This window comes from Aegilops tauschii, chromosome 1, assembly GCF_002575655.3.
Source record: "Aegilops tauschii subsp. strangulata cultivar AL8/78 chromosome 1, Aet v6.0, whole genome shotgun sequence".
NCBI classification, from domain to species: domain Eukaryota; kingdom Viridiplantae; phylum Streptophyta; class Magnoliopsida; order Poales; family Poaceae; genus Aegilops; species Aegilops tauschii.
Window position 1 is genome coordinate 116,219,163 of NC_053035.3, and position 72,089 is coordinate 116,291,251.

Here is a 72,089-nt window from a genome sequence, read left to right on the forward strand (position 1 = left end):
AATTATCCATCATTGAGCCATTGCCTATGAGCTTTTCACATATTGAGCTTTGCTTCATTACTTTTCCGTTTCCACTGTTACGATTGCTACAAAACTGCTACTATTACTTTTGCCATCGTTACCATTACTTGCATACTACTTTGCTACTAATTACTTTGCTGCAGATATTAAGTCTTTTAGGTGTGGTTGAATTGACAACTCAGTTGCTAATACTTGAGAATATTCTTTGTCTCCCCTTGTGTCGAATCAATAAATTTGGGTTGAATACTCTACCCTCGAAAACTGTTGCGATCCCCTATACTTGTGGGTTATCAGAGAGTGTGTTTACGTACCCTCATAGACCGTAAGCGGAAGCGTTAGACAACACGGTTGATGTATTCGAACTTCGTCGCGATCCAACCGATCAAGTACCAAACGTACGACACCTCCGCGTTCAGCACACGTTTAGTTCGGTGGCATCCTCGCCTTCTTGACCAGCAAGACGGGCGAAGTAGTAGATGAGTTCCGGCAGCACGACGGCATGGTGACGGTGATGGTGATGCGATCTCCGCAGGGCTTCGCCTAAGCACTATGAAAATATGACCGAGGGAGTAAACGGTGGACGGGGGCGCCGCACACGGCTAAGACAATGTTGTATCTTGTGTGGTGCCCCCTCCCCACATATATATAGGTAGGAGGGAGGGAGGAGCTGTCACATCCCTAGTCTGGTAGTGCTCTAGGCTAGCTTTTGCATCCATGCATCATGTCTAAACTTATTTTCAAAGTTGAAATGGGGATTGTTCAAACCCTAGCACCAGATCAAATCAACTAGGTTCAAATAAAAATATTCTCAATGAACCCAAAATGTCCTTTAGAAAAGTTCATCATTTTTGGATTGTTTGAGAACCTCTGCAAAAAATGGTGCACATATTTCTAGGACCATTCTGGATTTTTGAATTAAATCATAATGTATTTGAATTTGGGCATTTAAATGCTATAAATATTTTACTTGCCCAAATAATTCTGATAATGGTTGAGGGCTACTGAAAAACATTCCAACAATGCCCAAAATTTATTTCAGGATAGAAAAGGTTTAGTATTTCCACTAAATCTAAACAAAGGAAGAAAATTAGAAAACAGAAAGAAATAAGAGAGAGAGTGAGAGAAACTCACCTGGCCTCGCCCACCTAGCTTACCTGGCGGCCCACTGGCCGTCCCAGCCCACCACCGCCGTCGTCCTCCTGGCGCTAGTCGGCCAGGCATGTGGCCGACGCGCGCGCACGGGCAGAGCGCCACGCCACCAGCTCGCTTGCCTGCCTCCCTTGCCAGCGCGACGCCACGTTGCCTCTCCTCGGCGCCGCCCTGACCTCTCTGGCCTATCCACTCCTCCTCTCCCCTCCTCTGCTCTCTCCTGCAGCGCACACGAGCGTGCTCGTCGCCGCCGCTCGCTGTTGCCACGGCCACCGTCATCGCCTCGCCTCACCTTCGTGTCCCAGAGCTCCGCCATCATCGCCTATGCCTCCCCGACGACCCATGTGCCACCGGAAGCCCCCGAACGGCCTCACCGAGTTCGGCTTCAACCTCCCAACGCCAAGATTGCCATCGCCGTTTCGTCGCCGTCTCCGCCTCCCCGAGCTCCCCGTCTACCTCGTCCGACTCGCTGTGAGAACCTGCGTCAAACCCCCCTCTTCTCCGTGTCGTTTGCTCGCCGTAGACATCACCCCCTAGATGTCCGTAGCACGCCGCCGCCCGAGCTCGCCGTCGACGTAGCTCCGGTGACCATTTGGTCACCCCGGCGAGCCCAACGCGTTCGCAGCGTCCCGTAGAGCATTCCTAGCGCAAGCACCCGCCCGTTTGCACGCCTCAGCAGCTAACCCGTGGGCACCCGAACTCCGACGGCCGCAACCGAGCTCGCCGCCGTCGACTCCGGCCACCCCAGGCCCAACCACGGCCACCAACGGACGCGCCGTTGTGCCAGCTACCCGTAGAGCCCAACGACGCCTCGAACGGTGCCCCATGGAGGAATCCTGAGCCCCTCCGCCGTCTCTGGCCTTGCCGGCGACGAGCCCCGGGTCAACTCCGACGAGTTTGACCCGGGTTGACCCAGTTTGACCCCCCCTCCGAGTCACTGACATGTGGGGCCAGCCCCTAACTAATTTTTAGATTAGTACTAATTAAAATAGGTTAGTTAGTTTGACACTGACACGCGTGCCCCACTGGTCAAGTTTGACCAGGACCGGCCCTGTTGACTGCTGACATCACAGTGACATCATGCTGACGCAGTAATTCTTTTCTGGAATTTAAATAAATCTTAAATGGTTTATTTATTTCAGAAAATGTTATAAACTTATAAAAATCATATAAAATCAACCGTAACTCGAAATGAAATAAGTTATATATGAAAAATTATCAGAAAAATATGAATAATCTATTTATGGCATTCTCATGCATGTTTGAACAACTTACAGGCACTGTATATGACAATTTGAATTAATGGTATTTGAAATGCCTCATGTGGAGTTCGAATTTGAATCTAGTGTTCAAACCAAATCCATTTAAATCATTGCTAGCTGCATTAGCTCAAATCATAGCATATTGCCATGTCACATTCATGCATCATATTGTTGCATTGCATTGATTGTGTTTCCTCTCTGTTGTTGGCAATTGTCCCCCTTCAGTAGATGTTGTTTCGGCGATGAGATCGATGACACCGATGAAGAACTATACTATCTTCAGAAGTGCCAGGCAAGCAAAAACCCCTTGTTCATTCCGATACAATCCCATTCTCTCGCTCCTGCTCTCTTTTATTTCATTAGGACAACAATGATTCATCTGTCACATGCTGTGGTAGTTGAACCCTTTTTCCTCTGCATGACCTGTCATTGCCACAGTAAATAGATGAAACCCACTAGCATGAGTAGGAGTTGTTTGAGCCCTGATGTGCCTACTCATTCATGCTTGTTGTCATGCCTGCTACTGCTTAGAGTTGAGTTAGGTCTGATTCATCGGGGATGAATTGGAAAGTTGTGAACATGTCCTACTGCTGAGAGCTAAGTGTGTGAACACTATTTGGTAAAGGTAGCGGTGAGAGGCCATGTAGGAGTACATGGTGGGTTGTCTCATTGAAACCATCCGCAAGAACTGAGTTCTGTGTTTGTGATCCATGAACAGCTACTACCACACATTGGGATCCTTAATTGACTCTCTCGACTTATTAACCGCCCTTGTTCTCTGTCCAGGAGTTGCAACTAGTTTCTGGTGTTTGTAGGATATGTGTTGGGGGCCGTGCGTAGCGCTGACCCTAGGGGTGGGCTATGATGCGGTAGAGACACGAGGAACGGTGTACCGAGACGCCCGTTTGGTGCCTCGAGAATACTGCTCTCATCGTTTGGGGCCGTGAGTGACACCCCGGCCGGATCTCCTTGCGGATGGAACCCGAATAGGCGATAAACCTGGACTAGAGACTTGTGTGCTTAGTCAGGTCATGGCCTACTCCCTCGCCAGGCTTCCGCTTGAAGGTTGCCGAGATACACAATGTGTACATGGTGGTAAGTGGCGAGAGCGTGTGTGAAGAAGTACACCCCTGCAGGGTTAACATCATCTATTCGAATAGCTGCGTCCGCGGTAAAGGACTTCTGGGTTGTCTGTACAGTTCATAGACAAGTGAAAGTGGATACTCTAAAATGCGCAAGATAAGCGTGGGTGTTATGGATGGCGTTCTTGTATGGAGACGGGAGCGGATCCATAGTGGTGTATTGATATGGTGAACACGTGGACTCGTGTGCGCCACCTCAAAAGAGTTACTTGCAGTCGTAGTTCAGGATAGCCACTGAGTCAAAGCTGGCTTGCTGCTGTTAAACTCCCCCACCCCCTTTGTTGATACTGATGCATATGTAGATAGTTCTGATGTAAGTCTTGCTGGGTACATTTGTACTCACGTTTGCTTAATTTATGTTTTTGCAGAGAGACTTCAGTCTCACTAGTAGTACCGCGCGGACTTCGACGTTTAGCTTGTTACCTCAGCTACGATCTTGTACCCTTGGGAGGGTCTTGTAGATAGTCAGGCTTCTCAGCCTTTTTCATTTGTAGTTGTCTGTACTCAGACATGTTTATGTTTCCGCTTGTTGCTTGTATGCTCTGTATGTTGGGTCATGAGACCCATGTTTGTAATACTTGGCTCCTCGGAGCCTAATGAATAAATACTTGAGTCATAGAGTTATGTTCTGATGCCATGTTGTATTTGCACATATCGAGCATATTGTGTGTATGTTATTGAAATGCTTGGTATGTGTGGGATCCGACAACCTAGTTGTTTATTCTTGGTAGCCTCTCTTATGGGGAAATGTCTCCTAGTGCTTCTACTGAGCCATGGTAGCTTGCTACTGCTCCGGAAGACTTAGTCTGGCCAGCATGTGTCCTTCTTGGTTCCTGTGTCTATCCCTTTGGGGAAATGTCACGCGGTGTCTACCGGAGTCCTGTTAGCCCAGCTGTTGCTGCCCGGATCCAGTCGTTGATGACCGACACGTTCGTTGTTGGGCCATGTATGCCTGTCCCTATAAGTTAGTGCCACCTTGGGTTTACGACTAGTCATGTCGGCCTGGGTTCTTTGTCATATGAATGCTAGCGACACTATCATATACGTGAGCCAAAAGGCACAAACGGTCCCGGGCCAGGTAAGGTGGCACCCGTGGGAATACCGTGCGTGAGGCCGCAAAGTGATATGATGTGTTACATGCTAGATCGGTGTGACTTAGGATCGGGGTCCTGACAGGAGCAGCCAAAGGAGGCGCCCAAGTAGGAGGAATCCTACTTGGGGTCCCTGCCAAGCTGCGCCCCCTTTCCTTATTTGGAGAGTGGGGAAAGGTAGGGGAGGGTGCCCCCCTTTCCTTTCTCCCATGAGAGGGGAAGGCAGGAGGGGCTAGCCCTCCCCCTTTTCCTTCCCTAGGGCTGGCCAAACAAGGGAGGGGGCGCACCAGCCCCCTTGTGGGCTGGTCTGTCCCCTCCTTTGGCCCATAAGGCCCATATCTTGGCAGGGGGTGCCCAGAACCCCTTCCGATGACTCGATTCCTTCCCAGTACGTCCCGAAACACTTCCGGTGTCCAAATACCAACGTCCTATATATCAATATTTACCTCTCATCCACTTCGAGACTCCTCGTCATGTCCGTGATATCATCCAGGACTCCGAACAACATTCGGTCACCAAATCATATAACTCATATAACACTATATCGTCAACGAACGTTAAGCGTGCGGACCCTATGGGTCCGAGAACTATGTAGACATGACCGAGACACCTCTCCAGTCAATAACCAATAGCGGAACCTGGATGCCCATATTGGCTCCTACATATTCTACGAAGATCTTTATCGGTCGAACCGTTATGACAACATACATAATTCCCTTTGTCCATCGGTATGTTACTTGCCCGAGATTCGGTCGTCGGTATCTCTATACCTAGTTCAATCTCGTTACCGGCAAGTCTCTTTACTCGTTCCGTAATACATCACCTCGTGACTAACTCCTTAGTCATTTGCTTGCAAGCTTATGATGTGTATTACCGAGAGGGCCCAGAGATACCTCTCCGATACTCGGAGTGACAAATATTAGTCTCGATCTATGCCAACTCAACAAACTCCTTCGGAGATACCTGAAGAGCATCTTTACGATCACCCAGTTATGTTGTGACGTTTGATAGCACACAAGGTATTCCTCCGGTATCCGAGAGTTGCATAATCTCATAGTCTAAGGAATATGTATTTGACATGAAGAAAGCAATAACAATAAACTGAACGATCAATATTCTAAGCTAACAGATGGGTCTTGTCCATCAAATCATTCTCCTAATGATGTGATCCCGTTATCAAATGACAACACATGTCTATTGCTAGGAAACCTTAACCATCTTTTATCAACGAGCTAGTATAGTAGAGGCTTACTAGGGACACGGTATTTGTTTATGTATTCACAGATATATTTAAGTTTCCGACCAATACAATTCTGGCATGAATACAATTCTAGCATGAATAATAAACCTTTATCATGATTTAGGAAAATATAATAATAACCAATTTATTATTGCCTCTAGGGCATATTTCCATCAGATATGTGTTTTGCTTGGAGCGTCTTGTATGATATGAGTATTTGCTTTTTAGTTTGCCACAATCATCCTTGATGTACACACCTTTTGAGAGGGACACACGTTAATCGTGAATTTATTAGAATACTCTATGTGCTTCACTTATATCTTTTGAGCTAGGCACTTAGCTCTAGTGCTTCACTTATATCTTTTTAGAGCACGGCGGTGGTTTTATTTTATAGAAATTGTTGAACTCTCATGGTTCACTTATATTATTTTGAGAGTCTTTAAACAGCATGGTAATTTGCTTAGGTTATGAATTTAGTCCAAATATGATGGGCATCCAAGAGGGATATAATAAAAAAATTCATATAAAGAGCATTGAATATATGAGAAGTTTGATTCCTTGCATTTGTTTTGAGATATAAAGATGGTAATATTAGAGTCATGCTAGTGAGTAATTGTGGATTGGTAGAAATACTTGTGTTAAAGTTTGTGATTCCCGTAGCATGCATGTATGGTGAACGTGTGATGAAGTTGGAGCATGATTTATGTTTTGATTGTCATCCTTTGTGTGGAGGTCGGGAGCGCGCGATGGTTAACTCCTACCAACCTCTCCCCTAGGAGCATGCGTGTAGTACTTTGTTTTGATAGCTAATAAACTTTTGCAATAAGTATGTGAGTTCTTTATGACTAATGTTGAGTCCATGGATTATACACACTCTCACCCTTCCACCATTGTTAGCCTCTCTAGTATCGCGCAAATTTCGCCGGTGCATTAAACGCACCATATACCCTTCCTCAAAACAGCCACCATACCTACCTATTATGGCATTTCCATAGCCATTCCGAGATATATTTCCATGCAACTTCCACCGTTCCGTTTATTATGACACATACCATCATTGTCATATTGCTTTGCATGATCATGTAGTTGGCATAGTATTTGTGGCTTGGCCACCATTCATATTTTTTATACATGTCACTCTTGATCATCGCACATCCCGGTACACCGCCAGAGGCATTCATATAGAGTCATATTTTGTTCTAGTATCGAGTTGTAATGCTTGATACTCCCATTTTGCATCATGCTTTTATGACAATATTTAGTGCATTACGGGCTGTTATTACACATTACTCCCTCCGTTCCTTGACATAAGGTGTATAGATTTTTGAGAAAAAATCTGAAATATAAGGTGTATTGCATTGCACCACTCATTTGGATATTTTTTTAGGGATTTGATTATATTTCCTTATATCAGGCAAGCTCCTCTATTTTCTCATGTCAATTAGTCGGGTGTAATCTCGCCCAAAACTTGTGAAATTTTTCCTCCAAGTGCGTTCTTTAATTTATGTGCAAGAAACTATACACCCTATATTTAGGAACGGAGGGAGTATATCATAATACTTATGGCTATTCTCTCTTATTTTACAAGGTTTACATGAAGAGGGAGAATGCCGGCAGCTGGAATTCTGTACTAGAAAAGGAGCAAATATTAGAGACCTATTCTGCACAACTCCAAAAGTCTTGAAACTTCACAGAGATTATTTTTGGAATATAAAAAAAATATTGGGCGAAGAAAGAACCCGAGGGGGGCCACCAGCTAGCCACAAGGGTGGAGGGCGCGCCCCACCTCCTGGGCGCGCTCCATGACCTTGTGGGCCCCCTGTCATGCCTCCGGTGCCCATCTTCTGCTATATGGTGTCTTTTACCCTGGAAAAAATCATAAGGAATCTTTCAGGACGAAGCGCCGCCGTCTCGAGGCGGAACCTGGGCAGAACCAATCTAGGGCTCCGACGGAGCTATTCTGCCGGGGAAACATCCCTCCCGGAGGGGGAAATCATCGCCATCGTCATCAGCCTCAATCCTCTCATCGAGGGAGGGTCAATCTCCATCAACATATTCACCAGCACCCTCTCCTCTCAAACCCTAGTTTATCTCTTCTATTCGATCTTGGTCCTAAAACCTCAGATTGGTACCTGTGGGTTGCTAGTAGTGTTGATTACTCTTTGTAGTTGATGCTAGTTGATTTATTTGGTGGAAGATCATATGTTCAGATCCTTAATGATAATTAATACTCCTCTGATTATGATTATGAATATGCTTTGTGAGTAGTTACGTTTGTTCCTGAGGACATGGGAGAAGTCTTGTTATAAGTAATCATGTGAATTTGGTATTCGTTTGATATTTTGATGAGATGTATGTTGTCTTTCCTCTAGTGGTGTTATGTGAACGTCGACTACATGACACTTCACCATTATTTGGGACTAGGGGGAGGCATTGGGAAGTAATAAGTAGATGATGGGTTGCTAGAGTGACAGAAGCTTAAACCCTAGTTGATGTGTTGCTTCGTAAGGGGCTGATTTGGATCCATATGTTTCATGCTATGGTTAGGTTTACCTTAATTCTTCTTTCATAGTTGCGGATGCTTGCGAGAGGGGTTAATCATAAGTGGGAGGCTTGTCCAAGGAAGGGCAGCACCCAAGTACAGGTCCACCCACATATCAAATTATCAAAGTAACGAACGTGAATCATATGAGCATGATGAAAACTAACTTGACAATAATTCCCATGTGTCCTCGGGAGCACTTTGCTTCATATTAGAGTTCGTCCAGGCTTGTCCTTTGCTATAAAAAGGATTGGGCCACCGTGCTGCACCTTGTTTACTTCCATTACTTGTTACCCGTTACGATTTATCTTATCACAAAACTACTTGTTACCGATAATTTCAGTGCTTGCAGAGAATACCTTGCTGAAAACCACTTGTCATTTCCTTCTGCTCCTCGTTGGGTTCAACACTCCTACTTATCGAAAAGAATACGACAGATCCCCTATACTTGTGGGTCATCAAGACTCTTTTCTGCCGCCGTTGCCGCGGAGTGAAGCGCCTTTGGTAAGGAAACATTTATATAGTGTGCTGAAATTTATTGTCACTTGTTACTATGGAAAATAATCCTTTGAGGGGTTTGTTCGGGGTATCTTCACCTCGACCGAAACCACAATTAATTACTCCACAACCTACTACACCTACTGAAAATATTTATTATGAAATTCCTTCGGATATGATAGAGAAACTGCTAGCTAATCCTTATGAAGGAGATGGAACATTACATCCCGATATGCACCTAATCTATGTGGATGAAGTCTGTTGATTATTTAAGCTTGCAGGTATACCCGGGGATGTTGTCAAGAAGAAAGTCTTCCCTTTATCTTTGATGGGCAAGGCATTGACATGGTATAGGCTATTGGATGATATTGGATCATGAAACTACAACCGATTGAAATTGGAATTTCATCAGAAGTTTTATCCTATGCATCTACTTCATCGTGATCGGAATTATATATATATTTTTTGGCCTCGTGAAGGAGAAAGTATCGCTCAAGGCTTAAGTCAATGTTATATTCATGCCCCAATCATGAGCTCTTAAGAGAAATTATTATTCAAAAAATTTATGCTCGACTTTCTCATAATGATCGATCCATGCTCGATACTTCTTGTACTGGTTCCTATATCAAGAAGGATATTGAATTCAAATGGGATTTATTGGAAAGAATTAAACGCAACTCTGAAGATTGGGATGACGAAGGTAAGGAGTCAGGTATAAACCTTAAGTTTGATTGTGTTAAATCTTTTATGGATACCGATGCTTTTCATGATTTTAGCACTAAATATGGACTTGACTCTGAGATAGTAGCTTCTTTCTGTGAATCTTTTGCTACTCACGTTGATCTCCCTAAGGAGAAGTGGTGTAAATATCATCCTCCCATTGAAGTTAAAGTAGCTGAACCTATAAAGTTGAAGAAGAAACTATAATTTATAATGTTGATCCTATTGTTCCCACTGCTTATATTGAGAAGCCACCATTCCCTGTTAGAATAAAGGATCATGCTAAAGGTTCAACTGTGGTTCGTAAGAGTAATACCAAAACACATACACCCTCTGAACAAATTAAAGTTGAACCTAGTATTGCTATGGTTAAAGATCTCTTGGTTGATAATACTGATGGGCATGTTATTTATTTATGTGATGAAGCTACTAGGATTGCTAAACCTGATACTAGAGACAAACATAGACCTGTTGTTGGCATGCCTGTTGTTTCTGTTAAAATAGGAGATCATTGTTACCATGGCTTATGTGATGTGGGTGCTAGTGTGAGTGCAATTCCTTCCTTATATAAAGAAATTATGAATGATATTGCACATGCTGAGATAGAGGATATTGATGTCAATATTAAGCCTACTAATAGAGACACTATATCATCAATTGGGATTGTTAGAGATGTTGAAGTCCTATATGGGAAGATAAAATATCCTACTGATTTTCTTGTTCTTGCTTCCCCACAAGATAATTTTTGTCCCATTATATTTGGTAGACCCTTCTTGAATACTGTTAATGCTAAGATAAACTGCGAGAAAGATATTGTTACTGTTGGTTTGGGGGATATGTCTCATGATTTTAATTTCTCTAAATTTCATAGACAACCCCATGATAAAGAATTGCCTAGTAAATATGGAACTATTGGTCTTGCTTCTATTGTCGTGCCTCCTAATGATCCTTTAGAACAATATTTTCTAGACCATGAAAATGATATCTTTATGAATGAAAGAAGGGAAATAGATAAAGTATTCTTTAACCAGGGACCTATTTTGAAGCACAATTTGCCTGTTGAAATCCTTGGGTATCCTCCTCCACCCAAGGGTGATCCCGTGTTTGAGCTTAAACAATTACCTGATACTCTGAAATATGCTTATCTTGATGAAAAGAAGATATATCCTCTTATTATTAGTGCAAACCTTTCAGAGCATGAAGAAAAGAAATTATTGGAAACTCTAAAGAAGCACCGTGCCGCTATTGGATACAGTCTTGATGATCTTAAGGGCATTAGTCCCACTTTATGTCAGCACAAAATAAAATTGAAGAAAGACACTAAACCAGTTGTTGATCATCAACAACAGTTAAATCCTAAGATGAAAGAAGTGGTAAGAAATGAAATACTAAAGCTTCTGGAGGCAGGTATAATTTATCCTACCGCTGATAGTCAATGGGTAAGTCATGTTCATTGTGTCCCTAAAAAGGGAGGTATAACTGTTGTTCCAAATGATAAGAATGAATTGATCCCTCAAAGAATTGTTACAGGTTATAGAATGGTAATTAATTATCGCAAATTGAACTAGAAAAGATCATTACCCTCTACCTTTTATTGATCAAATGCTAGAAAGATTATCCAAACATACTCATTTTTGCTTTCTAGATGGTTATTCTAGTTTCTCTCAAATACCTGTGTCAAAAGAAGATCAAGAGAAAACCACTTTTACTTGTCCTTTTAGTACCTTTGCTTATAGATGTATGCCTTTTGGTTTATGTAATGCACTTGCTACCTTTCAAAGATGTATGACTTCTATATTCTCTGACTTTCGTGAAAAGATTGTTGAGGTTTTCATGGATGATTTCTCCGTTTACGGAACTTTTTTGATGATTGCTTCAGCAACCTTGATCGAGTTTTGCAGAGATATTAAGAAACTAATCCTGTCTTGAATTGGGAGAAGTGCCACTTTATGGTTGATACATCTCCAACGTATCTACTTTTCCTAACGCTTTTCCTCTTGTTTTGGACTCTAATTTGCATGATTTGAATGAAACAAACCCTGGACTGACACTGTTTTCAGCAGAACTACCATGGTGTTGTTTTTGTGCAGAAATAAAAGTTCTCGGAATGAAACAAAAATTTGCGAGGAATTTTTATATAATAAACAAGAATATCTGGAGTCAAGACCTACAGGAGAGGGGCACCTGGGTGGGCACAACCCACCAGGGCACGCCCCCTCTCCTGGAGCGTCCAGGTGGGTTGTCCCCACCTGGTGGCCCCACAGACCCTGAAACCAACGCTATAAAATCCTATTTTTCCAGGAAAAAAATCAGGGAGAAAGAATTATCGTGATCCACGAGACGGAGCCGCCGTCACCTCCTATTCTTCATCGGGAGGCCAGATCTGGAGTCCATTTGGGGCTCCAGAGAGGGGGATCTTCGTTCTTCATCATCACCAACCCTTCTCCATCGCCAATTCCATGATGCTCCCCACCGGGAGTGAGTAATTCCTTCGAAGGCTCGCTAGTCAGTGAGGAGTTGGATGAGATTCATCATGTAATCGTGTTAGTTTTGTTAGGGCTTGATCCCTAGTATCCACTATGTTCTAAGATCGATGTTGTTATGACTTTGCTATGCTTAATGCTTGTCACTTTGGGCCCGGGTGCCATGAACTCACATCTGAACTGTTTATGTTATCACAATTATATCCATGTTCTAGATCTGATCTTGCAAGTTATAGTCAACTACTACGTGTTATGATCTGGCAACCCCAGAGTGACAATAGTCGGGACCACTCCCGGTGATGAACGTAGTTTGAGGAGTTCATGTATTCACTATGTGTTAATGCTTTGTTCCGGTTCTCTATTAAAAGGAGGCCTTAATATCCCTTAGTTTCCAATATGGACCCCACCGCGACGGGAGGGTAGGACAAAAGATGTCATGCAAGTTCTTTTCATAAGCACGTATGACTACTTACGGAATACATGCCTACGTTATATTGACGAACTGGAGCTAGTGCCGTATCACCCTAGGTTATAACTGTCTCATGATGAATATCATCCAGCAAGTCACTGATCCAATGCCTACAAATTTATCTTATATTGTCCTTGCTAAGTTACTACTGTTATCATCACTGTTACACTTGCTACAAAGTTACTATTATCACTGTTACTGTTACCGTTGCTACTGTTACTACTATCAAAACTATCATACTACTTTGCTACTGATCACTTTGCTGCAAATAATTAATCTCCAGGTGTGGTTAAATTTACAACTCAGATGCTAATACCTTCAAATATTCTTTGGCTCCCCTTGTGTCGAATCTATAAATTTGGGTTGAATACTCTACCCTCGAAAACTGTTGCGATCCCCTATACTTGTGGGTTATCAAGACCTTTTTCTGGCGCCGTTGCCGGGGAGCATAGCTATATTTGTTGAGTCACTTGGGATTATTATCAATTTATCACTATGAAGAATCTGAATGATGCTAAGACTAAGATTTATCCCTCTAAGATGAGGGGAGGTAAGGAACTCCCATCCAGTTTTGCTTTAGATTCACCTTCTGTTATAAGTAAACTTGCAACACCACCACATGCTATCAATTCTAATATGTCGCAAGTTATTGATGATGCTACTTCTACTCTGAATGATGCTTATGATGATGCTATTACTTTGCTTGATAATGATGTGCCACTTGGTGAATTTCTTGATGAACAAATTTCTAGAGTAATACAACATGATGTTGTTGAATCTGATGACGAGCTTGAAACTGGAACTCCTGAACCACTTGCTAGAACTAGCCTTCCTAGATATGAATTGCCTAAGGTACTGGAAGGTTATGTTATGAATGAGGAGACAACTAGAGATATTCTTGCTTGTAAGGATAGAGATGATCTAGAGAAATTACTATGCAAGTATAAAGAAAAATCTCTTAATGCTAGAATGAAATATGATCCTAAGTTTGCTACTTCACCTATCTTTATTGCTGACAGGGATTATGAATTCTCTGTCGACCCAGAGTTAATTACTTTGGTTGAATCTGATCCTTTCCATGGTTATGAAACTGAAACTGTTGTGGCACATCTTACTAAGTTGAATGATATAGCCACCCTTTTTACTCATGATGAGAAAAATCGCTATTACTTTATTCTCAAATTATTTCCTTTCTCATTAAAGGGTGATGCTATTTTCCTGCTCATAAGAAACAAGCTGCCTCACAGGAAATATTTAACTTTGTGCAAACTAAAGAAGAGAGTCTCCCACAAGCTTGGGGGAGACTTTGCCAGTTACTTAATGCTTTTCCTGATCATCCTCTTAAGAAAAATGAAATACTTGATATCTTCTATAATGGACTAACCGATGCTTCTAGGGACTTCCTAGATAGTTGTGCTGGTTGTGTTTTCAGGGAATGAACTGTTGGACAAGCTGAAGAATTATTGAACAATATATTGAAAAATTATGATGATTGGACTCTTCCTGAACCACCGCCTAAACCTACTCCAAAGAAGAGGGGTATATTATCTTAGTCCTGAAGATATGCAAGAGGCAAAGAAATCTATAAAGGAAAAAGGTATTAAAGCTGAGGATGTTCAAAATTTACCTCCTATTGAAGAAATACATGGGCTTAATACACCACCACTACCTAAGGTGGTAGAGGTAAATTCTTTAATGAAATTCAATGATAATGACAATCCTCACAATATGCACCCTAGTCAATGCCTTTATGAGTTTGAAAACTATATTAGAAAACAAGATCACTTCAATGCAAATGTTATGAAACAATTGAAATACAATTCTGATATGATCGCTCGCTTGAGTGAGTGGTTATTTAGAATCTCAAATGATGTTACAGGTGTTGGAAAGCATGCTTCTATGGTTCAAACCCAGTTAGAACAAGTTGCTAAATCTCAAAGAGAATTGCTTGATGAAATGAATAATAATATACATGACTTTGCTGTTAGAGTTGCAACTAGAGGAGGTAAAATGACTCATGAACCTCGTTATCCTGAGGGACACCCAAAAAGAATTGAACAAGACTCAGAAAGAAATAACACTAGTGCACCTAGTCCTTCTAAAAAGAAAAGGAAGAAGAAAAATGATAGGACTTTGCATGCTTCTAGTGAACCTGAAATAGAGAAACCTCTTGATAATGGTAATGAAGTTTCTATCTCAGATGCTGAAACTCAGTATGGTAATGAACATCCACCTAGTGATAATGAAAACGGTAATGCTGATGTTCATGAAGATTCTCAACCAAATAATAAAGAACTAGATAATGATGTTGAGATAGAACCACCTGTTGATCTTGATAACCCACAACCTAAGAATAAAAGGTATGATAAAAGAGACTTTGTGGCTAGAAAACACGGTCAAGAAAGAGAACCGTGGGTTCAGAAACCTATGCCTTTTCCACCCAAGACAACTAAAAAGAAAGATGATGAAGAATTTGAACGCTTTGCTGAAATGCTGAGGCCAATCTTTTTGCGTACTCGCTTGACTGATATCTTGAAAATGCCTCCTTATGCAAAGTATATGAAAAACATCATCACTAATAAGAGAAAAATACTGGAAGCTGAAATCTCCACTATGCTTGCTAATTACACTTTCAAAGATGGAGTACCTAAAAAACTTGGAGATCCGGGAATACCAACTATACCTTGCTCTATCAAAAAGAATTATGTGAAAACTGCTTTGTGTGATTTGGGAGCTGGTGTTAGTGTTATGCCTTTCTCTTTATATAAAAGACTTGACTTGAATAAAATCACGCCTACTGAAATCTCTTTGCAAATGGCTGACAAATCAACTGCCATACCTATCGGTATCTGTGAGGATGTGCCCGTTGTTGTTGCTAATGTTACTATTTTGACTGACTTTGTTATACTTGAGATGCCCGAGGACGACAACATGTTGATTATCCTTGGCAGACCCTTCTTGAATACTGTAGGGGCTGTGATTGATTTCAATAAAAGCAAGGTCACTTTTGATATTAATGGTAATGAGCATACGGTGCACTTTCCGAAGAAACAATTTCAAGTGAATGGTATTAATGTTATTGAAAAATCTCCGACAATCACTATTGGAAGTTTTCAAATACCTCTACCTACTGTCAAAAAGAAATATGAAATGCTTATTGTTGGGGACATTAATATCCCCATTGAGGTAATTTAGTGATTTACGAAAGTTCTTCGGTTTCATGCTAATCGAAAGTGGTTGTTAATAAGACCTGATCAACCTTATTAATGAATCATTTTTGAGCGGTATGAAGTTCATGAATTTAGTAAGCACTACCTTCTGTCCCTACTTTTTGTTTTCTGTTTTTATTAGTTAAATAAAATAAAATGCCATGTTTGTCTATTTTCTGAATTTCCTGTGCAATAAAAAAATGACCCAAAAATAAAAGTTCTCAGAATGCTGTGAAAATTTATTATGATTTTTTTCTGAATATTTGTGAATTTATGGTGCAAATAATATCATAGGGAGGTGCACCAGGTGGGCACAATCCACCTGGGCACGCCAGGACCCCCAGGTGCGCCCTGGTGGGTTGTGGTCCCCACGTGGGCCCCCTCACTACCTCTTCATCCCACATCATCACTTACCTCCAGAAAAAAATCTACATTGCTCTCTCTCTCTCTCTCTCTCTCTCTCTCTCGTGTTCTTGCTCTCAGACCCACGGATTTCGATCTCTTTGCTCGAAGCTCCGTTTCCTAAACTGTTTCGGGGGATTGTTGTTTGATGAGCTTGCATGTTGAATTCTTAGAGTTCTAAGTAGTTTGAATGCTTGCTATGGCCTCTATGTATCCCTATGAGTAGTTGCTATCAATTTTGTGAAGTTTTGTTGAGAAAAATTTGTGGACTAAATTTTTTAGAATTTTTGTTCATAGGAAAAGGATGAATATCTTTAGGAAGTTTGCTTCTAAGAAGAACTCCAAGGGTGTTATTGGGGAGTCGTCTGACAGTGATCTCCATCCTCGGAGGTTGGCGGAGGTGCGTCCATCCGAATGGCCGCACACGTAGTTCATGGAAGAGGTTGGAATTCTTCAGGAGTTCACAAATATATGCTGCTAATGCCGGCCTCACTGACTTCATCGCAGATGAGTGTGAACAGCATCAAATCCTCACAAACATCTTTGTTCAAAGTTTTACTTTCTTTCCTAGGAATAATCCTCCTGAAGTGAGTTTTGATTTATATGCTGAAAACCATTAGATACCACTTACTGAATTTTGTAACATATGCATGATCCCTTCTGAGGGGAGCTTAGCTGAGCCTAGGCCGGCTGAGTTTGAGGCCTTTTATTGCACTTTGACAGTGGGAGATGAGAGAGGGGTGTCAACTATCACTGCCGCTGGCTTGCATTTTCCTGCTGTTCATTACTTTGATCTTTTCATCACAAAATGCTTGCTTGCTAGAGAGAAGGTGGGTGCACTTAGTTCACCAGACCTTGTTGTTTTACATCGTGCATTAGAGGGCGACAATACTTATAGCTTGGGATCTATTGTGGCTCGTCGCTTCCATATTAATAAATCCAAGGGTAAAATACATGGTGGGATTTTTGCTACTCGTTTGGCGGCTCACTTTAATGTTGAGATACGCCCTCATGACTACCCCCTGACCAAGGTTTACCTAGACCGCACAGCCATGGATCACCACCATTTTACTGATATTGAATCCATATAACCTGGTTTTTAGCATTATAACTTGTGATGTTATTCCATTGCCTGCTCCTGCTTTGTTTGATCCTGTTTCTAGGGGCGGATATAGGATTATGTCTGCGGACATCATCGCCTACAGAAACGCTCAGGCTACTGCAGAGGCAGAGGAGGAGCCTCAGCAGTGGGATGAGTGGATGCCCGCTCCTCAGTACCCCAACTACTATCCAGGCTACTGATCTATTACCAAGTTAGGCCAAAAGCCTAAGCTTGGGGGAGTACGTGTTTCTCATCGACATTACATTCATGTTCACACATATCATTCTAGTTGTCGGTGTTCACACTTTTTCATTGTATCATCCATGTTAAATTCATTTTCTTGCTTTCTTCTTGTGTGTTCGAAAAACTTAAAAAAAAAATAGTTGCAGCGATTTACTTTCTATGCATGCTTAGTAGTAGCACTAAAAAGAAAACCCAAAAAGATTTCCTTGTTCTTCTTTTGCATGTTGGGGGCTTTCCCGTGTAAATAGTTTTTCTCATTTTTGCCTTTCCCTTTTATTTGCTTGTTCAAGAAAACCAAAAACTCCAAAAATATTTCAGTTTGTTTCTCTGAATTTCTTTTCTTTTTATTTGAGTTGTACCAAGGAGAAGACCACGATGAAAATGTTGAGTGGCTCTCATATGAATAAATGTTAATCTAATAAAGAGCCCATTTTACCTTGTCTTCTCCTGTTGAATAAAATGTCTGCAGATTCTAGCTTAGTCCACGACACTCTTGCACTATTATTATTTTCATATCGTTCGGTCGTGCAAGTGAAAGGCAATATTGACGATATTCGATGAACTGGCCATGGTAGAGAGAAATGGGTATGAAATCGACTTGTTCTGTTTGTGTAAATATGTTTAACCTAGTATCCATGATTCAACCCATTATGATTAAACATGTTTGCAATGACAATTAGAGATTATAGTTTCTCATGCCATGCATAAGTAGCTAGGAGTGGATAATGATTTATCTTGGATATCAACATTGCGTTAAAATGATTGTGATGTAGTATGATGATATGGTATCCTCCTCTGAATGTTCGAGTGGCTTGACTTGGCACATGTTCATGCATGTAGTGGGAATCAAAACCAACATAGCCTCTATGATATTTATGTTCATGGTGTTCATATCCTACTCATGCTAGTGTCCAATGTTACTTATGCATAATGCATGTTTATGACCGTTGTTGCTCTCTAGCTGGCCGCTTCTCAATCTAATTGCTAGCCTTCGCCTGTACTAAGTGGGAATTCTGCTTGTACATCAAGAACCTTGAACCCAAAGTTATTCCAGATGAGTCCACCATACCTACCTATATGCAGTATTACCCTGCCGTCCTAAGTAAATTTGCATGTGCCACCTCTAAAAACTTCAAATAAATATCCTTTTTGTGTGCCTGGATCGTTCATGGAACGACAGGAGGTGGTCGGTATCTTCCATGCTAAGCGGGTTATTCTCAGGTCGAGTGTTTATTCACTCGCCATCGCACGAGAAAAGGGCGGTAATAGGGATTCCCAGTCCCGAACTCAAAAATGCAAATAATTAAACAAAACTCCCCCGGGACTGTTGTCGGTATGGACGGCACCCGTTGTTTCGAACAAGCCGTGAAGTGTGATTGATGGTGGAGGGGGAGTAAACTTTTACTTTTATCGCTTGGGAACCGCCACTAGCGTTCTTAGCATGGAAGATATTGATAACTGATGGTCATGAAGTAAATGAGAAGGGTGCATGTCTCAAAATATCATTTACCTCTGTTTTAAAACTTGAGCTCTGGCACCTCTTCAAATCACTACTTCCCTCTACGAAGGGACTTTTTATTTACTTTTATGTTGTGTCATCACCTTCTAAAATAAGCGCCAGAACCTGAGAGCACGGATGTCATGACTTATGCATTGTGTGTAGCTAATGTTGGGTGCATCATGACTAGATCTTTTCTACCATGAATTACAATGATTAGTAGCTGCTTGAACTTTGGAGGTGCTCTGCATTTATGTTTTGCGGTCTCAGAAAGGGCTAGCGAGATACCACTATTGTCATATTATATCATGGTTGTTTTGACAATGTGTTGCTGTTTGAAATATCTTATTATTGTTCGCTAGTTGATTATGTCATTGATATGAGTTAATATAATCTTTAAGAGTTATTGTCGGCTTGGTTAGTTATAATGCTGGCTGAAAACCTGGGTGCTGTTTAAGCTTATTTATGCAAACAAGAGCAAAAGAGTTCGTAAAAGTTTTTCTTTTTCACTTTCAATTTATCAACTGAATTGCTTGAGGACAAGCAAAGGTTTAAGCTTCGGGGAGTTGATATGCCTCCAACGTATCTACTTTTTCCTAACGCTTTTCCTCTTGTTTTGGACTCCAATTTGCATGATTTGAATGAAACTAACCCCGGACTGACGCTGTTTTCAGCAGAACTACCATGGTGATGTTTTTGTGCAGAAATAAAAGTTCTCGGAATGGAACGAAACTTTGCGAGGAATTTTTATATAATAAACAAGAATTTCTGGATCCAAGACCTATAGGAGAGGGGCACCTGGGTGTGCACAACCCACCAGGGCACGCCCCCCTCTCCTGGCGTGCCCAGGTGGGTTGTCCCCACCTGTTGGCCCCACAGACCCTGAAACCAACGCTATAAAATCCTATTTTTCCGAAAAAATCAGGGAGAAAGAATTATCGCGATCCACGAGACGGAGCCGCCGTCACCTCCTGTTCTTCATCGGGAGGCCAGATCTGGAGTCTGTTTGGGGCTCCAGAGAGGGGGATCTTCGTTCTTCATCGTCACCAACCCTTATCCATCACCAATTCCATGATGCTCCCCACCGGGAGTGAGTAATTCCTTCGTAGGCTCGCTGGTCGGTGAGGAGTTGGATGAGATTAGATACGTTGGAGACGTATCAAGCATCCCCAAGCTTAATTCCTGCTCGTCCTCGAGTAGGTAAATGATAAAAACAGAATTTTTGATGTGGAATGCTACTTGGCGTACTTCCAATGTAATTTTTCTTAATTGTGGTATGAATATTCAGATCCGAAAGATTCAAGACAAAAGTTTAATATTGACATAAAAATAATAATACTTCAAGCATACTAACTAAGCAATTATGTCTTCTCAAAATAACATGGCCAAAGAAAGTTATCCCTACAAAATCATATAGTCTGGCTATGCTCTATCTTCACCACACAAAGTATTTAAATCATGCACAACCCCGATGACAAGCCAAGCAATTGTTTCATACTTTTGGTGTTCTCAAACTTTTTCAATCTTCATGCAATACATGAGCGTGAGCCATGGACATAGCACTATATGTGGAATAGAATGGTGGTTGTGGAGAAGACAAAAAGGAGAAGATAGTCTCACATCAACTAGGCGTATCAACGGGCTATGGAGATGCCCATCAATAGATATCAATGTGAGTGAGTAGGGATTGCCATGCAATGGATGCACTAGAGCTATAAGTATATGAAAGCTCAACAAAAGAAACTAAGTGGGTGTGCATCCAACTCGCTTGCTCACGAAGACCTAGGGAATTTTGAGGAAGCCCATCATTGGAATATACAAGCCAAGTTCTATAATGAAATATTCCCACTAGTATATGAAAGTGATATCATAGGAGACTCTCTATCATGAAGACCATGGTGCTACTTTGAAGCACAAGTGTGGTAAGAGGGTAGTAGCATTGTCCCTTCTCTCTTTTTCTCTCATAAATTTTTTATTTGGGCCTTTTCCGCCTTTTTTTTGGCCTCTTTTTTTTTCGTCCAGAGTCTCATCCCGACTTGTGGGGAAATCATAGTCTCCATCATCCTTTCCTCACTTGGGACAATGCTCTAAAATTGATGATCATCACACTTTTATTTACTTACAACTCAACAATTACAACTCAAAACTTAGAACAAAATATGACTCTATGTGAATGCCTCCGGCGGTGTACCGGGATATGCAATGAATCAAGAGTGACATGTATGAAGGAATTATGAACGGTGGCTTTGCCACAAATATGATGTCAACTACATGATCATGCGAAGCAATATGACAATGATGAAGCGTGTCATAGTAAACGGAACGGTGGTAAGTTGCATGGCAATATATCTCGGAATGGCTATGGAAATGCCATGATAGGTAGGTATGGTGGATGTTTTGAGGAAGGTTTATGGTGGGTGTATGATACCGGCGAAAAGTGCGCGGTATTAGAGAGGCTAGCAATGGTGGAAGGAAGAAAGTGCGTATAATCCATGGACTCAACATTTTTCATAAAGAACTCATATAATTATTGCAAAAATCTACAAGTTATCAAAGCAAAGTATTACGCGCATGCTCCTAGGGGGATAGATTGGTAGGAAAAGACCATCGCTCGTCCCCGACCGCCACTCATAAGGAAGACAATCAATAAATAAATTATGCTCCAACTTCATCACATAACGGTTCACCATACGTGCATGCTACGGGAATCACAAACTTTAACACAAGTATCTCTCAAATTCACAACTACTCAACTAGCATAACTCTAAGATCACCATCTTTATATCTCAAAACAATTATCAAGCATCAAACTTTTCTTAGTATTCAACACACTCATAAGAAAGTTTTTACCAATCTTGAATACCTAGCATATTAGGATTATTTAAGCAAATTACCATGCTATTTAAGACTCTCAAAATAATCTAAGTGAATCATGAGAGATCAATAGTTTCTATAAAACAAATCCACCACCGTGCTCTAAAAGATATAAGTGAAGTACTAGAGCAAAACTATATAACTCAAAAGATATAAGTGAAGCACATAGAGTAATCTAATAATTTCCAAATCATGTGTGTCTCTCTCAAAAGGTGTGTACAGAAAAGATGATTGTGGCAAACTAAAAAGCAAATACTCAAATTATACAAGACGCTCCAAGCAAAACACATATCATGTGGTGAATAAAAATATAGCTCCAAGTAAAGTTACCGATGGAAGTAGACGAAAGAGGGGATGCCTTCTGGGGCATCCCCAAGCTTTGGCTTTTTGGTGTCCTTAGATTATCTTGGGGGTGCCATGGGCATCCCCAAGCTTAGGCTCTTTCCACTCCTTGTTCCATAATCCATCAAATCTTTCACCCAAAACTTGAAAACTTCACAACACAAAACTTAACAGAAAATCTCGTGAGCTCCGTTAGCGAAATAAAACAAAAGACCACTTCAAGGTACTGTAATGAACTCATTATTTATTTATATTGGTGTTAAACCTACTGTATTACAACTTCTCTATGGTTTATAAACTCTTTTACTAGCCATAGATTCATCAAAATAAGCAAACACCACACGAAAAACAGCATCTGTCAAAAACAGAACAGTCTGTAGTAATCTGTAACTAACGCAAACTTCTGGAACTCCAAAAAATCAGCCAAAATAGGAAGACTTAGACAATTTGTTTATTGATCAGAAGCAATTGGAATCAATATTTTATCACGTTCTGGTGACTTTTAACAATTATTTTTGTGAACAGAAAGTTTCTGGAAATTTCTGCAAGATCAAATAACTATCATCCAAGAAGATCCTATAGGTTTAACTTGGTACAAACACTAATTAAAACATAAAAACACATCTAACCAGAGGCTCGAACAAAAATTTATTCCTAAACATAAGCAAAAAGCAAAAAAACTAAAAATAAAATTGGGTTGCCTCCCAACAAGCGCTATTGTTTAACGCCCCTAGCTAGGCATAAAAGCAAGGATAGATCTAGGTATTGCCATCTTTGGTTTTAGGGAAAAAGAGAGCAAATTTGTTATCTATGGAATTAATCTTTCTATTTTGACAAAGTACATGGCCATTAATGGTAGAAGAAAGATTAAGTATGTTGTGGAAATTAGCATCAGGCTAGCTTTTATCTCTTTGATAGATTCGTTTTGATAAGAAAGCAAAAGAGATGTGATTTCAACTTTCTCATTAATGGGGTGCCCAAATATAGTTTTCATCTTTTCATAGGTATCTATGGGGTACCCTTCGAGAAAACCCTCTTCAAAAATAGAATCTAAAACTTGTTTGAACAAAGCGGGCAACCCAACATAAAAGCTCTTTAAGTAAACCTCAATTTGATATTGAGGTACATAGCTAGCCCGGATCCTTAATAGCCTATCCCAAGCATCTTTCAAAGATTCATCAAGTAAATAACGAAAAATTCCAGAATCATCTTCATCAAAATTACTAAGGTTTTCATTGATAACTCTGGCAGGTTTTTCCATGGAGTTTTTATTTATGAGTTTAGATAAGATAGCAGGATTGTCTAAAGCGCTAAAACTCGGGAGAGAAACCCCAACTCTTTTTGGTTCCGACATGGCAAGGGAAAAGTGAATGAAAGAGGCAACCGGAAAAGAGGGGGCGAATAAAACGGCAAGGGTGAAGTGGGGGAGAGGAAAACGAGAGGCAAATGGCAAATAATGTAATGCGGGAGATAAGGGTTTGTGATGGGTACTTGGTATGTTGACTTTTCCGTAGACCTCCCCGACGAGGGCGCCAGAAATCCTTCTTGCTACCTCTTGAGCACTGCGTTGGTTTTCCCTTGAAGAGGAAAGGGTGATGCAGCAAAGTAGCGTAAGTATTTCCCTCAGTTTTTGAGAACCAAGGTATCAATCCAGTAGGAGGCTACGTGCGAGTCCCTCGCACCTACAAAAAACAAATAAATCCTCGCAACCAACGCGATAAGGGGTTGTCAATCCCTACACGGTCACTTACGAGAGTGAGATCTGATAGATATGATAGGATAATATTTTTGATATTTTTTTATGATAAAGATGCAAAGTAAAGAAAGGAAAATAAAAACGGCGCCAGAAATAGCTTGTTGTCGGGAGATTAATATGATGGAAAATAGACCTGGGGGCCATAGGTTTCACTAGTGGCTTCTCTCAAGAGCATAAGTATTTACGGTGGGTGAACAAATTACTGTTGAGCAATTGACAGAATTGAGCATAGTTATGAGAATATCTAGGTATGATCATGTATATAGGCATCACGTCCGAGACAAGTAGACCGACTCCTGCCTGCATCTACTACTATTACTCCACACATCGACCGCTATCCAGCATGCATCTAGAGTATTAAGTTCGTAAGAACAGAGTAACGCCTTAAGCAAGATGACATGATGTAGAGTTATAAATTCATGCAATATGATAAAAAAAACATCTTGTTATCCTCGATGGCAACAATACAATACGTGCCTTGCTGCCCCTACTGTCACTGGGAAAGGACACCGCAAGATTGAACCCAAAGCTAAGCACTTCTCCCATTGCAAGAAAAAACAATCTAGTAGGCCAAACCAAACTGATAATTCGAAGAGACTTGCAAAGATAACCAATCATACATAAAAGAATTCAGAGAAGATTCAAATATTGTTCATAGATAAACTTGATCATAAACCCACAATTCATCGGTCTCAACAAACACACCGCAAAAAAAGATTACATCGAATAGATCTCCACGAGAGAGGGCGAGAACATTGTATTGAGATCCGAAAAGAGAGAAGAAGCCATCTAGCTAATAACTATGGACCCAAAGGTCTGAGGTAAACTACTCACATATCATCGGAGAGGCTATGGTGTTGATGTATAAGCCCTCCGTGATCGATGCCCCCTCCGGCGGAGCTCTGGAATAGGCCCCAAGTTGGGATCTCGTGGGTACAGAAGGTTGCGGCGGTGGAATTAGGTTTTTGGCTCTGTATCTGATCGTTTGGGGGTACGTAGGTATATATAGGAGGAAGGAGTACGTCGGTGGAGCAACAGGGGGCCCATGAGGGTGGAGGGCGCGCCTGGGGGGGGGGTAGGCGCGCCCCTACCTCGTGGCTTCCTCCTTTATTTCTTGACGTAGGGTCCAAGTCTCCTGGATCATGTTCATTCCAAAAATCACGTCCCCGAAGGTTTCATTCTGTTTGGACTCCGTTTGATATTCTTTTTCTGCGAAACTCTGAAATAGGCAAAAAACAGCAATTCTGGGCTGGGCCTCCGGTTAATAGGTTAGTCCCAAAAATAATATAAAAGTGAATAATAAAGCCCAATAATGTCCAAAACAGAAGATAATATAGCATGGAGCAATCAAAAATTATAGATACGTTGGAGACGTATCAAGATTCATCATGTAATCGAGTTAGTTTTGTAAGGGCTTGATCCCTAGTATCCACTATGTTCTAAGATTGATGTTGCTATGACTTTGCTATGCTTAATGCTTGTCACTTTGGGCCCGGGTGCCATGAACTCAGATCTGAACCGTTTATGTTATCACAATTATATCCATGTTCTAGATCTGATCTTGCAAGTTATAGTCACCTACTATGTGTTATGATCCGGCAACCCCGGAGTGACAATAGTCAGGACCACTTCCGGTGATGACCGTAGTTTGAGGAGTTCATGTATTCACTATGTGTTAATTCTTTGTTTCGGTTCTCTATTAAAAGGAGGCCTTAATATCCCTTAGTTTCCAATATGGACCCCGCTGACACGGGAGGGTAGGACAAAACATGTCATGCAAGTTCTTTCCATAAGCACGTATGACTATTTACGGAATACATGCCTACATTATATTTACGAACTAGAGCTAGTGCCGTATCGCCCTAGGTTATAACCGTGTCATGATGAATATCATCCAACAAGTCACGGATCCAATGCCTACGAATTTATCTTATATTGTCCTAGCTAAGTTACTACTGTTATCATTGATACGTCTCCAACGTATCTATAATTTTTTATTGTTCCATGCTATTATATTATCTGTTTTGGATGTTTAATGGGCTTTACTATGCACTTTTATATTATTTTTGGGACTAACCTATTAACCGAAGGCCCAGTGCAAATTGCTGTTTTTTTTGCCGATTTCAGTGTTTCGAAGAAAAGGAATATCAAACGGAATCCAAATAGAATGAAACCTTTGGGAGAGTTATTTTTGGAACAAATGCAATCCAAGAGACTTGGAGTGGACGTCAAGGAAGCAACGAGGAAGCCACGAGCGCGCCCAGGGGGTAGGCGCGCCCCCAGCATCGTGGGCCCCTCGTGGCTCCACCGACCTACTTCTTTCGCCTATATATACTCATATACCCTGAAAACATCCGAGAGCACCACGAAACCCTATTTCCACCGCCGCAACCTTCTGTACCCTCGAGATCCCATCTTGGGGCCTTTTCCGGCCCTCCGCCGGAGGGGGAATCGATCACGGAGGGCTTCTACACCAACACCATAGCCTCTCCGATGATGCGTGAGTAGTTTACCACAGACCTTCGGGTCCATAGTTATTAGCTAGATGGCTTATTCTCTCTCTTTGGATCTCAATACAAAGTTCTCCTCGATCTTCTTGGAGATCTATTCGATGTAATTCTGTGTGTTTGTCGAGATCCGATGAATTGTGGGTTTATGATCAAGATTGTCTATGAACAATATTTGGTTCTTTTCTGAATTCTTATATGTATGATTTAAATATCTTTGCAAGTCTTTTCGAATTATCAGTTTGGTTTGGCCTACTAGATTGATCTTTCTTGCAATGGGAGAAGTGCTTAGCTTTGGGTTCAATCTTGCGGTGTCCTTTCCCAGTGACAGCAGGGGCAACAAGGCACGTATTGTATTGTTGCCATCGAGGATAAAAAGATGGGGTTTATATCATATAGCTTGAGTTTATCCCTCTACATCATGTCATCTTGCCTACTGCGTTACTCCGTTCTTATGAACTTAATACTCTAGATGCATGCTGCATAGCGGTCGATGTGTGGAGTAATAGTAGTAGATGCAGAATCGTTTCGGTCTACTTGTCACAGATGTGATGCCTATATACATGATCATGCCTAGATATTCTCATAACTATGCGCTTTTCTATCAATTGCTCGACAGTTATTTGTTCACCCACCGTAGATCATGCTATCTTGAGAGAAGCCACTAGTGAAACCTATGGCCCCCGGGTCTATCTTCCATCATATTATTTTCCTATCAATTTACTTTTTCTTCCGTCTTTTATTTTGCGATCTTTACTTTCCAATCTATATCATAAAAATACCAAAAATATTTATCTTATTATCTCTATCAGATCTCACTTTTGCAAGTGGCCGTGAAGGGATTGATAACCCCTTTATCGCGTTGGTTGCAAGGTTCTTATTTGTTTGTGTAGGTACGAGGCGACTTGCGTGTAACCTCCTACTGGATTGATACCTTGGTTCTCAAAAACTGAGGGAAATACTTATGCTACTTTGCTGCATCACCCTTTCCTCTTCAAGGGAAAACCAACGCATGCCCAAGAGGTAGCAAGAAGGATTTCTGGCGCCGTTGCCGGGGAGGCTTACGCCAAGTCAAGTCAAGTCAAGTCAAGACATACCAAGTACCCATCACAAACTCTTATCCCTCGCATTACATTATTTGCCATTTGCCTCTCGTTTTCCTCTCCCCCACTTCACCCTTGTCGTTTTATTCGCCCTCTTTTTCCGTTCGTCTCCGTTCGTTTGCTTCTTGTGTGTCCGTGCGTTAGATTGTTGGTTTTGCTATTATGGCTAGTCCTTCTATCATCATTAGTACTCCCAATCATGAAGTTCCTAATTTTAAACAAAGGGAGGGAGAAAATCTAAAAGATGCTTGGCATAGAATTTTCAATGCTCACAACAGATCTACTAGGAAGCAATCTACTTCCGTTCTTCTTCGCAATTTTTATGTAGGCATCACTCCTTGGAACTGATATATTCTTGATATCATTACCGGAGGGAATTTCTTGGGTAAGCATACTTTTGATTCTTATATTGCTATGTTAGATTTGTTTGGCCCACCACCTCGTTTGGTTAATGGAACTATTTTAACTTTGGGACATGTGATGCAAAGGCTTGAAATTATTGAAAATAAAGTTGCCACTGTAGAGTTGATTGAGAATTCGGACAAAAAGATCCACAACCAGATTACCCAATATGGATCTAAGGTAGGAGTTACTCTGAAATTTTTTAAAGAAAAAGAACCCATAGTTAACGAAAAGATAGAACAAGATTCCACAAGAATTGATAAACTTGAGGATATTATTAGCAACTTAGGGTCCGCCTTTTCTTCCGTGAGAAATACTCCAAATCCTCCTACTGCCAAAGTTGCCAAATTGATGTATGTTCGTAAAAATAATGGTGAATCTTCTAGTAAGGAAAATGCGGATCTCAAGCCAATAAGTGTTCACCCCAACTTTTTTGCTATCATTAAGGAACCTTTTGCTACAAGTGAATTTCTTGATTTCTTGCCTAGGAGTTTTATAATTAATAAAAAGAAGGAAACTCCTAATGGTTATAAGTGTTTCATTGAAGAATTGCATACCAAAGATGATAATACCTAGATCTATTCTTGCCTTTATGCCTAGCTAGGGGCGTTAAACGATAGCGCTTGTTGGGAGGCAACCCAATTTTATTTTTGTTTCTTGCTTTTTGTTTCTGTTCAGTAATAAATAATTCATCTAGCCTCTATTTAGATGTGTTTTTATTGTTTTAATTAGTGTTTGTGCCAAGTAGAACCAATAGGATCTTCTTGGGTGATAATTGTTTGATCTTGCTGAAAAAGACAGAAAATTTGCGCTCATAAAAATAATTGTTAAAATTCACCAAAACGTGATAAATTGTCAATTCCTTTTGCAGTAGATCAATATACAAATTTTCTAGGTTGTCCTAGTTTTTCAGAATTTTTGGAGTTCCAGAAGTATTCGAACAAGTCTGATTGCTACAAACTGTTCTGTTTTTGACAGATTCTGTTTTTCGTGTGTTGTTTGCTTATTTTGATGAATCTATGGCTAGTATCGGGGGGTATGAACCATAGAGAAGTTGGAATACAATAGTTTTAACACCAATATAAATAAAGAATGAGTTCATTACAGTACCTTAAAGTGGTGATTTGTTTTCTTATACTAACGGAGCTCATGAAATTTTCTGTTGAGTTTTGTGTTGTGAAGTTTTTAAGTTTTGGGTAAAGATTTGATGGATTTTGGAACAAGGAGTGGCAAGAGCCTAAGATTGGGGATGCCCAAGGCACCCCAAGGTAAAATTCAAGGACAACCAAAAGCCTAAGCTTGGGGATGCTCCAGAAGGCATCCCCTCTTTCTTCTTCGTTCATCGGTAACTTTACTTGAGGCTATATTTTTATTCACCACATGATATGTGTTTTGCTTGGAGCGTCTTGTATGGTTTGAGTCTTTGCTTTTTAGTTTACCACAATCATCCTTGCTGTACACACCTTTTGGAGAGACACACATGAATTGGAATTTATTAGAACACTCTATGTGCTTCACTTATATCTTTTGAGCTAGATAATTTTGCTCTAGTGCTTCACTTATATCTTTTTTAGCACGGTGGTGGTTTTATTTTATAGAAATTATTGATCTCTCATGCTTCACTTATATTATTTTGAGAGTCTTATAGAACATCATGGTAGTTTGCTTTGGCTATAAAATTAGTCCTAATATGATGAGCATCCAAGATGGGTATAATAAAAACTATCATATAAAGTGCGTCGAATACTATGAGAAGTTTTATTCTTTATAATCGTTTTGAGATATGAAGATGGTGATATTATAGTCATGCTAGTTGAGTAGTTGTGAATTTGAGAAATACTTGTTCTAAAGTTTGTGATTCCCGTAGCATGCACGTATGGTGAACCGTTATGTGATGAAGTCGGAGCATGATTTATTTATTGATTGTCTTCCTTATGAGTGGCGGTCGGGGACGAGCGATGGTCTTTTCCTACCAATCTATCCCCCTAGGAGCATGCGCGTAGTACTTCGTTTCGATAACTAATAGATTTTTGCAATAAGTATGTGAGTTCTTTATGACTAATGTTGAGTCCATGGATTATACGCACTCTCATCCTTCCACCATTGCTAGCCTCTCTAATACCGCGCACTTTTCGCCGGTATCATACACCCACCATATACCTTCCTCAAAACATCCACCATACCTACCTATCATGGCATTTCCATAGCCATTCCGAGATATATTGCCATGCAACTTACCACCGTTCCGTTTGTTATGACACGTTTCATCATTGTCATATTGCTTTGCATGATCATGTAGTTGACATCGTATTTGTGGCAAAGCCACCTTTATAATTCTTTCATACATGTCACTCTTGATTCATTGCACATCCTGGTACACTGCCGGAGGCATTCACATAGAGTCATATTTTGTTCTAAGTATTGAGTTGTAATTTTTGAGTTATAAGTAAATAAAAGTGTGATGATCATCATTATTAGAGCATTGTCCCAAGTGAGGAAAGGATGATGGAGACTGTGATTCCCTCATAAGTCGGGGTCAGACTCCGGACAAAAAAAAGATAAAAAAGAGGCCATAAAAAAAGAAAAGGCCCAAATAAAAAAATGAGAGAAAAAGAGAGAAGGGACAATGTTACTATCCTTTTACCACACTTGTGCTTCAAAGTAGCACCGTGATCTTCATGATAGAGAGTCTCCTATGTTGTCACTTTCATGTACTAGTGGGAATTTTTACATTATAGAACTTGGCTTGTATATTCCAATGATGGGCTTCCTCAAATTGCCCTAGGTCTTCTTGAGCAAGCAAGTTGGATGCACACCCACTTAGTGTATTTTGTTGAGCTTTCATACACTTATAGCTCTAGTGCATCCGTTGCATGGCAATCCCTACTCACTCACATTGATATCTATCGATGTGCATCTCCATAGCCCGTTGATACGCCTAGTTGATGTGAGACTATCTTCTCCTTTTTTTGTCTTCTGCACAACCACCCTTCTACTCCACATATAGTGCTATGTCCATGGATCACGCTCATGTATTGCGTGAAGATTGAAAAAGTTTGAGAACATCAAAAGTATGAAACAATTGCTTGGCTTGTCATCGGGGTTGTGAATGATTTAAATATTTTGTGTGATGAAGATAGAGCATAGCCAGACTATATGATTTTGTAGGGATAACTTTCTTTGGCCATGTTATTTTGAGAAGACATGATTGCTTTGTTAGTATGCTTGAAGTATTATTATTTTCATGTCAATATTAAACTTTTATCTTGAATCTTTCGGATCTGAACATTCATGCCACAATAAAGAAAATTACATTGAGAATTATGCTAGGTAGCATTCCACATCAAAAATTCTGTTTTTGTCATTTACCTACTCGAGGACGACCAGGAATTAAGCTTGGGGATGCTTGATACGTCTCCAACCTATCTATAATTTTTGATTGTTCCATGCTATTATATTATCTGTTTTGGATGTTTAATGGGCTTTACTATGCACTTTCATATTATTTTTGGGACTAACCTATTAACCGAAAGCCCAGTGCAAATTGCTGTTTTTTGCCTATTTCAGTGTTTCGCAGAAAAGGAATATCAAACGGAATCCAAACGGAATGAAACCTTTGGGAGAGTTATTTTTGGAACAAACGCAATCCAGGAGACTTGGAGTGGACGTCAAGGAAGCAACGAGGAAGCCACGAGGCAGGGAGGCGCGCCTAGGGGGGTAGGCGCGCCCCCACCCTCGTGGGCCCCTCGTGGCTCCACCGACCTACTTCTTTCGCCTATATATACTCATATACCCTGAAAACATCTGAGAGCGCCACGAAACCCTATTTCCACCGCCGCAACCTTCTGTACCCGTGAGATCCCATCTTGGGGCCTTTTCCGGTGCTCCGCCGGAGGGGGAATCGATCACGGAGGGCTTCTACGCCAACACCATAGCCTCTCTGATGAGTGTGAGTAGTTTACCACAGACCTTCGGGTCCATAGTTATTAGCTAGATGGCTTCTTATCTCTCTTTGGATCTCAATACAAAGTTCTCCTCGATCTTCTTGGAGATCTATTCGATGTAATTCTTTTTGCGGTGTGTTTGTCGAGATCCGATGAATTGTGGGTTTATGATCAAGATTATCTATGAACAATATTTGGTTCTTCTCTGAATTCTTATATGTATGATTTAAATATCTTTGCAAGTCTCTTCGAATTATCAGTTTGGTTTGGCCTACTAGATTGATCTTTCTTGCAATGGGAGAAGTGTTTAGCTTTGGGTTCAATCTTGCGGTGTCCTTTCCCAGTGACAGCAGGGGCAGCAAGGCACGTATTGTATTGTTGCCATCGAGGATAAAAAGATGGGGTTTATATCATATTGCTTGAGTTTATCCCTCTACATCATGTCATCTAGCCTAATGCGTTACTCCGTTCTTATGAACTTAATACTCTAGATGCATGCTGGATGGCGGTCGATGTGTGGAGTAATAGTAGTAGATGCAGAATCGTTTCGGTCTACTTGTCACGGACGTGATGCCTATATACATGATCATGCCTAGATATTCTCATAACTATGCGCTTTTCTGTCAATTGCTCGACAGTAATTTGTTCACCCACCGTAGATCATGCTATCTTGAGAGAAGCCACTAGTGAAACCTATGGCCCCCGTGTCTATCTTCCATCATATTATTTTCCTATCAATTTGCTATTTCTTCCGTCTTTTATTTTGCAATCTTTACTTTCCAATCTATATCATAAAAATACCAAAAATATTTATCTTATTATCTCTATCAGATCTCACTTTTGCAAGTGGCCGTGAAGGGATTGACAACCCCTTTATCGCGTTGGTTGCAAGGTTCTTATTTGTTTGTGTAGGTACGAGGCGACTTGCGCGTAACCTCCTACTGGATGGATACCTTGGTTCTCAAAAACTGAGGGAAATACTTATGCTACTTTGCTGCATCACCCTTTCTTCTTCAAGGGAAAACCAACGCATGCTCAAGAGGTAGCAATCATCACTGTTACACTTGCTACAAAATTACAGCTACCACTGTTACTGTTACTGTTGCTGCTGTTACTACTATCAAAACTATCATACTACTTTGCTACTGATCACTTTGCTGCAGATAATTAATCTCCAGGTGTGGTTAAATTGACAACTCAGCTGCTAATACCTTCAAATATTCTTTGGCTCCCCTTGTGTCGAATCTATAAATTTGTGTTGAATACTCTACCCTCGAAAACTGTTGCGATTCCCTATACTTGTGGGTTATCAATGGTTAGTGAAGGTATTGTCTTGGGGCATAAAATTTCCAAAAGAGGTATTGAAGTTGATAAAGCTAAAGTGGATGCTATTGAAAGGATGTCGTGTCCTAAAGATATCAAAGGTATAAGAAGTTTCCCTGGTTATGCTAGTTTCTATAGGAGGTTCATTAAAGACTTCTCTAAAATTTCCAGGCCTCTCACTAATCTCTTACAAAAAGATGTTCCTTTTGTTTTTGATGATGATTGCGTAGAAGCATTGGAAATACTTAAGAAAGCCTTGATTTATGCTCCTATTGTTCAGCCACCTGATTGGAACCTACCCTTTGAAATTATGTGTGATGCTAGTGATTATGATGTTGTTGTTGTTTTAGGACAACGAGTTGATAAGAAATTAAATGTTATTCAATATGCTAGTAAAACTCTAGACAGTGCCCAGAGAAATTATGCTACCACTAAAAAGAATTTTTAGCAGTTATTTTTGCCTGTGATAAGTTCAGACCTTATATTGTTGATTCCAAAGTAACTGTCCACACTGATCATGCTGCTATTAAATATCTTATGGAAAAGAAAGATACTAAACCTAGACTTATTAGATGGGTTCTTTTCCTACAAGAATTTGATTTGCATATTGCTGATAGAAAGGAGTTGAGAACCCCGTTGCAGACAACTTGTCTAGGTTAGAAAAGGTTCTTGATGACCCACTACCTATTGATGATAGCTTTCCTGATGAGCAATTAAATGTCATAAATGCTTCTCGTAATTCTCCATGGTATGTTGATTATGCCAATTATATTGTTGCTAAATTTATATCACCTAGTTTCACATACCAGCAAAAGAAAAAGTTTTTCTATGATTTAAGACATTACTTTTGGGATGATCCACACCTTTATAAAGGAGTAGATGGTGTTATTAGACGTTGTGTACCTGAGCATGAACAGGAACAGATCCTACGCAAGTGCCACTCTGAGTCTTACGGAGGACACCATGCTGGAGATAGAACTGCACATAAGGTCTTGCAATCTGGGTTCTATTGTCCCACTCTCTTTAAGGATGCCCATAAGTTTGTTCTGCCTTGTGATGAATGCCAAAGGATTAGTAATATTAGTAGACGTCAGGAAATGCCTATGAATTATTCACTTGTTATTGAACCGTTTGATGTTTGGGGTTTTTATTATATGGGGCCTTTTCCTTCCTCTAATGGGTATACACATATTCTAGTTGCTGTTGATTATGTTACTAAGTGGGTATAGGATATTCCAACTGGTAGTGCCGATCATAACACTTCTATTAAGATGCTTAAAGAAGTTATTTTTCTGAGGTTTGGAGTCCCTAGATATTTAATGACTGATGGTGGCTCACATTTTATTCATGGTGCTTTCCGTAAAATGCTTGCTAAATATGATGCTAATCATAGAATTGCATCTCCTTATCATCCTCAGTCTAGTGGTCAAGTAGAATTGAGCAATAGAGAGATTAAATTAATTTTGCAAAAGGCTGTTAATAGATCTAGAACGAATTGGTCTAAGAAACTTGATGATGCTCTGTGGGCTTATAGAACTGCTTATAAGAATACTATGGGGATGTCTCCATATAAAATGGTTTATGGAAAAGCATGTCACTTACCTCTTGAGCTAGAGCATAAGGCATATTCGGCTATTAAAGAGCTCAACTATGATTTCAAACTTGCCGGTGAGAAGAGGTTATTTGACATTAGCTCACCTGATGAATGGAGAACCCAATCCTATGAGAATGCCAATTTGTTTAAGGAGAAAGTTAAAAGATGGCATGACAAAAGGATACAAAAGCGTGAGTTTAATGTAGGTGATCATTGATACGTCTCTAACGTATCTATAATTTTTTATTGTTCCATGCTATTATATTATCTGTTTTGGATGTTTAATGGTCTTTAATATACCTTTTTATATTATTTTTGGGACTAACCAATTAACCGAAGGCCCAATGCAATTTGTTGTTTTTTTTGCCTATTTCAGTGTTTCGCAGAAAAGGAATATCAAACGGAATCCAAACGGAATGAAACCTTCGCGAGGATCATTTTTGGAACAAATGCAATCCAGGAGACTTGGAGTGGAGGTCAAGAAAGCCACGAGGCGGCCACGAGGCAGGAGGGCGCGCCCCAGGGGGGTGGGCACACCCCCACCCTCGTGGGCCCCTCGTAGCTCCACCGACCTACTTCCTTCGCCTATATATACTCTTATACCCTGAAAACATCCAGGGAGCCACGAAACACTTTTTCCACCGCCACAACCTTCTGTACCCGTGAGATCCCATCTTGGGGCCTTTTTTGGCGCTCCACCGGAGGGGGAATCGATCACGGAGGGCTTCTACATCAACACCATAGCCTCTCTGATGATGTGTGAGTAGTTTACCACAGACCTTCTGGTCCATAGTTATTAGCTAGATCTCTTCTTCTCTCTCTTTGGATCTCAATACAAAGTTCTCCTCGATCTTCTTGGAGATCTATTCGATGTAATACTTTTTGCGGTGTGTTTGTCGAGATCCGATGAATTGTGGGTTTATGATCAAGATTATCTATGAACAATATTTGATTCTTCTCTGAATTCTTATATGCATGATTTGATATCTTTGCAAGTCTCTTCAAATTATTGGTTTAGTTTGGCCTACTAGATTGATCTTTCTTGCAATGGGAGAAGTGCTTAGCTTTGGGTTCAATCTTGTGGTGTCCTTTCCCAGTGACAGCAGGGACAACAAGGCACGTATTGTATTGTTTCCATCGAGGATAAAAAGATGGGGTTTATATCATATTGCTTGAGTTTATCCCTCTACATCATGTCATCTTGCTTAATGCGTTACTCTGTTCTTATGAACTTAATACTCTAGATGCATGCTGGATAGCGGTCGATGCGTGGAGTAATAGTAGTAGATGCAGAATCATTTTGGTCTACTTGTCACGGACGTGATGCCTATATACATGATCATGCCTAGATATTCTCATAACTGTGCGCTTTTCTATCAATTGCTCGACAGTAATTTGTTCACCCACCGTAAAATATGATATCTTAAGAGAAGCCACTAGTGAAACCTATGGCCCCGGGTCTATTTTCCATCATATTAATCTCCCGTCAACTAGCTATTTATGTCATCGTTTATTTTGCAATCTTTACTTTTTAATCTATACCACAAAAATATCAAAAATATTTATCTTATTATTTCTATGAGATCTCACTTTTGCAAGTGGCCGTGAAGGGATTGACAACCCGTTTATCGCGTTGGTTGCAAGGTTCTTTAATTGTTTGTGCAGGTAGTAGGGATTTGCGTGTAGTCTCCTACTGGATTGATACCTTGGTTCTCAAAAACTGAGGTAAATACTTACGCTACTTTGCTGCATCACCCTTTCCTCTTCAAGGGAAAACCAACGCATGCTCAAGAGGTAGCAAGAAGGATTTCTGGCGCCGTTGCCGGGGAGATGTACGCACAAGTCAAGACATACCAAGTACCCATCACAAACTCTTATCCCTCGCATTACATTATTTGCCATTTGCCTCTCGTTTTCCTCTCCCCCACTTCACCTCTATCGTTTTATTCGCCCTTTTTCGTTCGCTTCTTTTTGCTTGCTCCTTGTTTGCTTGTGTGTTGGATTGATTGATTGTCACGATGGCTCAAGACAATACTAAATTGTGTAAATTTTCCAATACCAACAACAATGATTTTATTAGCACCCCGATTGCTCCTATTACCGATGCTGAATCTTGTGAGATTAATGCTGCTTTGTTGAATCTTATCATGAAAGATCAATTTTCTGGCCTTCCTAGTGAAGATGCCGCTACCCATCTAAACAACTTTGTTGATTTGTGCGATATGCAAAAGAAGAAAGATGTGGACAATGATATTGTTAAATTGAAGCTATTTCCGTTTTCGCTTAGAGATCGTGCTAAAACTTGGTTCTCTTCTTTGCCTAAAAATAGTATTGATTCATGGAATAAGTGCAAAGATGCTTTTATCTCTAAATATTTTCCTCTCGCTAAGATCATCTCTCTTAGAAACGATATTATGAATTTTAAGCAACTAGATCATGAGCATGTTGCACAAGCTTGGGAGAGGATGAAATTAATGATACGTAATTGCCCTACACATGGTTTGAATTTATGGATGATTATACAAAAAAATTATGCCGGATTGAATTTTGCTTCTAGAAATCTTTTAGATTCGGCCGCGGGAGGCACTTTTATGGAAATCACTTTAGGAGAAGCTACTAAACTCATAGATAATATTATGGTTAATTATTCTCAATGGCACACCAAAAGATCTACTAGTAAAAAGGTTCATGCAATCGAAGAGATTAATGTTTTGAGTGGAAAGATGGATGAACTTATGAAATTGTTTGCTAATAAGAGTGTTTCTTCTGATCCTAATGATATGCCTTTGTCCACTTTGATTGAGAATAGTAATGAATCTATGGATGTGAATTTTGTTGGTAGGAACAATTTTGGTAACAATGCGTATAGAGGAAACTTTAATTCTAGGCCGTTCCCTAGTAATTCCTCTAATAATTATGGTAATTCCTACAACAACTCTTACGGAAATTTTAATAAGATGCCCTCTTATTTTGAGAGTAGTGTTAAGGAATTTATGATTTCGCAAATGAATTCCAATGCTTTGCTTGAAGAAAAATTGCCTAAGATTGATGAGTTGGCTAGGAACGTGGATAAAATTTCTCTTGATGTTGATTCTTTGAAACTTAGATCTATCCCACCTAAGCATGATATCAATGAGTCTCTCAAAGCCATGAGAATTTCCATTGATGAGTGTAAAGAAAGAACCATTAGGATGCGTGCTAAAAAGATTGCCTTGTGAAAGCGTGTTCTTCTAGTTTTCATGATAATATTGATGAAGATCTAAAAGTGATTGATGTGTCTCCTATTAAATCTTTGTTTTCCAATATGAATCTGGATAATGATGGGACTGGAGATGAGTCGACTTTAGTTAAAAGGCGTCCCAATGATTTGGAGTTTTTAGATCTTGATGCAAAAATTAGTAAAAGTGGGATTGAAGAGGTCAAAACTTTACATACCAATGAACCCACTATTTTGGATTTCAAGGAATTTAATTATGATAATTTCTCTTTTATAGATTGTATTTCCTTGTTGCTTATGATCAAAATAAGGCCTTTACTAAACATATCGTTGATGCGTTAATGCAATCCTATGAAGAAAAACATGAATTAGAAGTTTCTATCCCTAGAAAACTTTATGATGAGTGGGAACCTACTATTAAAATTAATATTAAATGCCATGAATGCTATGCTTTGTGTGATTTGGGTGCTAGTGTTTCCACGATTCCAAAAACTTTGTGTGATGTGTTAGGTTTTCGTGAATTTGATAATTGTTCTTTATATTTGCATCTTGCGGATTCCACCATTAAGAAACCTATGGGAAGGATTAATGATGTTCTTATTGTTTCAAATAGAAATTATGTGCCCGTAGATTTCATTGTTCTTGATATAGATTGCAATCCTACATGTCCTATTATTCTTGGTAGACCTTTCCTTAGAACGATTGGTGCAATTATTGATATGAAAGAAGGAAATATTAGATTCCAATTTCCATTAAGGAAAGGCATGGAACACTTTCCTAGGAAGAAAATTAAATTGCCTTATGAATCTATTATGAGAGCCACTTATGGATTGCATACCAAAGATGATAATACCTAGATCTATTCTTGTTTTTATGCCTAGCTAGGGGCGTTAAACGATAGCGCTTGTTGGGAGGCAACCCAATTTTATTTTTGTTCCTTGCTTTTTGTTCCTGTTTAGTAATAAATATTTCATCTAAACTCTGTTTAGATGTGGTTTTATTGTTTTAATTAGTGTTTGTGCCAATTAGAACCAATAGGATCTTCTTGGGTAATAATTGTTTGATCTCGCTGAAAAAGACAGAAACTTTACGCGCACGGAAATAATTGTTAAAATTCACAAGAACGTGATAAAATACCAATTCTTTTTGCAGTAGATCAATATAAAAATTATCCAGGTTTTCCTAGTTTTTCAGAATTTTTGGACTTCCAGAAGTATTCGAAAAAATCAGATTTCTACAGACTATTCTTTTTTGACAGATTCTGTTTTTCGTGTGTTGTTTTTTTGTTTTGATGAATCTATGGCTAGTATCGGGGGGTATGAATCATAGAGAAGTTCGAATACAGTAGGTTTAACACAAATATAAATAAAGAATGAGTTCATTACAGTACCTTAAAGTGATGGTTTGTTTTATTTCGCTAACGGAGCTCATGAGATTTTCTGTTGAGTTTTGTGTTGTGAAATTTTCAAGTTTTGGGGATGCCCAAGGCACCCCAATGTAAAATTCAAGGACAACCAAAAGCCTAAGCTTGGGGATGCCCCGGAAGGCATCCCCTCTTTCGTCTTCGTCTATCGGTAACTTTACTCGATGCTATATTTTTATTCACCACATGATATGTGTTTTGCTTGGAGCAGCTTGTATTATTTGAGTCTTTGATTTTTAGTTTACCACAATCATCCTTTCTGTACATACCTTTTGGGAGAGACACACATGAATCGGAATTTATTAGAATACTCTATGTGCTTCACTTATATCTTTTGAGCTAGATAATTTTGCTCTAGTGCTTCACTTATACCTTTTTAGAGCACGGTGGTGGTTTTATTTTGTAGAAATTATTGATCTCTCATACATCACTTATATTATTTTGAGAGTCTTTTAGAACAGCATGGTAGTTTTCTTTGGCTATAAAATTAGTCCTAATATGATAGGCATCCAAGATGGGTATAATAAAAACTTTCATATAGAGTGCATTAAATACTATGATAAATTTGATACTTGATAATGGTTTTGAGATATAAAGGTGGTAATGTTAGAGTTATTCTAGTTGGGTAATTGTGAAATTGAGAAATACTTGTGTTAAGGTTGGCAAGTCCCGTGGCATGCATGTATGGTAAACGTTGTGTGACAAATTTGAAGCATGGGGTGTTCTTTGATTGCTTTCCTTATGAGTGGTGGTCGGGGACGAGCGATGGTCTTTTCCTACCAATCTATCCCCCTTGGGGCATGCGTAGTAGTACTTTGCTTCGAGGGCTAATAAACTTTTGCAATACGTATATGAGTTCTTTATGACTAATGTGAGTCCATGGATTATACACACTCTTATCTTTCCACAATTTGCTAGCCTCTACGGTACCGTTGTCGGTGTCAAAACCGGCGGATCTCGGGTAGGGGGTCCCAAACTGTGTGTCTAAAGCGGATGGTAACAGGAGGCGGGGGACACGATGTTTACCCAGGTTCGCGCCCTCTTGATGGAGGTAATACCCTACTTCCTGCTTGATTGATCTTGATAATATGAGTATTACAAGAGTTGATCTACCACGAGATCGTAGAGGCTAAACCCTAGAAGCTAGCCTATGGTATGATTGTTGTTGTCCTAGGGACTAAAACCCTCCGGTTTATATAGACACCGGAGGTGGCTAGGGTTACACAGAGTCGGTTACAAGGGAGGAGATCTACATATCCGTATTGCCAAGCTTGCCTTCCACGCCAAGGAGAGTCCCATCCGGACACGGGACGAAGTCTTCAATCTTGTATCTTCATAGTCCAACAGTCTGGCTAAAGTATATAGTCCGGCTGTCCGAGGACCCCCTAATCCAGGACTCCCTCAGTAGCCCCTGAACCAGGCTTCAATGACGATCAGTCCGGCGCGCAGATTGTCTTCGGCATTGCAAGGCGGGTTCCTCCTCCGAATACTCCATAGAAGATTTTGAACACAAGGATCGTGTCCGGCTCAACAAAACAAATTCCACATACCACCATAGAGAGAATAATATTTCCACAAATCTAATCTGCTAACACATTCTGCAGCATGACATCACACCACGGCCCGGCCATTATTCGAACCGTTTTTCTCAACCAGCCACTTCACATATTGCGAGGCAGTTTTCTTGGCACGTCTTGTCGAAGCAGAGATCATGTTCCCTTATCACGGGATTCTCATCAATACGGGTGTGGGTAACCCAACCGCGCCATCAATTACGGAGCTTGGGGAATAAGCGGTTTCACCAGGCAAGTGGGGAGGCGCAGAATCCCTGTTGCCTTTATAAGGGGATAAGGACTCCCTTTCGCACCCACGCTCTCTTCTTCCCGATCCATCCCCCCTCCCCCCGCCCGAGCGACAGCGCCCAAGCGTTCATCTTCTCTGCCCACAAAGGCCTTCCGGAAATGTCCGGATCCGGAGCAGGAGGCAAATGGATGGCCTCTACCGTCCGGTAGAAGGATATCAAAAAGCTTCGGGAGGCCGGGTATCTGGCCAAGAAAATCAGCCACCATCTCCCGACGGCGGGACAGATCATCCCTACTCCGGAAGCCCATGAGAGGGTTGTATTCCTCCCTCACTTTGTCCGCGGGCTAGGGTTTCCCCTCCACCCGTTCATTCGCGGCATCATATATTATTATGGGATCGATCTTCACGATCTGTCCCCTAATTCCTTCCTCAACATCTCGACATTCATTGTCGTGTGCGAGGCTTTTCTCCGCATCTCGCCACACTTCTGCTTATGGCTGAAGATTTTTAATGTGAAGCCCAAGGTAGTGGGCGGCGAGCACGCCGAGTGCGGGGGCGCTATGGTGAGCAAGATGCCCAACGTCATATGGCCAACATGCACCTTTAACGATTCCGATAAGGAGTGGCAACAGCAGTGGTTTTACACCACCGAGCCGCGCGGCACGGAATGGGCCGCTACTCCCGAGTTTCGATCCGGTGCCCCCTGCGGCTTACATCTGAAAGAAATATGCCCTAGAGGCAATAATAAAGTATTATATATTTCCTTATATCATGATAAATGTTTATTATTCATGCTAGAATTGTATTAACCGGAAACATAATACATGTGTGAATACATAGACAAACAGAGTGTCATTAGTATGCCTCTACTTGACTAGCTCGTTAATCAAAGATGGTTATGTTTCCTAGCCATAGACATGAGTTGTCATTTGATTAACGGGATCACCTCATTAGGAGAATGACGTGATTGACATGACCCATTCCGTTAGCTTAGCACCCGATCGTTTAGTATGTTGCTATTGCTTTCTTCATGACTTATACATGTTTCTATGACTATGAGATTATGCAACTCCCGTTTACCGGAGGAACACTTTGTGTTCTACCAAATGTCACAACGTAAATGGGTGATTATAAAGATGCTCTACAGGTGTCTCCAAAGGTACTTGTTGGGTTGGCGTATTTCGAGATTAGGATTTGTCACTTCGATTGTCGGAGAGGTATCTCTGGGCCCACTCTGTAATGCACATCACTATAAGCCTTGCAAGCATTGTGACTAATGAGTTAGTTGCGGGATGATGTATTACGGAACGAGTAAAGAGACTTGCCAGTAACGAGATTGAACTAGGTATCGAGATACCGACGATCGAATCTCGGGCAAGTAACATACCGACGACAAAGGGAACAACGTATGTTGTTATGCGGTCTGACCGATAAAGATCTTCGTAGAATATGTGGGAGCCAATATGGGCATCCAGGTCCCGCTATTGGTTATTTACCGGAGAGGTGTCTCGGTCATGTCTACATAGTTCTCGAACCCGAAGGGTCCGCACGCTTAACGTTACGATGACAGTTTTATTGAGTTTTGATGTACCGAAGGAGTTCGGAGTCCCGGATGAGATCGGGGACATGACGAGGAGTCTCGAAATGGCCGAGACGTAAAGATTGATATATTGGACGACTATATTCGGACTTCGGAAAGGTTCCGAGTGATTCGGGTATTTTTCGGACTACCGGAGTTACGGGAATTCGTATTGGGCCTTTATGGGCCATACGGGAAAGGAGGGAAAGACCTCAAAGGGTGGCCGCACCCCTCCCCATGGGCTAGTCCGAATTGGACTAGGGAGGGGGGGCGCCCCCTTCCTTCTTTCTCCTTCCCCCTTCCCTTCTCCTACTCCCACAAGGAAAGGAGGAGTCCTACTCCCCGTGGGAGTAGGACTCCCCCCTTGGGCGCGCCACCTCCCCTTGGCCGGCCCTCTTCCCCTTGCTCCTTTATATACGGGGGCAGGGGGGCACCCCATAGACACTTGATATACGATATTTTAGCCGTGTGCGGTGCCCCCCTCCACCATATTACACCTCGATAATACCGTTGCGGAGCTTAGGCGAAGCCCTGCGTCGGTGGAACATCATCATCGTCACCACGCCGTCGTGCTGACGAAACTCTCCCTCAACACTCGGCTGGATCGGAGTTCGAGGGACGTCATCGAGCTGAACGTGTGTAGAACTCGGAGGTGCCGTGCGTTCGGTACTTGATCGGTCGGATCGTGAAGACGTACGACTACATCAACCGCGTTGTTATAACGCTTCCGCTATCGGTCTACGAGGGTACGTGGACAACACTCTCCCCTCTCGTTGCTATGCATCACCATGATCTTGCGTGCGCGTAGGAATTTTTTTAAAATTACTACGTTCCCCAACAGTGGCATCCGAGCCTGGTTTTATGCGTTGATGCTATGCACGAGTAGAACACAAGTGAGTTGTGGGTGATATAAGTCATACTGCTTACCAGCATGTCATACTTTGGTTCAGCGGTATTGTGAGATGAAGCGGCCCGGACCGACATTACGCGTACGCTTACGCGAGACTGGTTTCACCGTTGCGAGCACTCGTTGCTTAAAGGTGACTGGCGGGTGTCTGTCTCTCTCACTTTAGTTGAACTGAGTGTGGCTATGCCCGGTCCTTGCGAAGGTTAAAACAGCACCAACTTGACAAACTATCGTTGTGGTTTTGATGTGTAGGTAAGAACGGTTCTTGCTAAGCCCGTAGCAGCCACGTAAAACATGCAACAACAAAGTAGAGGACGTCTAACTTGTTTTTGCAGGGCATGTTGTGATGTGATATGGTCAAGACATGATGTGATATAATTTGTTGTATGAGATGATCATGTTTTGTAACCGAGTTATCGGCAACTGGCAGGAGCCATATGGTTGTCGCTTTATTGTATGAAATGCAATCGCCATGTAATAGTTTTACTTTATCACTAAGCGGTAGCGATAGTCGTAAAAGCAATAAGTTGGCGAGACGACAACGATACTATGATGGAGATCAAGGTGTCGCGCCGGTGACGATGGTGATCATGACGGTGCTTCGGAGATGGAGATCACAAGCACGGTGCTTCGGAGATGGAGATCACAAGCACAAGATGATGATGGCCATATCATATCACTTATATTGATTGCATGTGATGTTAATCCTTTATGCATCTTATCCTGCTTTGATTGACGGTAGCATTATAAGATGATCTCTCACTAAAATTTCAAGATAAAAATGTTCTCCCTGAGTATGCACCGTTGCAAAAGTTCTTCGTGCTGAGACACCACGTGATGATCGGGTGTGATAGGCTCTACGTTCAAATACAACGGGTGCAAAACAGTTGCACACGCGGAATACTCAGGTTAAACTTGACGAGCCTAGCATATGCAGATATGGCCTCGGAACACTGAGACCAAAAGGTCGAGCGTGAATCATATAGTAGATATGATCAACATAGTGATGTTCACCATTGAAAACTACTCCATCTCACGTGATGATCGGACATGGTTTAGTTGATATGGATCACGTGATCATTTAGTCCTGATAGTATTTTGCAAATTATGTTGTAGATCAATAGCTCGCGTTGTTGCTTCCCTGTGTTTATTTTTGATATGTTCCTAGAGAAAAATTATGTTGAAAAATGTTAGTAGCAAAGATGCGGATTGGATCCGTGATCTGAGGATTATCCTCATTGCTGCACAGAAGAATTATGTCCTTGATGCACCGCTAGGTGACAGACCTATTGCAAGAGCAGATGCAGACGTTATGAACGTTTGGCTAGCTCAATATGATGACTACTTGATAGTTTAGTGCACCATGCTTAACGGCTTAGAATCGGGACTTCAAAGACGTTTTGAACGTCATGGACCATATGAGATGTTCCAGGAGTTGAAGTTAATATTTCAAGCAAATACCCGAGTTGAGAGATGTGAAGTCTCCAACAAGTTCTATAGCTAAAAGATGGAGGAGAATAGCTCAAGCAGTGAGCATGTGCTCAGATTGTCTGGGTACTACAATCGCTTGAATCAAGTGGGAGTTAATCTTCCAGATAAAATAGTGATTGACAGAATTCTCTAGTCACCATCACCAAAGTTAAAACTTCGTGATGAACTATAGTATGTAAGGGATGACAAAAGTAATTCCCGAGCTCTTCGCGATGCTAAAATCGACGAAGGTAGAAATCAAGAAAGAGCATCAAGTGTTGATGGTTAACAAGACCACTAGTTTCAAGAAAAGGGCAAAGGGATAGAAGGGGAACTTCAAAAAGAACGGCAAGCAAGTTGCTACTCAAGTGAAGAAGCCCGAGTCTGTACCTAAGCCTGAGACTAAGTGCTTCTACTACAAAGGGACTGGTCACTGGAAGCGGAACTACCCCAACTATTTGGTGGATAAGAAGGATGGCAAAGTGAACAAAGGTATATTGGATATACATGTTATTGATGTGTACTTTACTAGTGTTTATAGCAACCCCTCGGTATTTGATACTGGTTCAGTTGCTAAGAGCAGTAACTCGAAACGGGAGTTGCAGAATAAACAGAGACTAGTAAAAGGCGAGGTGAGGATGTGTGTTGGAAGTAGTTCCAAGATTGATATGATCATCATCGCACACTCCCTGTACTTTCGGGATTAGTGTTGAAACTAAATAAGTGTTATTTGGTGTTTGCGTTGAGCATGAATATGATTTGATCATGTTTTTTGCAATACGGTTATTCATTTAAGTTAGAGAACAATTGTTGTTCTGTTTACATGAATAAAAACCTTCTATGGTCATACACACCAACAAAAATGATTTGTTGGATCTCGATCGTAGTGATACACATAATCATAATATTGAAGCCAAAAGATGCAAAGTTAATAATGATAGTGCAACTTATTTGTGGCACTGCCGTTTAGGTCATATTGGTGTAAAGCGCATGAAGAAACTGCATACTGATGGGATTTTGGAATCACTTGATTATGAATCACTTGATGCTTGCGATCCGTGCCTCATGGTCAAGATGAATAAAACACCGTTCTCCGGAACTATGGAGAGAGCAACAGATTTGTTGGAAATCATACATACAGATGTATGTGGCCTGATGAATATTGAGGCTCGTAGCAGGTATCATTATTTTCTGACCTTCGCAGATGATTTGAGCAGATATGGGTATATCTACTTAATGAAACAGAAGTCTGAAACATTTGAAAAGTTCATATAATTTCAGAGTGAAGTAGAAAATCATCGTAACAAGAAAATAAAGTTTCTACGATCTGATCGTGGAGACAAATATTTGAGTTACGAGTTTGGCCTTCAGTCAAAACAATGTGAAATAGTTTCACTACTCACGCCACTTGGAACACCACGGTGTTATGGTGTGTCCGAACATCGTAACCGTACTTTATTAGATATGGTGCGATATATGATGTCTCTTACCAATTTACCATTATCGTTTTGGGGTTATGCATTAGAGACATCTGCATTCACGTTAAATAGGGCACCATCAAAATCCGTTGAGACGACGCCTTATGAACTGTGGTTTGGCAAGAAACCAAAGTTGTCGTTTCTTAAAGTTTGGGGTTGCGATGCTTATGTGAAAAAGTTTCATCCTGATAAGCTCAAACCCAAATCGGAGAAATATGTCTTTATAGGATACCCAAAGGAGACAGTTGGGTACACCTTCTATCACAGATCCGAAGGCAAGAAATTCGTTGCTTAGTATGGATCCTTTCTAGAGAAGGAGTTTCTCTCGAAAGAAGTGAGTGGGAGGAAAGTAGAACTTGATGAGGTAACTGTACCTGCTCCCTTATTGGAAAGTAGTTCATCACAGAGATCTGTTCCTGTGACTCCTACACTAATTAGTGAGGAAGTTAATGATGATGATCATGTAACTTCAGATCAAGTTACTACCAAACCTCGTAGGTAAACCAGAGTGAGATCCACACCAGAGTGGTACGGTAATCCTGTTCTAGAGGTCATGTTATTTGACCATGACGAACCTACGAACTATGAGGAAGCGATGATGAGCCCAGATTCTGGGAAATGGCTTGAGGCCATGAAATCTGAGATGAGATCCATGTATGAGAACAAAGTATGGACTTTGATTGACTTGCCCAATGATCGGCGAGCCATTGAGATTAAATGGATCTTCAAGAGGAAGACGGACGCTGATAGTAGTGTTACTATCTACAAAGCTAGAATTGTCGCAAAAGGTTTTCGACAAGTTTAAGGTGTTGACTACGATGAGAGTTTCTCACTCGTATCTATGCTTAAGTCTGTCTGAATCATGTTAGCAATTGCCGCATTTTATGAAATCTGGCAAATGGATAAACAAAAACTGCATTCCGTAATGGATTTATTAAAGAAGAGTTGTATATGATGCAACCAGAAGGTTTTGTCAATCCTAAAGGTGCTAACAAAATATGCAAGCTCCAGCGATCCATCTATGGGCTGGTGCAAGCATCCTGGAGTTGGAATATGCACTTTGATAAGTTGATCAAAGGATATAGTGTTATACAGACTTGCGGTGAAGCCTGTATTTACAAGAAAGTGAGTGGGAGCACTACAGCATTTCTGATAAGTATATGACATATTGTTGATCGGAAATAATGTAGAATTATTCTGCAAAGCATAAAGGAGTGTTTGAAAGGAGTTTTTCAAAGAAAGACCTCGGTGAAGCTGCTTACATATTGAGCATCAAGATCTATAGAGATAGATCAAGACGCTTGATAAGTTTTTTCAATGAGTACATACCTTAAACAAGATTTTGAAGTAGTTCAAAATAGAACAGTCAAAGAAAGAGTTCTTGCCTGTGTTACAAGGTGTGAAATTGAGTAAGACTCAAAGCCCGACCACGGCAGAAGATAGAAAGAGAATGAAAGTCATTCCCTATGCCTTGGCCATAGGTTCTATAAAGTATGCCATGCTGTGTACCAGATCTATTGTATACCCTACACTGATTTTGGCAAGGGAGTACAATAGTGATCTAGGAGTAGATCACTGGACAGCGGTCAAAATTATCCTTAGTGGAATAAGGATATGTTTCTCGATTATGGAAGTGACAAAAGGTTCGTCGTAAAGGGTTACGTCGATGCAAGTTTTGACACTAAATCTAGATGACTCTAAGTCTCAGTCTAGATACATATTGAAAGTGGGAGCAATTAGCTAAAGTAGCTCCGTGCAAAGCATTGTAGACATAGAAATTTGTAAAATACTTACGGATCTGAATGTAACAGACCCGTTGACTAAAATTATCTCACAATCAAAACATGATCACACCTTAGTACTCTTTGGGCGTTAATCACATAGCGATGTGAACTAGATTATTGACTCTAGTAAACCCTTTGAGTGTTGGTCACATAGAGATGTGAACTATGGGTGTTAATCACATGGTGATGTGAATTATTGATGTTAAACCACATGGCGATGTGAACTAGATTATTGACTCTAGTGCAAGTGGGAGCCTGAAGGAAATATGCCCTAGAGGCAATAATAAAGTATTATATATTTCCTTATATCATGATAAATGTTTATTATTCATGCTAGAATTGTATTAACCGGAAACATAATACATGTGTGAATACATAGACAAACAGAGTGTCATTAGTATGCCTCTACTTGACTAGCTCGTTAATCAAAGATGGTTATGTTTCCTAGCCATAGACATGAGTTGTCATTTGATTAACGGGATCACCTCATTAGGAGAATGACGTGATTGACATGACCCATTCCGTTAGCTTAGCACCTGATCGTTTAGTATGTTGCTATTGCTTTCTTCATGACTTATACATGTTTCTATGACTATGAGATTATGCAACTCCCATTTACCGGAGGAACACTTTGTGTGCTACCAAACGTCACAACGTAAATGGGTGATTATAAAGGTGTTCTACATGTGTCTCCAAAGGTACTTGTTGGGTTGGCGTATTTCGAGATTAGGATTTGTCACTCCGATTGTCGGAGAGGTATCTCTGGGCCCACTCGGTAATGCACATCACTATAAGCCTTGCAAGCATTGTGACTAATGAGTTAGTTGCGGGATGATGTATTACGGAACGAGTAAAGAGACTTGCCAGTAACGAGATTGAACTAGGTATCGAGATACCGACGATCGAATCTCGGGCAAGTAACATACCGACGACAAAGGGAACAACGTATGTTGTTATGCGGTCTGACCGATAAAGATATTCGTAGAATATGTGGGAGCCAATAGGGCATCCAGGTCCCGCTATTGGTTATTGACCGAAGAGGTGTCTCGGTCATGTCTACATAGTTCTCGAACCCGAAGGGTCCGCACGCTTAACGTTACGATGACAGTTTTATTGAGTTTTGATGTACCGAAGGAGTTCGGAGTCCCGGATGAGATCGGGGACATGACGAGGAGTCTCGAAATGGCCGAGACGTAAAGATCGATATATTGGACGACTATATTCGGACTTCGGAAAGGTTCCGAGTGATTCGGGTATTTTTCGGAGTACCGGAGAGTTACGGGAATTCGTATTGGGCCTTAATGGGCCATACGGGAAAGGAGGGAAAGACCTCAAAGGGTGGCCGCACCCCTCCCCATGGGCTAGTCCGAATTGGACTAGGGAGGGGGGGCGCCCCCTTCCTTCTTTCTCCTTCCCCCTTCCCTTCTCCTACTCCCACAAGGAAAGGAGGAGTCCTACTCCCCGTGGGAGTAGGACTCCCCCCTTGGGCGCGCCACCTCCCCTTGGCCGGCCCTCTTCCCCTTGCTCCTTTATATACGGGGGCAGGGGGGCACCCCATAGACACTTGATATACGATATTTTAGCCGTGTGCGATGCCCCCCTCCACCATATTACACCTCGATAATACCGTTGCGGAGCTTAGGCGAAGCCCTGGGTCGGTGGAACATCATCATCGTCACCACGCCGTCGTGCTGACGAAACTCTCCCTGAACACTCGGCTGGATTGGAGTTCGAGGGACGTCATCGAGCTGAACGTGTGTAGAACTCGGAGGTGCCGTGCGTTCGGTACTTGATCGGTCGGATCGTGAAGACGTACGACTACATCAACCGCGTTGTTATAACGCTTCCGCTGTCGGTCTACGAGGGTACGTGGACAACACTCTCCCCTCTCGTTGCTATGCATCACCATGATCTTGCGTGTGCGTAGGATTTTTTTTGAAATTACTACGTTCCCCAACAACATCCTATGTCCAGAAGGGCATGAACTGGTCTTCGTCCGACGAATTGTCGGTGCTCCAGACGCGCGTTAAAGATATCGGAGACAAGAACATTGAACTTGTCAATGTAGTCCAGGTGATGTTAGTTCGCCGAATCCTGCCTTGTCAACACCGGACTTGCAATCTGTGGGAATTAAATCCGGCCAAGCACCAAACCATGCGAGAGATTTTGGGCTCCTCCCACAAGGACATCTGGAAGGTGCTTTTCAAGTCCAGCAAATCATGGCCGGACTCCGCGGAAGACCGCGGGTACCAACTGTCCCGCCCTGCAAGTTTGGTAAGTCATCATGCTTTTTATCCGCATAACCCAAGGGAAGTGCTTAATGTGTTTTCCACAACTCTCCTAGGGCTGGACGAGGAAGGCGGAGCGGATCCATTGTCCGGCCCCGCTGCCCGAAGAACCGGTCGTCCCCCTTCTGACGAAGATGCTGGTCCCGGCGCCTTATGATAATCCCCAAGTGGAGGGAATCACCGTAGCAATTTCCAAAGGTGGAAGTGATAAGTATGGAGTGTCGAACCCACAAGGAGCTAAAGGTAAGATCAATATTCTCTCAAGCCCTATCTGCCACTAATATGACTCTACGTACACCGAACGTTTTGCTTCCAACTAGAAACGAGAAATAAAACTACGTTGTGGGTATGAAAAGGATAACTTTGCATGGTATCGGAGAGCTAAAATATAAAAGTAGTTGCTGTTATCATAAAGTTAGAATATATTACTAAATAATATAAATAGCGAGTGTGGAATAATGATGGATCGGTGTGCGGAATTGTCCTAGGCAATTGTTAACAAGACCGATAGTCGTCATTGCAATTTCATATGAGGGAGAGGCATAAGCGAACATACTTTCTCTACTTGGATAATATGCACTTATGATTGGAACTCTAGCAAGCATCCACAACTACTAAAGACCATTAAGGTAAAATCCAACCATAGCATTAAAGCATCAAGTCCTCTTTATTCCCATACACAACAACCCCTCTTACTCGGGTTTGTGTTTCAGTCACTCACCAACCCACTATAAGCGAATCATGAACGTATTGCAACACCCTACAGCGGGAATCCCTCACGCTTGCGCGACACGGAGGGCACCATAGGACAGCACCAATAATAAAATGTACAACTCATACCAATCTAGATCATCAATCAACCCAAGGACAAAAGATATCTACTCAAAACATCATAGGATGGCAACACATCATTGGATCATAATATGTGGCATAAAGCACCATGTTCAAGTAGGGATTACAGCGGGGTGCGGGAGAGTGGACCGCGTAAAAGAGATGAGGATGGTGATGATGATGGTGATGTTGATGAAGACGATCACCGTGGCGATGATTCCCCTCCCGATGGCACTCCGGCGCCACCGAGAGAGAGGAGGAGAGGTTCTCCCCCTTGTGCTTCCTCCTCCATGGCCTCCCCCCCTAGATGGGGAAAGGTTCTCCCTCTGGTCCTTGGCCTTCATGGCGATGATGGCCTCTCCGGGATACTCCTCCATGGCCACCGGTGATGATGGCCCCCTCCGGCAGGGTGCCGGAGAGGGCCTAGATTGATTTCTCGTGGCTATAGAGGCTTGCAGCGGCGGAACTTCCGATCTAGGTTAATTTTCCGAGGTTTTTGTATTTATAGGAATTTTTGGCGTCGGTCTCACGTCAAGGAGGTGCCCGAGTTGTCCATGAGGCAGGCCCACGCACCTGGGGGGGGTGGGTGGGCGTGCCCCCACCCTCGTGGGCTGCTCGGGACTCTCCTGGCCCAACTCTTTTACTCCGGGGTCTTCTTTTGGTCCATAAAAAATCGTCAAAAATTGGCACGTCAATTGGACTCCGTTTGGTATTCCTTTTCTGCAAAACTCAAAAACAAGGAGAAAACAGAAACTGGTACTGGGCTCTAGGTTAATAGGTTAGTCCCAAAAATCATATAAAATATCATATAAATGCATATGAAACATCCTATAAGGATAGTATAATAGCATGAATACTTCATAAATTATAGATACGTTCGAGACGTATCAGCATCCCCAAGCTTAATTCCTGCTCGTCCTCGAGTAGGTAAATGCTAAAAGAAATAATTTATGAAGTGTGAATGCTAGCGGGTGCACAAGTTTGATCAATGATAATTTCAATCACCTTTTCTAGCATCATCATATGTCATAACAGTAGCTCAACTCATAAAACTTCTCATGATAAAGTAACAAGCTATTCACATGTCAAGGTATAGATCATAAACTTTCTTGAAACTAACAAACTATATTCTCAGTCATCAAACAATTGCAATTCATCTTATTTTCAGGAAGGGTCTATGTCAGAGCTTTGATTTAGAAAACTCCACATACTCAACTATCATTTAATCTTTCACAATTGCTAACACTCACGCGATATTAATGGGTTCAAAGTTTTAATCAGACACAGAGAAAGATAGGGGCTTATAGATTCGCCTCCCAACCTTTTACCTCAAGGGTAATGTCAACAATAATAGTTCATGATGCCTTACATCCAATTGGATATATATATTAGAATTTTTCCAACACAATGTGCTTGCCAAAGGATAAAATGTAAAAAGGAAAGGTGAAAATCACCATGACTCTTGCATAAGGTTAAGAGATAAAAGTAAAATATAGGCCCTTCGCAGAGGGAAGCAGAGGTTGCCATGCACTTTCAGGGCTGGATGCACAGAATCTTAATGCGAAAGAACGTCACTTTATATTGCCACTTGTGATATGGACCTTTTATTATGCAGTCCATCGCTTTTATTTCTTCCACATCACAAGATCATACAAAGCTTATTTCCGCCACACTAATCAATTATACATATTTAGAGAGCAATTTTTATTGCTTACACCGATGACAACTTACTTGAAGGATCTTACTCAATCCATAGGTAGGTCTAGTGGACTCTCATGGCAAAACTTGGTTTAAGGATATTTGTAAGCACAAGTAGTATCTCTACTTGGTGCAAAGAATTTGGCTAGCATGAGGGGGAAAGGCAAGCTCAACGTGTTGGGCGATCCATGACAATATACTTTATTTCAGATATAAGAAAACATAACCCATTACGTTGTCTTCCTTGTCCAACATCAACCTTTTAGCATGTCATATTTTAATGAGTGCTCCCAATTACAAAAGATGTCCAAGATAGTATATTTATATATGAAATCCCTCTTCCTTCAATATTCTTTCATGAATTTGTCAAGTGACCAATTCTACGTTTACTAACTTTCAATAAGTTTACTACCTATACTTATTATGTGTGAAGTCATTACTCCCCATGTTATAAGCATATGAAACATATATAAATTCAGATTTATGACATTCAATTTATTCAACCATTTACTCATAGGATATACGTGAAGCACATGAGTAAATGACAAACTACTCCAAAAGATATGAGTGAAGAACACTGAGTAGTCAAATAATTAACTAGCCATCGGAGGATTCTTTTTCATTCAATATTTCAGATCCAATGATTTTATTCAAACAGCAAGTAAAATTTAAAATACGCTCCAAGCAAAACACATATCATGACACGAATAAAAATATAGCTCCAAGTAAGGTATACCGATAGTTTTGAAGACGAAAGAGGGGATGCCTTCCGGGGCATCCCCAAGCTTAGACGCTTGAGTCTTCCTTGAATATTACCTTGGGGTGCCTTGGGCATCCCCAAGCTTAGGGTCTTTCCACTCCTTATTCTCCTCATATCGATATCTCACCCAAAGCTTGAAAACTTCAATCACACAAAACTTAACGAAACTTCGTGAGATAGGTTAGTATGATAAAGAGTAAATCATTCACTTTGGTGCTGTCAAAGACAAGGTTCATAATTGTTCTCACACAATGCCTACTTTACCATATCATTTCTACAATTTATATTGAGAAATATAAGTCATAGAAACTAGAAAACAAGCAAACTATGCAATGAAAACAGAATCTGCCAGAAACAGAACAATCTGTAATGATCTGAACAGTGACAATACTTCTGCTACTCCAAAAATTATGAAATAAATTGGTGGACGTGAGTAATTTGTCTATTAATCTTCTGCAAAAATAATCAACTCAAAAGCGCTCTTCTGTAAACAATGGCATCTATTCTCGTGAGCGCAAAGTTTCTGTTTTTTACAGCAAGATCACATTAACTTTCACCCAAGTCTTCCCAAGGGTCTTACTTGGCACTTTATTGAAACAAAAGCTATAAAACATGATTACTACAGTATCTTAATCATGTAAACACACAAAAACAGTAAGGGTAAATATTGGGTTGTCTCCCAACAAGCGCTTTTCTTTAATGCCTTTTAGCTAGGCATGATGATTTCAATGATGCTCACATAAAAGATAGGAATTGAAGCACAAAGAGAGCATCTTGAAGAATATGACTAGCACATTTAAATATAACCCACTTCCTATGCCTAGGGATTTTGTGAGCACACAACTTATGGGAACAAGAATCAACTAGCATAGGAAGGCAATACAAGTATAACTTCAAGACTTTAAGCACATAGAGAGGAAACTTGATATTATTGCAACTCCTAAAAGCATGTATTCCTCCCTCATAATAATTTTCAGTAGCATCATGGATAGAAACTTTGTTCTCATACTCAATTGGAACCTCTTCCTAAATAGTGGAATCATTACTAACTAAAGTTGACACTCTTCCAAATCCACTTTCATAAATATAACACTAAGATTCAACACCCTCCAAAATAGTGGGATCACTAATTCCTAAAGTTGACACTCTTCCAAACCCACTTTAAATGATAGTATTATTCATACTCCAAAAGATATAAGTGAAGTTCATGGAGCATTCTACAATTAGTATAGACAAACCAAGCTCAAAATGTGTAAGTGAAGCACACGAAGCATTCTATAAAACCATACTCAAAAGATTTAAGTGAAGCACAAAGAGCAATTCTATAAGATCATTCTTAAAAGATATAAGTGAAGCACATGAAGTATTCTATAAATTGATGAAGGGACATCTCATTCTAGCATGGTTCTTAAAGGAAAAATAAGAACACAAAGGACACAAATCATGTGAACAAAACAACAACCGAGGTATACCGATATTTGTTGAAGAAGAAAGATGGGATGCCAACCGGGGCATCCCCAAGCTTAGATGCTTGAGTATCCTTGGAATATTTACTTGGGGTGCCTTGGGCATCCCCAAGCTTGAACTCTTGCCTCTCTTTATTCTTCTCACATCGGTAACTCCTCGTTCTTCGAACACTTCATCCACACAAAACTTAACAAAAACTTTGTGAGATCCGTTAGTATAACAAAGCAAATCACTACTATAAGTACTGTTGCAAACCAATTCATATTTTGTTTTTGCATTATAGCTAATGTAATATAACTTTTACATGGCTTAATCCACTGATAGGAATCGATAGTTTCATCAAAACAAGCAAGCAATGCATCAAAAACAGAATTTGTCTCAAACAGGACAGTCTGTAGTAATCTGGGAGTTTAGTAAACTTCTGTAACTCCTAAAATTATGAAATAAATTTGAAAATTTGAAAAATTTGTACAGAAGTAAAGTGCAAAAAGTTTCAGACCCATTTGACCTTCCAATAAAAAATGTAAATTCACGCACTACAGCCAAAGTTTCTGTTTTTGTTCTGCACATAGTAAACAAGCAATCTAATCATCCTAAAACCAAAGCTTGGCACATTGTTTTTATAATACAATGGATATATACAAGGGGATAATTATTTACAGAGAAACTTCCATGAAAAATTCTACATTTTTTCCGTGAGCATGAACACAAGTGCTCAAAGTCGACCCTCACTTCTTCAATGCATAACTTTCCAATCACTTCTCTTTTTGAAAAACTTTTTAGGCATGAAAGGCAAGTAATTTTTTTGTATGTTCATTCTTTTAAAAATTTTTGTATGTTTTCACCCACAACTAAACAGAAACAAAAAGGAAAAACAAAATCTACTTAGTGAAGAAAGCAAACAAGCACACACGAGAATATCAACCCCACGCTATTGCTCCCCGGCAACGGCGCCAGAAAAGAGCTTGATAATCCCCAAGTGCAGGGAATCATCGTAGCAATTTCCAAAGGTGGAAGTGATAAGTATGGAGTGTCGAACCCACAAGGAGCTAAAGGTAAGATCAATATTCTCTCAAGCCCTATCTGCCACTGATACGACTCTACGTACACCGAACGTTTTGCTTCCAACTAGAAACGAGAAATAAAACTACGTTGTGGGTATGAAAAGGATAACTTTGCATGGTATCGGAGAGCTAAAATATAAAAGTAGTTGCTGTTATCATAAAGTTTGAATATATTACTAAATAATATAAATAGCGAGTTTGGAATAATGATGGATCGGTGTGCGGAATTGTCCTAGGCAATTGTTAACAAGACCGATAGTCGTCATTGCAATTTCATATGAGGGAGAGGCATAAGCTAAGATACTTTCTCTACTTGGATCATATGCACTTATGATTGGAACTCTAGCAAGCATCCGCAACTACTAAAGATCATTAAGGTAAAACCCAACCATAGCATTAAAGCATCAAGTCCTCTTTATTCCCATACGCAACAACCCCTCTTACTCGGGTTTGTGTTTCAGTCACTCACCAACCCACTATAAGCGAATCATGAACGTATTGCAACACCCTACAGCGGGAATCCCTCACGCTTGCGCGACACGGAGGGCACCATAGGACAACACCAATAATAAAACGTACAACTCGTACCAATCTAGATCATCAATCAACCCAAGGACAAAAGATATCTACTCAAAACATCATAGGATGGCAACACATCATTGGATCATAATATGTGGCATAAAGCACCATGTTCAAGTAGGGATTACAGCGGGGTGCGGGAGAGTGGACCGCGTAAAAGAGATGAGGATGGTGATGATGATGGTGATGTTGATGAAGACGATCACCGTGGCGATGATTCCCCTCCCGATGGCACTCCGGCGCCACCGAGAGAGAGGAGGAGAGGTTCTCCCCCTTGTGCTTCCTCCTCCATGGCCTCCCCCCCTAGATGGGGAAAGGTTCTCCCTCTGGTCCTTGGCCTTCATGGCGATGATGGCCTCTCCGGGATACTCCTCCATGGCCACCGGTGATGATGGCCCCCTCCGGCAGGGTGCCGGAGAGGGCCTAGATTGATTTCTCGTGGCTATAGAGGCTTGCAGCGGCGGAACTTCCGATCTAGGTTAATTTTCCGAGGTTTTTGTATTTATAGGAATTTTTGGCGTCGGTCTCACGTCAAGGAGGTGCCCGAGTTGTCCATGAGGCAGGCCCACGCACCTGGGGGGGGGGGGTGGGTGGGCGTGCCCCCACCCTCGTGGGCTGCTCGGGACTCTCCTGGCCCAACTCTTTTACTCCGGGGTCTTCTTTTGGTCCATAAAAAATCGTCAAAAATTGGCACGTCAATTGGACTCCGTTTGGTATTCCTTTTCTGCAAAACTCAAAAACAAGGAGAAAACAGAAACTGGCACTGGGCTCTAGGTTAATAGGTTAGTCCCAAAAATCATATAAAATATCATATAAATGCATATAAAACATCCTAGAAGGATAGTATAATAGCATGAATACTTCATAAATTATAGATACGTTGGAGACGTATCACCTTACAAGGTGCCGAAGAAGACGGCCGAGAAGGAGGCCAAAAAGACCTGGGGCGGCCTTCGTCGCCGCGGCACTTCGGACACAATATCCGAAGGCTCTGATGCCTGTTCCGCCTCGAAAGAGGACGAGGAGGAGGAAGAAGATGAATCCCCTACGGGGGGAAGAAAGAATAGGACGGCCTCCGCACACTTGGAGGCCGAGTCGCCTAAAAGGGGAAAAGCTCCTGTTCCGGAGGAGTCCACTGCCGCTGCCGACAGCGGCCCGACATGGGATCCCAGGGCCCAGCCCCTGGCGAATTCGTGAGTATATTGAATCTGAGTACGTTTATGCGTCCAGACTCATCATGGCATAATATTTTAACTTGAGCCATATTTTTGGTAGTCCGGCGAGGTCCCGTACCAAACAATCCTCATCATAGGATTCGCTGAGCTCGGATGCTATGGAGAGCGGGATGCCCCCGAAGGCCCCTTCCTTCAAACAGGTGAATACCACCGAGGCTTCATCCCAGAGGGACCCCGGCCAAGGAGGAGAGGAAAAGACCGTGAAGGCGGCGCCTGGAGGTCAAACTTCAGGGGTCGGACACATGGGGGAGAAAATTCCCATGGGAGCTGACGGCGGGGGCCATCTGGAATTCGGCTCCCAGCCGGATGCAGTTCCGGAGACCAATACGGCTCCAGAATCGGGCAGGCAGCCTCTCTCAGCTGGAGGGGACATGCTTGTTCCACCGGCAACCTCTGTCCAACCAGAGGTGTCGGATGCTTTGTTGGTGGCGCTGAAGAGCACCTCCATCGTCGATGAACACCGTACCCTTATGGGTGCGGTGATTGAGAAGATTCAGTCTGCTGAGAGTGGACTGAATGGAGCCTGTATCAGCCTTATAAAAGGTTTTGAGGTATGTTTTACGAGGTTTCGAAGAGTGTCATGGTATGGATAGTAGCCCCTGATACACTGTTCGGTGAAAGAAAGAACCGGAGAGAGGATCAAATTTATGTTCGCAGCAAGACTCATTGGATGACATCTATTTCTCTTCTGTTATAAGCAGGCGTCTGTAGTGGCTGCTATCTCTCATACTGCGGAGGTCTCCGGACCGAATCAAAGTCCGGAGCGGGCCAAAGAAGAACTTGGCCAGTTAAAAATGCAATTGGGAGATAAACAAGGTATGCACAAGTCTTGTTCGCGTTTACTGCGAATGAATTTACAGTATGGTGAAATATGTTTCATGATTTGCGCTAGGGATGATGACCGAAGTCGAGGCTCTTAAGAAGGCTGTGGCCGAGGCCGAGAAAAAGGTAACCACAGAGCAGGCTCTTCGTGAGAAGCACGAGGCCAGGGTGATTAAAGCTGAGCAGGAACTGCAAGAGGCCGTGAAGAAGTGCAAGACCTTGGAGCAGAGTTTAACGGAGAAAGAATCCGAACTCACCAAGGCGCGTCAGGCCACGAGCGATGCCCGAGGGGAAACCCAAAGAGCCCTGCAGGGGATCCAAGAGGCGAGGAAGATCGCGGCGGGTAAGGCTTTTTCCATGTAAAGCAAGCATTTGAGGAGAAAATTATTTTTCTAATTTTGAATTTGGATTTCTCAGGGGTATTTGCCGAGCTGCCCCGCAGCATATCGGCTGCCGCCCAATTCTATCGAGCCGAAGAAAGGAACACTGCGGATAAGCTCTTCTGGACGCAGTATTTGGCACCGAATTATCCGGTGCCCTTTGTCGATCAACTGAAACAGCTAATCGAACTGCATAAGGCGGCGGAACTGGCCATGAAGGATCTGATTATCTGGCTATCGCCCACCGAGCCGATTCCAAGCAGCTACTTCGGGCTCGTGAAGCGGCTTGTGAGTGCCTGCCCTCGACTTGATGTCATCAAGCGGTCAGTCTGTATAGAGGGTGCGCGAATGGCCTTCGCTCGCGCAAAGGTGCACTGGGGGAAGATGGATGCTGAAAAGCTGATGACCGAAGGACCGCCAGAGGGGAAGCAGCACCGCAACCCCGAATTATATTATGAGAGTGTCCTGAAAGGATCCTGCCTTGCAGCGGAGCTATGTACCAAGGACATTATATTTCCATGAATGCAAATCATGTTGTCCTTTGTAATGTCTGAACAAGGTCATTTATATTATTTATTGCCTATTATATAAAAGTTTATCCTCCTGCGCGACCGTTTTATATATTAATCCTGAGAGTTGGCCAGTCGTCGGCTTCTGGCCCCACGTAAGAAGTACGGGGGTGTTCGGGATAGACCTGATCACTCTTTATCCCAGTTTTGGGTCCTTCGAAGGAGGTGTTCAGCACAATGAACCAGGCAATCGGACTATAGGGCTTTATCGCTCTCACTTAGCCATAGGAGCTTTAGGAAGGTAGGCGCAGCCCCCGGTGTTCGGAAGACCGCACGAGGGGCTCTATAAGCACCTGATCGGAATAAAAAACCGATCCATCGCACGCTGCATTGGTTATGGCATTATGCGGGAGAAATCCTTAAAGATTTTACAACCTCTCGAACAGCTGACCAGCTCTCGCCGTATCATGACAGTCAGTTTTCAGCTTTCTCTACTGAGGTGCTCGTCCGGAAGAACCGGGACACAATCGCAATAGTTCTCCCAGTGCTACCTTAGCTGATATAGCGGAACGTAAGGTACCAAAACGTGGGAGCTGGGCAAACCCAACTATTGACCCAAGACATGACTCGGAGCTGATGCATATAATGCTATAGGTTTGGGGTGCCGAACTTCCGTGAAGGTGTTCGGACTTTATTGCCGTATTATGGGTAAAACGAAGCCCCTGGCATATTTGAAGGCATATCGTGGTGTACGGATGCCACTTGACAAGAGAATTTTAATTAAGAAATAACAGCAGATAAGCGTCATATGAATCCATATGTTGTATTTGAATAGTACGTCGATGCGTATAAGTGCAGGTAATGTGATAAAAAGGAAATATGACTGTGGAACCTGCTGAGACCTGGGGCGAAGAAGCTGTGTGCGGATCCGGAGTATAGTTGGATGGTCATCGCGGGGAATGTCTAAGGATTCCCTTGCGCGTTCGAGCTGCCTCCATATCGCCCGTCCTGGTCGGCGCAAAGGTGAACCTGCGAAGGAAATGTAAGAAATGTTTGCGTGCCGGAGAGCGGTTGAGCCGCTGAGTGCGGTCTGTCCTGGCCTTCGCCGGAGTGTTTAATTGAGCTCTGGACGAGCCGGGCTATCCTTCCGCGAAGTAGTTCGGAGTCCTTTGACGGTGTCCGGGAGCCTGGCCGTCGACTCGAGGTTCGGCTGCAAGGTGCTGCTCGTTGCTTCTGCTGTTAAGGCAGCGGTGTACTCGTTGGTGCCGAAGTAAAGTTCGTCCTTGCCATTAACCGTGATGACGCCGCGTGGATCGGGCATTTTGAGCTTATGGTAGGCATAATGTGGCACCGTGTTGAATCGAGCGAACGCGGTTCGTCCGAGCAGTGCCTGATAATCACTGCGGAAAGAGACGATTTCGAAGATTAACTCTTCGGTACGGTAATTGTCTGGTGATCCGAAGACTACCTCGAGGGCGATGGAGCCTGTACAGCTGGCTTCCACACCTGGTATAATGCCTCTGAAAGTGGCTTTAGTGGGTTTGATCACCGAATGATCGATGCCCATCTTGCGCACTGTGTCCTGGTAAAGCAGGTTTAGACTGCTGCCTCCGTCCATAAGGACTCGTGTGAGGTGGAACCATCAATTATTGGGTCGAGGACTAGTGCGGTTGGATTGCCCTGATTGGCGTTAACTGGACGATCCGTGCGGTTGAAGGTGACTGGCCCTAGTTTATATTGTGGGACGACTAGTTCCGTTAAGTCGGCATCCCTAAGGGTGCGTATCCGGTCCGGGTTGGGAATTTGGGTAGTGTTTACCACGTTCACCGTTTGGATTTGCGGGGGAAATTTCTTTTGCCCTCCTGTGTTCGGTGATCTGGGCTCTTCGTCGCCATCATCGCTTTGAGACCCCCCTTCTCTGTTTTTGGCGCCTGCCCTGTCGGCTTGTTTGAAGACCCAGCATTCTCTGTTGGTATGGGTGGCTGGCGTCCCTGGGGTGCCATGAATTTGGCATTGGTGATCGAGTATGCGGTCCAGACTGGATGGACCCGAATTGTTATTTTTGAGTGGCCCTTTCCGCTGACCGGACTTTGAGCCACTAAACCCGGCATTAACTGCCGTATCTTCGGCGTTTTCACCATATTTGCGGCGCTTGTGTTTGTTGCATCGTGGTTTGTGCTATACCTGACCTCTGATGTGCCAGGTTTGCTTGCTGTGTTGTTACTACGAGCCAACCAGCTATCTTCGCCCGCGCAAAAGCGGGTCATAAGTGTCGTGAGGGCTGCCATGGATTTTGGCTTCTCTTGGCCGAGGTGTCGGGAAAGCCACTCGTCACGGATGTTATGCTTAAATGCCGCTAAGGCCTCTGCATCTAGACAGTCGACAATTTGGTTCTTCTTAGTTAGGAACCGGGTCCAGAATTTCCTGGCCGATTCCCCTGGCTGTTGAGTTATATGACTTAAATCGTCAGCATCTGGCGATCGCACATAAGTGCCCTGGAAATTGTCCAGGAATGCATCTGTCAGGCTCTCCCAACTTCCGATGGAGTTTGCCGGCAAGCTATTCAGCCAATGCCGAGCCGGCCCTTTGAGTTTTAGCGGGAGATACTTGATGGCGTGTAGATCATCCCCGCGGGCCATGTGAATGTGGAGGAAGAAGTCTTCTATCCATACCGCGGGGTGTGTAGTACCATCATATGATTCAATGTTTACGGGTTTCAACCCTTCTGGGAATTCGTGATCCATTACTTCATCAGTGAAGCATAGGGGGTGTGCGGCACCTCAGTGTCGGGCTATGTCGCGACGCAGTTCATACGAGTCTTGTCTGCTGTATTCGGCCCGGCCAGATTTGCTTTTAGTGTATCCGGCGTGACGATCATCGTCACGCGTTGGGGCGCGACCCCGTGATCCGTAGATCGATCTTGTATGTCCTGCTTTGTTTTCCAATGCGCTTCGCAGGTCCTGCGTGTTGCCCGGGGCCTTGGTGTTTTTGTTTGTCTGGCGACAGGGTGCAGGCTGGACTTCGGGCTGATATGCCCCTCTGTCTCGGCCACGAGGTGGCCGATCAGCCGCATCATACACTGGTAATGTAGATTTTAATGCTTCCTCCTCGAGTTGGGGTAGCAACCTGCGCTTTGGGTAACTCTTGGTTGGGCGCTCGAGTTCGTATTCCTCGGCCGCCAGGACTTCAGTCCATCTATCCGCTAGCAGACCTTGACCAGCTCGAAGCTGTTGTTGCTTTTTCTTCAGGCTGTTTGCTGTGGCTATAAGCCGGCGCTTGAAGCGCTCCTGCTCGATGGGATCCTCAGGCACGATAAATTCTTCGTCGCCGAGGCTCACCTCGTCTTCGGAGAGAGGCATGTAATTGTCATCCTCTGATTCTCCGTCTGCTGCCTGTTCCGGAGGGCTAGCTTGTTCATCCTCCCGCTCGAGGTCTGGCTGGAGGGGATTGTCGTCGTCTTCGGCACTATCCGGAGCGTTATTGTCTCTTGTGCCGGTATCGCTGCTTTTGCTATGGCGGGACTTAGAGCGGCGCCGCTGACGTCGGTGCTTGGGTGGCTTCTTGGAGGGATTATCCTCCGTTGTCTTATCGCCATCGCCTTTTTTGGGGGCGTCCACCATGTATATATCATATGATGAGGTGGCAGTCCAGTGCCCTGTGGGCGGTGGTTCCTGTTCGTCTCCTGCATCGTCGTCCATACCGTCGATGTCTTCGGAGCCGAAATCGAGCATGTCGGTTAAATCGTCGACAGTGGCTACTAAGTGGGTGGTGGGTGGGGAGCGAATTTCTTCGTCGTCCGCATCCCATTCTAGCCGGACATAGTTCGGTCAAGGGTATCCTGACAAGGAGAGAGACCTCAATGAGTTTAGCACGTCGCCCAGTGGTGAGTGCTGAAAGATATCCGCGGAGGAAAACTCCATAATCGGTGCCCAATCGGATTCGATAGGCACGGACGCAGGCGGCTCGGAGCCCGTGGCCGAGGACGAATCCAAGTGTCCGGCAACACGGGTCTCATAGGAAATGAAGTCAGCATTCGGCTCTATCGCCGTTGAGTGCGCGGCCTTCGTGGCGGGGTCCATCCACCCGTCCTCGGACGGCGCAATCTGTTCCGGATTGAGGGCCAGAGTAGTTGCAGCTGTGATCTCCCAAACACTGTCTGACGGCAGAGCTAAGTCATGCTCGTCGTGACTATGCGGCATACCTGACATGGGCTCGAATCCGTCGAAGATCAAGTCTCCGCGGATGTCGGCAGTATAGTTCAAGTTTCCAAACCTGACTTGATGGCCAGGGGCGTAGCTCTCGATCTGCACCAGATGGCCAAGCGAGTTGGCCCGCAGTACGAAGCCGCCGAATACGAAGATCTGTCCGGGGAGGAAAGCCTCGCCCTGGATCGCATCGTTGGCGATGATCGAAGGAGCCATCAAGCCTTTATCGTGACGGCACAGTGGAACTCTCAATGAAAGCACCAATGTCGGTGTCAAAACCGGCGGATCTCAAGTAGGGGGTCCCGAACTGTGCGTCTAAGGTGGATGGTAACAGGAGGCGGGGGACACGATGTTTACCCAGGTTCGGGCCCTCTCGATGGAGGTAATACCCTACTTCCTGCTTCATTGATCTTGATGATATGAGTATTACAAGAGTTGATCTACGACGAGATCGTAGAGGCCAAACTCTAGAAGCTAGCCTATGGTATGATTGTTGTTGTCCTACGGACTAAAACCCTCCGGTTTATATATACACCGGAGGGGGCTAGGGTTACACAGAGTCGGTTACAAGGGAGGAGATCTACATATTCGTATTGCCAAGCTTGCCTTCCACGCCAAGGAGAGTCCCATCCGGACACGGGACGAAGTCTTCAATCTTGTATCTTCATAGTCCAACAGTCTGGCTAAATATATAGTCCGGCTGTCCGAGGACCCCCTAATCCAGGACTCCCTCAACCGTGCATTGCCCTTTCTCACCTTGAGAGTTGGTGCAAACTTCGCCGGTGCATCCAAACCCCGTAATATGATACGCTCTATCACACATAAGCCTCCTTATATCTTCCTCAAAACAGCCACCATACCTACCTATTATGGCATTTCCATAGGCATTCCGAGATATATTGCCATGCAACTTTCCACCGTTCCGTTTACTATGACACGCTCCATCATTGTCATATTGCTTTGCATGATCATGTAGTTGACATCGTATTTGTAGCAAAGCCACCTTTATAATTCTTTCATACATGTCACTCTTGATGTAACATAATTCTAAATTTTGGAATGTTATATTAAATAAATAATTGTGATTGTTGTTTGATTTTTGTGCAATTGATTGTGTGAAATTGAGTGGAATTGAAACTTTTGAAAGTTGCATGAGAGGGAATAAAAGGACTTTCCCAAAATGTTTCATCTTGCATTTTGATCTCCTTGAATTCAAATTCATTTCATCACAAAACCCTAGAGTGAAGATAATATGACTTCTTTCATTTAAAGAAATGAAAATAGGGTGGAGAATATTTGAATTCCATTTGAGAATATTTCAACTCGGAAACTTTATGCCACTCAAGGATTTTTCATGAGAGAAGATAATAGGACTTCTTCAAAATATATGAAATAGAGTGGAGAGTGATGAGGAGCACTTTTGAATTTCGTTTGGTTCACTTTTGGAAAAATTTCCGTTTTGAGTTTCAAAAACATTTCCATTCATTCAAATAAAATAAAGAGAGAAGGAAATATGACTCCTTCTATTATCAGAAATAAAATGGAAATGGATTATGAAACCAATAGACGTTATTTTAAAATAATATTTGAAATCATTTGCCTCTCATGATTTATTGCATTTTGGAGTTTTCTCGAATGTTCAAATATTATTTTCCACTCAAGAAAAATAAAGGAGAGGGGATAAGATGACTTCCTCAAAATATAAAAGAGATGGGAATTTCATTTGAATATTAGTTGGAGTTTTTAGAACTTATTTGGTATTTATTTGATTTGCAAAAAGTGCATTAAATGCATTAGGAAAATATTTTCAAATTCTTCTATGCTTGAATATATGTTCATTGTGCTCTAGATATTCCAAGGTAATTTTAGAAATTATCGTGGTATTTTTTTGGATTTTTTTGGTTTTGTTTTGGCCTCGGAAAGTTTTTCTTGTAAAAGAAAAACACGCACACGCACCCGCGTGCAGGCCCAGCCACCGCTGGCCAGAGCCGGCCCACGGCCACAGCAAGCCGCGCCAGGCCAGGAGCACCGCAGCCTGCTCCCAGCGCCCGAAGGCCTCCGCCTCGTTCGCCGCTCCTCGTCTCCCTCTCGCTAGCACGCCGCTGCCAGGAGGGCCCCACCCCCGTCGTCCCCAACCTTCCGCCTCTCGCGCTCGGGATAGAGCACGAGCCCGTCGCCCGCAACCACCGCACCTTGCCTTCGGGGATAAGGCTTATCCCTTGCTCCCGAGCCCTCTCTCCGCGCCTATAAGAAGCCCTCGGCCCCCTCTCTCCATTCTGCCACTTCGCTCCTCCTCACGCCGCTCACATCGCTCGCCCCGTTCATTTGGATCTCGCCGCCGGAGCTACCTTGCCGCTTCGTTCTGCCATCCGTAAGACCGCCTCGACCACGTTCTTCTTCACCAAGATACTGCCCGGGTCCGTGCGCATCCGGTTGACATCTCTTTTGCCCCTAGGGACCGCCGGAGACGCCGCCTCGACGAAGCCTGATTTCGCCGGAGCACCGGAGCTCCGCCGCCTCCCTCCGCCCCGTCCGGCGCACGCCGACGCCCGCCGTCACCACCATTTGGTCGCCCGCACCACGACGGTCCCCTTCGCCTTCTTCCCCGCCGCCGGAGACCACCACAGCCGCCGCCCCATCACCGCCCGATGCCGGCGCCGCCATCTCCTGCTCGCCGCTGTAAGACGACCCTCTCCCCCCGTTCGTTTAGTTCCTTTTTTTAATTGAATCGGTACCGGTTAACCGCGGTTTAGTAAACCGTTTGGTTTAGTTAAACCACCCTCGGTTTAGTTTATTTTAAGCCGCGGTGGCTGTTTCAGTTAGTTTGTAGCCATTCGCCGAATAGCTTCCGCAGCGAACGCTGCTTGGCCACCCGCAATCCGCCATGTGGCCAGGACGTGTTCGCAGTAAGTTTTGTTTTTTATCTCTTTATGTTTGGTCCCTAGAAATTGTAGATTGGTCCCCGAGTTTAGATTAGCCACAACTTTTTAACCGTAGATCCAAACTCAGTGAAACCAGCGACAAATCCTTCATATTGTTTAGATCTACCCGGTGGTATCATTTGTGTAAACTTTTTTCAAATTCAAATTTGAAATTATTCAGATTTGAATTCAAACTTCAAATGGCCATATCTCCTAAACTGTAGCTCAGTTTGAGTTGAATCTTTTTGTACTTTGTCACCGTAGCCCAACCCTATCACTTGGACCATTCTCACAGTATTTTCACACAAGTAGGATATGTCCATGATAGATTGACCACTATGCCTTGTATGCATCATAGTTCACGTCATATTTTTGAACATCATGTCATATGTTGTTTTGCACTTAGAATACTTTTGTGATGGTTGAGTGTGTTGGATTTTCATTTGGTTTCATGTTGCATGTTATTTGGTTCTCTGAAATGATTGCTTATGTGAATGCAATGTTTGACTTTATAGATTTTCAACGGAGAGTGATGAATAGTTCTATTAAGTTAAATTTCTGAGAGCGATATAATCTTCATCAACTATTATCAGGCAAGTTCACATTTGACCATTCTTCCAATTACCTATGTTTATATTATGCACTTAGTCCTTTTGTGGTAGGATTGCATGGTAGGACTTATTGTTGCCAAATGGCTATGCCGTTACCTAGTAGTTCATTTGAGGTAGGTCTGATCTATACATCCTTGTCACCACCGTGTAAGTTTATTTTTGCCTCGCTAAATGTAGACGTGGTTTGGGAAGCGAACATGGTGAGACATGAGTGACAAAGTAGTAAGCAAGACCAAGACTTGTAAATGAACTACCTGGGCGGTATTTGGTTTGAATGGTGGCGAAGTACAGTGGGAGCATGCATGGTTAATCCATGGTGGTGCACCACTAGTGGTCGGCCGCCCAGGCTCAAAGAGATCAATCATATTCTCATGTCTAGAAGCTTACGTGTGCAACCACAAGCCAATATGGGCTCTGGCTTAGTTGAGTAGTTAGTGTGACCCCTTTCGGGATGGGCTAGCAGATGTAGAATGAGTAGGTGTACCGGCCTATCCGTGGGTTAAGGGGAAATACTTTCGAAAGACTATGTCTCGGTCATCCTGTTCTCAAACACCAAGCAGTGCGAGAATTTCAAGGGAGGCGATCGAGTCTTGTGGGGAAAAGTGCGCAAACCTCTGCAGAGTGTTAAAACCTAATCGATTAGCCGTGTCCCCGGTTACGGACAACTTGAGCATCTAGTAGTGAAAATGCCGGGAGATCCCCTCACCTTTAATTAAACAGTTGGGTTTTAAATGAAACTTGGGATTGGATTGAGTTGGGTTTGCCAACTCATCCTATGCTATACTGTAGTGATAGAATAATATATTTTATTCTAGGGAAAAACTAGCTTTATGCAAAAACTAAACTTAGAGCTTTCCACCAGCCAAATTGCATGTACAAATAGGTTCATTATTCTTATGATGTGACTTGCCAGTACATTCAATGTACTGACCTACAGGGCTGCAACGTCTTATGTTGCAGGAATTTCTACGACGAGTAAGAGTTACGTTGTAGGGTTACGGTCTACACTCTACTTGTCGTTGGCGTTGATGGGACTCCACACCCGTTCGATTGTTTCCGCTAAGACTTATGAGGTATATATCAGTTTTACGTTATTTATACATGTGATTGCACTTTGATATATACATCGATGTACTGTGCGTGCCAGCATAATCCAGGGATGGCACAGATACACAGAGGCTTGACCGTTTGAGGTCGGTTCGCTACAAGATGGTATTAGAGCACATGTTGACTGGAGGACGTGACCCTAGAAACTGGAAAGCCCTTAGGAAAGGATTTCTCTAAAACTTTATTTTCAAAAAGATCCTTTACCTCTCTTCTTTTCTGAGCTTTATCAAATCTTTCCTTTTACCCCAAATAGTTAGAGAATACCCCTTTTCCCTTTGACCACACGGAGGATTAACTGATGAGACCACTCCGAGAAGGACAAGGTATCATACTTCACCATACACTAGAAGAATAAATGCTACGACAGTCGAAGACTCGAAGAATATGAAGACACGGAAGAATTCCAAGATTTATATGACCTTTAGAAGACCAAACCCTTGTTGTATACTCACGTTAGATGCGATGATTTGTGAGCTGTCATATTTTGTATGTGTTTTCCGACAGCAACAAATGAAACCATTTACAAAACTATATTGTTTGTATTGTGTGTATCTCTCTCTATCCCTCTCCCGTATCTCATCCCAAAACCCTTGGACCCAATAGATGATGAATGAAGATGGGCTTGCATTCTCTGGACCGATCACTCAGTGGGAGGCAGAGCTATGGATTCAAAACATGGAGAATCACTTCGGGAGCAATTTAGTTGCAAGGAAGTATGAGGTTCAATACACTCTTCAGTACTTTACAAAAAGTGCTGCAACCTGGTGGAAAATGCATCATGCCATACAAGGATGTAATGGAGCAAAAACTTGGGAAGAATTGAAGAAGACTCTGTTGGGATCCCGTCTTATCTGGAAGCATGGTGATAACCCGACGAAGAAACCTTGTGCCTGCAAGATATGCGGAGAAATAGGACACACCCATGAAGAACACAAGGATGGATGCCATCATTGTGAAGGAAATCACCAAGCCGAAGAATGCCCAACTAGGCAGGTTACTTGTTTGAAGGAACTACGCACTACCCTGCCTAGTGTCATATTTACCCCAAGGTACAAGAAATTACCAAGCAGCAGAAGGAAGCAATGGAAGAAGCCCTCAGGGAAAGTTTAAAAGAACCTGTGATGAAGGAAGATGTTGACAACCCTAATGGAGAAGGCCTAAACAGATTTTACTCCAATGCGTGCTATTCATGTGGAGAAGGACATTTTTCACTGTATTGCATGAAGCAAAGCCAAGAGTATCTGGGAGACTTCCCAATAGAAGAAGTGGAGTTTGATCTACAAGAGATAGAAGAATTGATCGGAACGAAGAAGTCGAGGAAGAGAAAGAGCATGTGTCCCCAGAACAACCCAATTTCTACAGAAAAGGACCTGAGTCATATCACTTGTTACAGATGCAAGGATTTATGTCACTATGCTAGCAAATGCCCGGCAAGGAAGCCAAGAACCCAAGGAGCCAAGATAACCACCAGGAAGCCCCTGGATTTGTCTGAAGTCATTTGTTTACGCCGCAAAGGAGTAGGACATTTTGCCAGAGAATGTTCAGACCTGAGGAAAGCTTGAGCTGAGTAGTTGAGATCTTGATATTGGGATAAAGCATGTAATAAATGTGGAACACACTTTTATTTTCGTTGGGGATGTTGAGTTGAGTTATGAAATGGGAATTGTAATAGTTCGTGAAGCAATAAAAGTTGAGGTGTTTGGAATCTCATATGAAATGTTATGAGTTGTTTGCTGATTGTGAGTGCCTCTCTCACTATGTCACCCAGACGTAAACCTTGAACCCATGGACAAGCTGACCCAAACCTTTCCCAGAAAAATAACCACATTTCACCCAAGGAAATACATACAGTATCCTGAGTACCCCTTCTATCTTATACCTGCAGATGACAACCCTTTACGAGTCTTTTCTCAAGGGCCCGGAAACGATCATGACCCTGACTAGTGATCAGGATTACCCAAAGATCCTGAAGGACATGATGAAGCATATTCATCTTGAAGGAGATGCAGTCTACAAGGGTTATCCTTTCATGGAGAATGGAGTTGAACTTTGGTACGTGGAGGTACACCTCCACCGTGTGAAGGGAGTTTTCCCAAAGACTATGGGACAATACTTTTTCATTTCTCGAGTACCACGAGCAACATTCTTCGACTCTGTTCGTGAAGCTGCTATGGAAGCCATATGTCTTATTGGAGAAATACTTGAAGCAAGACTTCGTTATACTCAGGAATACCTGAGGGAGGTGCATGCAGAGATGATGGAGACGAAGCTCATGGCCACCACGATGAAGCAAAACATCGATGATTTGAAGGATCACATCGCACAATTCTAGTGGGACTGAAGCATCTTCAAGTAGGGCAAATGAATAAAGATGGAAGTAATGCTTGACCATACCAAACTATGTGGATGGCAACATTTGTAATAAAATACTTTTGGAACCCGAGTTTTGAGTAGTGGTTAAGGATGTAATAAAGGATTTGATATGAAGAGAATATGAATTATGGATGAACCAGTACATTTTGTTTTAATGGTAAAACCATGTGTGAACACTAGACCAATGGAAAGGAAAATGTTGTTCCATAGGTGCAGTTTGGACAAAATAAGTTGGAGTTTTGTTTTAGTTATGATGGTTACCCCAAGAGTATGAGGGAATGAAGTACTATTGGATTTAAAGGAGATGAAATGTTGGAATAAGGAACAATAGTAACTCCAAGGATGAGTTAAAGATATACAAGTGTTGAAGAGGGCCATAACCCATAGGACTGGGATTTAAAAAGAAGCAAGCACAGCCTTGTTGCAGGAAGAATTCTGGAAGAAGCTGTGATTTCATCAGCAGACGTTCCATAGGAGGTTACGTAAACCCAAGAGTTGTGAAGAAACGATAGAGGTTTTGTTTGGCTTGCAGAACCAATGGATTACCCGAACCCAGTTCGTGGAGAAGAGAAGTTCTGCAATGCTTGTGAGGATGCCCAAGTGTTAGAATACGTGATTCACTATCTGCGTATGTGGTAATGATTCAAGTACGGGATGGATTG